The 64,728-nt window shown below is 33.2% G+C and overlaps 5 protein-coding genes across 6 annotated transcripts; 3 read left to right on the top strand and 2 right to left on the bottom strand.

The window, feature by feature from the left end:
- Positions 1-15,003: 15,003 nt before the first annotated feature.
- On the bottom strand, positions 15,004-21,683 carry LOC132745905 (protocadherin Fat 2-like). The gene is made up of 5 exons (XM_060734914.1): positions 21,544-21,683; positions 20,580-20,826; positions 20,196-20,317; positions 19,077-19,145; positions 15,004-16,041 (listed from the first exon to the last, which is right to left on the bottom strand). The coding sequence occupies exons 1-5, from the start codon at positions 21,605-21,607 to the stop codon at positions 15,791-15,793; spliced, it is 753 nt and encodes a 250-aa protein (XP_060590897.1). The 5' UTR covers positions 21,608-21,683; the 3' UTR covers positions 15,004-15,790.
- A 2,345-nt stretch (positions 21,684-24,028) lies between these two features.
- On the top strand, positions 24,029-27,684 carry LOC132745904 (serine protease inhibitor Cvsi-2-like). Its single transcript, XM_060734913.1, has 3 exons — positions 24,029-24,165; positions 25,595-25,711; positions 27,458-27,684. The coding sequence occupies exons 1-3, from the start codon at positions 24,129-24,131 to the stop codon at positions 27,586-27,588; spliced, it is 285 nt and encodes a 94-aa protein (XP_060590896.1). The 5' UTR covers positions 24,029-24,128; the 3' UTR covers positions 27,589-27,684.
- A 2,401-nt stretch (positions 27,685-30,085) lies between these two features.
- LOC132745909 (uncharacterized) lies at positions 30,086-40,525 on the top strand. 2 transcript variants are annotated; one of them, XM_060734919.1, is made up of 4 exons: positions 30,086-30,351; positions 33,038-33,232; positions 34,808-35,057; positions 36,731-40,525. In XM_060734919.1, exons 1-4 carry the CDS (start codon positions 30,148-30,150, stop codon positions 37,402-37,404), a joined length of 1,323 nt encoding a protein of 440 aa, XP_060590902.1. In that variant the 5' UTR covers positions 30,086-30,147; the 3' UTR covers positions 37,405-40,525. The 2 variants fall into 2 exon arrangements, with proteins under 2 accessions (XP_060590902.1, XP_060590903.1); XM_060734920.1 differs by lacking the exon at positions 33,038-33,232.
- Positions 40,526-43,300: 2,775 nt separating this feature from the next.
- LOC132745908 (transmembrane protein 41A-A-like) lies at positions 43,301-54,242 on the top strand. Its single transcript, XM_060734918.1, has 6 exons — positions 43,301-43,348; positions 44,265-44,371; positions 45,931-46,087; positions 46,680-46,841; positions 47,760-47,898; positions 50,226-54,242. The coding sequence occupies exons 2-6, from the start codon at positions 44,274-44,276 to the stop codon at positions 50,402-50,404; spliced, it is 735 nt and encodes a 244-aa protein (XP_060590901.1). The 5' UTR covers positions 43,301-43,348; positions 44,265-44,273; the 3' UTR covers positions 50,405-54,242.
- Positions 54,243-57,788: 3,546 nt separating this feature from the next.
- Positions 57,789-60,428, bottom strand: LOC132745903 (uncharacterized). The gene is made up of 3 exons (XM_060734912.1): positions 60,288-60,428; positions 58,918-59,034; positions 57,789-57,994 (listed from the first exon to the last, which is right to left on the bottom strand). Exons 1-3 carry the CDS (start codon positions 60,322-60,324, stop codon positions 57,846-57,848), a joined length of 303 nt encoding a protein of 100 aa, XP_060590895.1. The 5' UTR covers positions 60,325-60,428; the 3' UTR covers positions 57,789-57,845.
- Positions 60,429-64,728: the final 4,300 nt, after the last annotated feature.

Genomic DNA, 64,728 nt, shown 5'->3' with positions numbered 1-64,728 from the left:
TAGCTCTTTCGCCATAGAGCCAAAAGAAAATTTATAAAGTATCAAAAGTAACCCTAGAATATATTCATCTTTTGAAAGCAAATATATCACTTAAATTAATATAGTGTGCACAGTTTATAGAAAAAAGACATTGTACTTAACAGTATACTTAGACGCTAAATAATATTAATGACTACATGAGATTGTTTCAACTAACGGTATTAACAAAAAATAATTATAACTTTAACAAATAATTAAATGATAGAATTTCTTAGTTTAAAAGCTTTTTCAACAAATATTCCTAGGTTTCTTATCACTTTTTTATTTTCTGAATTTAATAATTCTATAAATTTATACATATTTGGTCTGTTACAAAACTTCTTGTGAATATAAGAGTTTCTTAATTCTGTATATAATGAGCATTCAATAACGAAATGGTATTCGTCTTCAAGAGCATTGCATAATGAACATTTTCTATCGTTTAAGGGTATTCTGGTTGGTTTAGCCCACCTACCAGCTTCTACTTGTAGTCTATGAGAGGACACTCTCAGACGTGTTAATGACTGAACAAATTTATTTGCAGTAAAACAATCAAGATATGGTTGGTACCTAAAGAAAGAAATATTTCTATAAAACAAAGCTCTACTAGAGTTTGATAATCTTGGGTTCCAGTTCTGAATAAATTGGTCATTTAATCTTTGTTTAACTAAGGACAAAAATATCTTATCATCACCTACACCTTGATATAACCATGCGTCAAACAAAACCTAGTGAACATAACAAATCTTTTAACATGGAACACCAATTTCGCCTATTTTCATTACTGTTCAAAATCATCTTTTAACAAAGAGTAAATAATGAAGACATACTTGTTTCTTCCTAAATGTAATATTTTTAACCAATATTTAATAATATTTAAAAAATGCACAGTTTTAAAGGATACCCGACCTAATTCCCCATAAATAAAGTCATTTTGTGTAGTCTTTTTAACACCTAAAAGTTTTTTACAAAATTGTAAATGCACCCTTTCAATTGATAAATCATTGACAAAACCACACACTTCGCTGCAATAATTTAAAATCGGAGATACGAGTTTATCAAATAATTCTAATTTATGTTTTGGTTGTAAATAGGTAAATTTGTATAAATATTTATTCAGCTTAAATACTGCCTTTTGCGCTTGACCTGCTATAGTATTGTGGGCGGTACTTAATGAACCTCCACTTGTAAAAACAACACCTAAATAACAAAAATTGTTCACAATCTGAATAGACTGTTGATAAGATTGGATCCAATTTATGATTTCTCTTTTAGTCACGAGGTCAAAACGCTGACAGTTTTATTTGATATAACTATTTTATGTGTGAAATTAAAGTGTGAAAAGCTTGCAATTAAAATACAATTCTCCCATTGAATACGAGACCATCTAAATTAACTTACTAGCTAATAATCTGATATTTAACCACTAATATTTCATTGTAACTGAAAATGTTGCTTTAATATTCTTAACCTAAATCTAGCATTGCGATTTATGTCTTTTTATTAATTACTTTGATTATGATTTCTTTCCAACTTTTATTAATTATGAAACAATTGATTTACACTTTGTTTCTCTTAAATTCTAAACCAGTAATTACAGTTCATTTTTAACAATTGTCATTTGATACAAAATTGTTGAGAATGAATACATTCATTAAACATTCATTTAAATTTTGAATTATTAAATTCATTGTTGAGACATTTTCTGTGGAATTGTATTCCATAATGGTTATTTAATAACAATGCTGTATATTTTACGACCAGTAATGTAAATTAAAGAACACGAAGTCAATGATTTAAATTGGTCAACTTTGGTTAACATTTGAGTTTTTGCAAAGCAATTTGGGAGTTAAACAAAGCACTAGTACTGCAGCAGTTTCTTGGGGAATAAGCTCGGTACCCTTTGTATATAACAAGATATTTTCAAATTATATATTTTGACTGAAACGGATAACATAATAATTAGATACGTGTATAACGAATCGTCGAAGAAATGAGCAATTTGGCCAGTAAAGTTAAACTTTTACTTGCAAAATACGGGTTTTCTGATCTATGACATCTATGATTTTCAAGACAATGTATTAGTTCTCATTTTCTCCTTGTATTCAAACAGCGGCCTTTACAGTGGTATATACATCAATGGCGAGTGGGTCTGAGTGATAACAACATTTTAGATAATTATTATGCTTACATTAAGGATGAGTTCGTCATAATTGATTACTTAAATAAAATTAAAAAGAAACAATTCAATTGTCAAAACATCAATTATTGACAAGAATTCGTGTGTCACCACACACGTAAAGTATAGAAACCGGCAGACATGGTAGAAATCGAATTGAAGGAACACAACGAACTTGTCAAATCTGTGGTCCATCCGACATTGAGGATGATTACCATTTCATTCTTTAATGTAACGCTTATCAAACTTTGCGTCTACAGTACATCACACCTTATTTTATAGGCGCCCTAGCATGTTCAAATTTACACAACTACTGAATTAAAAAGAAACGTCGTTTTAAAAAGAAAATCTAAATATTCACCTTGCCGGTCGAACTCGAATCGGACTTATACATTGCTATAAGAGATAATAACGAAGTTGTAATGACCTGTTAAGTCTGACCTTAAGAGTCATGTTAAAATTGTAATAATCAAGTGTGTGTTTGTTTGTTTGTCCTTTTTTCTATTCTCCAAGCACGTGTCGTCTTTATTAGTACAGGTTAATCAATAGTAATATTACGAACTACAAGAATTAATCTATTCAGTATTTTCAGTTAATTTAAGTAATAAAGTCAAATTTACTTTTGATCTTTGTTAGATGATCAAAGATCTTCATAAATTCAGATTTCTGTTAAATTACATTAATAATTGATTAAATTATTTTACGGTGTATTTGATTTTATATTTTATACATTTGTCACAATTTGTTATTTTCTATGTTAAATAAGCTGACATATTTTACATATTAGCTCCTAATCATTGTGACATTGTTAATTTTATAATATTATCTTATGTACTTGAAACAACGAGGTACTTTATGTGTACAAGTTGGAAATTAACTTTCCTTCTTCTTCTTCTTTATTTGAGTAAGCTTCAATGATAACCTTAAGATAATATTTCGATCTTTTAAAGTAAATATAATTATTTTCCGCTAGAGCCTCTCCCTATATAAATTTTGCAGTATGACTGTCCAATAGAATTCAGTACTGTATTGAAGAATATACAATTTACAATAGACTCATGATGATTTACGTACGCAAACCTGTTAGGTCACGCAATTGTACGAAATAAAAGTTCATAGTTTAAATTAAACAATCAAATCATATTGTGTCTGATGGTCGATTCTCGAAAGAGCTGTTACAGAATGCCCGTTATTAATCAGAAATGAATATTCTATGTAAACAAATCTGATCTACTTTTTCTTACATGTAGATCTGATTACAACAGTAACGTTTCGCCTTCATTGTGATTTCGATTTCTTCATTGTGATTTCGATTTCTCCGAGAAAGTTATTTAGCCATACAATCAAACCATCCTCTACAGATAGGCTTAAGACGATGTATCAAAATATCGTTGACAAATTGTTGTTTTTTGTTGGGGAAAAATAGTTGAAGTAATATGAAACAAATAAACTGGAAATTAGAGATTTAATTTTCAATTGGCAAGGTTGTTATGCCAGTTTACCTGTCGGCTATATGAACAACGCCATGTTTGTTCTCGAAATTGGGAAAATTATCAAATCAGTATTGGTTTTTCAGTGGTTAAAATTAGAAACCGCATCGCTTTCAAAATTGTGAAAACTCGCCGATGATAGGCTGTTTGAAAGATCACGAGAATTGGGTAATCGTCAGAGCCTTATTTAGGAGCTGACTTCATAGATATTCATGCATATTTTAAATTTACATGCTGAAGCTTTAACTGTACATGAATCCAAGATGAAATATTCACATAAATGTATGTACACTGCCATGTACGATGAGTCATATAAACAAGGACCATTTGAGGTATTAGACGTTTTTTCTAGTCTAATATTAAAGAGAAATAAATGTATAATATATCCGTTTAATCAATAAAATCATATTTTAAATCATTAAATGTATACATAAGATTGAAAAAGAATAATGTACTTTACGTCAAGTACAAATATTTCTTTTTAGCAATGACTCCTCAATATTTTGTTAATTTTGAAAATAAGTTTTCAGACAAACAACTCAATTTATGTCTAACTTATTTGCAATAAAACAATTTAAACAAGACTGCTATAATTATATTTGTCTTCTAGAAAAAGACCTGTAACAAGATATTTTGGAATTTTGCAGACACCATTTATTTCTATGATCTGATATAAAGATAGATACCTTAGCTTCCCTTATTCAATGTATTTCTTTAAGCCCATCATTTAAAACTGGATTTAAATATGTTAAACAAGTAACGAAAATAATCAAAAATAAAAACGCATGGTTAAGTATAAAAGCCTTTCAATACATCACTTTTTTCAAAATTTGACGTCAATTTTTCAAAGTAACATTAAAACTGTAACAGTTATATTAAAGACGTTAAATGCTCTTGAAAATGACAAAAAAAGACAAAAACTTTCAGTGACGGATAAATCATTAAATAGCTTGATGACCCAATTTTTTTCATCAATTTGTTCCAATAATATAACTCTTTAATCAAGCAAAGTTGAAAATATTCTTCTCTCGCCAGTTTTAATGTTCCTTCCATGTAAAAGATAGCTTTACAACAGGAAACGCATTTATTAATAACATAATTAGTTTATTGATTCCTATATTTTTATACATGTTAATATAGTCACATTTCAGGTTTTAATATTATTTTGTAATATGCCCTTGATATTTAAATATTCAGTTGTTTGTATTCAGGTAATGTCAGTTTTAAACTTCTAAGTTTGACACTGCAAAAATTAATCGGACTACTTAGAAATGATCCTATACAAAATGAATTTTTCTTCCCATAATAAGCTGGCATTCCACATTTGTAAATAACCAACATTGTATAAACTGATGTTAAAGAGACCAAAATGTTTTCCAAGGTGGGCCAAATCCATGGCATATAATTGACTAATTACCATACTTTTTATACAGCCTGTTTATGTTAAAACGAACTATAATTGACAGCCTCATAATTGTATCAGATGGGAAAATAACAAAAAATGAAGAATAACGAACAACAAATATGAAACAAAATACTAGAAATTACAGCGCAAACGAGTATACATAATAATATGTGCAGGATGGATGAAGGGGTCTTCCATCTTAAAATATGTGTCTTCATTACGTTGAGAAAATATATATGAGCTTCTACGTGCATTGTAATTTGACATATAATTGTTCTGTTAATTTTAATACGCTCTACATTTACATTTATGTAATCTGGCAATTGTCATTCATTGTCGTGATTAATAGATACATCAACTTTTCGAGCATTTTTTATTGACAAATATATATACAGAACCACTTTTGTAGACAATGACTTTTACTTCCTTTGTAAGGGTTGCGCAAATTACTCAAAGGTATAACCTCCCTTGGCAGATTGTTACTGTACTGATTACGGTAAATCGTTGCGTAGTGAAAAAAATTATTTCTTTCATACTATATGCCTCATGTCTAGCGTAATCAATCTCATATGAAGATGGAAAATAGTTCCGCCTTATTCTTTCTTTTGATCGATTGAGTATTGTAATGTTTTATTTTTCCAAAGTGACTGAATTATCTAAATTCTGTATAATTTCTCTACCCCAACGTAAAGTAGAATTTCATGAAGTTGGCAGCTGTATGTATTGGATATACTCACATTATTAACGAAACAATTAGAAATATAGTTGATAATTACTAAAATTACTAGCATCTGTTACATCAATAAATTCTGATTTAAACTACGGCTATAACACTTAGCACTAAAATATGACAAAGTAAGGAAATGCTCAATGATACCTCAAGAAGATTGGAATTCTATATAAGTTATTATACATTTTTGAGAAAAATACTAAATTCTTTTGGACACAATTGTCAAGCTTGTATTGGACAATTCGCTAGCCGTGACTCATAAATGTTTTGCAGTTGTGTACGACTTCAATAAAATCGGAATTGTATAAACTATAATGACTACTTCATTATCCATTTTACATTTTATTGACATCTTCCCTCCGAATACAAAAAAAAAATTTGATACGAATGTTTTGGAACGACACATGTAACGTACAATTGTAATATGATTTGGACTGTTTAGACTAGGAAAATTAATAAAATGGACAACATAAAGTCAAATAATGTCAAATTGTGTGAAATAAATTTCTTACCACTTTTTGTCATCAACTGATATTAACACTTATTTGTGAAAATTAAAATTTTAATCATCGTTTTATAAACCACTAATTTTCATCATTTATCTTCGCCCAAGTGATAACAAAACGCAGGTGACAGTGATAAACAATCGTAAGGAGAGAGTATTGCTAACAGAACGATTCTTTTCAACAACATTGTACCCGGAACTGTCAAGACAAACACGGCAAACCCAATTTGGTTCTGATTTTACCAGACTAAACTCGTTATCATACAAGTAGCGATTTGAAATTTTGTTAAACACAATTTTTTCGTCGTTGGATACATTAAATTCATTGCCTTCTAATTGAACATTTTCACAAAAATACAATTTTGATAGAAGAAGAGTATTAATAACGCGATTATATTTGAAATAGATTCTTCGATAACCTGTGTTAGTACTACCTGTGAAGATATTGTAAAAAATAACCTCACTAGTTAGTTTTGAAATCAACGAGAGAGTTGTATTCTGTGATTTAAGAAGCCATTCTTTACCGATACTTTCCTTAACCTCGTTCATGAACTGTTCAGTTTTAGTAACAGGCGTTACTTTAGTAAGAAAAACAGCAAGTTCATCTGTATTATTGGTAGAATTGAGTTCTTTGTAATATATATCTCTGATCTTAAATGAATTTGGAAGAGGGGACTTTAAGTGTGAAATTTCAACAGGTCGTGAACTGTAAAGATCTGGAAAAAAGTGGAGAATGTTAAAACGTTTAGGACTTGTAAGTTGTATACTTATTTGGAAATTAATATTGGACAATTCACGTGTCAAATAGATACATTTTCCATCGCTGGTACGGATTTGTCCTAATGGACAATGAATAAGTTTGCACTTGTCATCATCCTGCAATACAATAAATTACACTTTTGTATTCAGTATCTCAAATCAAAAGTTAAATGTATATATATTATTTATGGCTAAGGTATTTTTATAAATAAGTGGAAAGAAATATTTAAATTATTTTACGAACACGAACAGTGTTTTGTTCGTCATACTGATCATTTTTTTTCGTCTAATGTTTGTAATTATTTGAGTACTTACATTGCCATTGACAGATATAAATACACTTTAATATGTGAAATATTTAATGATTATTGTACTGCTATGGTACAAAATAAATGCTGATAAATAAAAGAGGAAAAGAAGAAACACGAACAAATAAGGAATCTATAAAAATGTGTATGCTATCACACTTAATATACCTTTCCGAAAACTGTATTCTGCTCCAAACATGCCATCTTTGCCATAGTGGAGTCACTTTCAAAACCTTGATCACGTGATAAGCTTGGCAAATATCTGTAATCAATAAGTCCCAATATGTCTAACCCAGTCTTTCCGATGGTACTTGACAGTGACAGAAGGTTTCTGCATTCGCCATTACGATTAAGCATGAATCCATTACATATGTGACAAAATATGTTTGCAAACATATCTTTCTGTCTGTACGGAGACACGAACCCGCTGGTACATGCGTCAATGACATCTGATGGGCGCATGTCTAAATACATTGGAATAGGAAAGTCCATCACAGGGCAAGTGTCAATTAAATTGTTGAAACACAAACTTGATGTTTTAATAGCAATGTCGTTTGGTGGATAAAACTGTTTCTGACACCTGTTTAGATAATTTTCATTTAACTCCTGGTAAAGAATTCTTTGATTACGGCAATAATAGGCTCCCTCCCAGACAACAATATCCTCTTCTTTCACATTGTGTTCTCTTGCACAGTTAATATTCTTGTAAATGTTTCCGGTCTGTTTCGATGATACTGGCAGAAGACTTCCCCATGGTGCTACCTGGAAATTTCCACATTTCTGATTTGTTGATAACTTACGAGTGTTTACTATTTCGGAAATCATCCAAAAGGATTGAAGTTGAACCCTGCCAGATGCATCAGTTGGTTGAGGTGATAATGGATATAAACTTTCATAAACGAGCTTAGTGTCCTTTTCTTATTCAATTTTTCCTGGTCCATCTTCAGTATTGTCGTTTCCAATAGGATACGCCTGATCTGGGAAACAACAGTTTCCATATTCTTTACAACTTGGACCACAGGAACATTCTATAAAGGAAATTTTATAAAGTACAAACTTATGTCTAAAAATAACAGCAATGACTATCAAATCCTCTTAACTGTCTTCCGTGATAACTAACAAGTCATAGCCAGTATCTCTGTAAATGACCAACGACTAATCACAACTGATTTTTGAAACAGAGGCTTAGACAAATGATCATTAGACACAATGTCCGAGATCGATTGTCACGTTTAAAATTTTGCCTCGCACGAGAGGATTGAAGCGATCCCTGGATTACAAACATTGGTTATTGAGCTATTGAAGGGGCGGACGAATTTTGTAAGACATGAACAGTAGCGATCATTGGATTACAATGTAAAATGTTATATTTTCGATCCTTGAAGATCGTTCAGCACGACATGATTGTTGTGTTCACATGTTATGTGGTATTTTAGTTTCTTCTATTTGGCCTTTTCAATTTGGGTGGTTCCAGTATTATTCCTACTTGAATACTGTCTAATCACCCTTAAGATATGTTGCCTGCTTTTTAAATTGTTTTCTGACGTCTTATCTGTGATATGCAGGCTTCATAACCTCGGAACCCCTTTCAAAATTTTATTCTTTTAGTTCCGCCCATTGTTTTCTCGTTTAGGGCACACGCATTTTTTAATTTGGGACAATACGCCGCTTTTCATGGAATGGCACTACTGTGTCACATTGAGAATTCCATAATAACGTAATTCCATAAAAATTTTATAACGTATGAACACATCTGCAGATGTTTCTAAATTCAAAATTTCACCATTTTTCGTGTTTAAATGTTGAATTCTGCTTAAGCCGGTGATAGGAGACGTGGACAGTGACTTGCACTTTCCAGTTCCGTCCATGAACAGGGTCAATCAAACCGAGCCTGTAACATTTTCAATTTTTATCGTGTTGGGCTTTCTTTAGGGATTCTGTTCTTCTCTATTTTACAAAGCTTGGTTATTGAGATAAGAGTCCGGGCGAATTTTTTAAGACATGAAAAGCCTTATATTGTCACCTTAGTGCAATAAAGGAGTAAATCTTTCTACATTTAATAGCAGTTAATCAGTTATTGCACAAACGTGACCATGTAATGTTGAGGTCTATGTAAATCTGAATCAAGCTATCTATTTATATTTTTTAAGAGTTACTCGTTTACCACCTGCATTAAGCACACAAGTCCCACTCAATTACAAAACTATTTTAATAAAAACGAATACTTACGATGGCAACATGTACTTGAATTAAGGACTGTGTTACTCTGAGAGTTGTTCGCATAGCAGATGTCTTGTCCGGTACACATCAATCTTGCCATCTCACTAATCTTAGCTCGGCTTATACCACTTTCGCAATCATACATCAGCAAAAATAAAAGTATCACTAAAGATACTTTATATATCTGTCTCATATTTAACCTAAAAAGAAGGTTGACAATACATTACTTCAATGATAAAGTGTTAAAATTTGTGTCATAAATGTTCGAATATAAGTACAGTTTCAATGTAATACTTTTTATATCACTGCCCGTATGGTTGCAAGGTCGTCTTTTGGATAATCATGAAGTTTTTATAAACAGAACATACGTTTTATTTAGACTTGTACATAGTACATCGTCATGCATATAGATATATGAAACAATTATCACGTCACGTGATCATGGTACCACAAAATACAATATGATACTTAGAATATATAATATAATGTACATTGTTATGAGTAATAAGTAAATATTTTCTCAATCATAGCAGTAATAGAAATTCTACTGGCAACCTCACAGGATATTGTATACCATATTTTACCCAGTGAGTCTTACCATCCCACTGAAAGTAAAACTCCCTCCCGATAAAGGCGAAGGATAGATGTTAACCAGCAGCAAAACTAAATACTTATTGAGCAGTTTCTTTCTAGATATAGAACAGTATCATTAAAAGTTATACATGTTAACACACAAATACCATATGATAATGTATCAAATAAGAGAAAATACTTTTATTATTTAAGAACAATGCATGATTACACAAACAAACATGATGTTATAATATATGAGAATTGTAAAAAAATAATTTTCCAAGAGGATGTTAAAAAATCAAATATTTAAGAGAGTATTTTGGTTGCATCCATACGAGTTGATCTAATATGAAGACACAAAACTTGTATAAGTGTTGTAAAAAAGTGAGAAGAAAGGTCATCGCTCACAGAACGCAGCCTTCGACACAATCCAGTCACACAAGCAAAAGTCTTTATAAGTTTGGCAATAATGCACTATTGCTGTCATTGATGGAATGTTTACAGAAAAAAAATGTTATGTTTGACCAATGAGAATCGCCGTAACAAAAGCACAGCGTGTTATAGACTGGTTTCAAACCTGTTTATCATTTTATACAGCATATTTATACTTAACTAAACCCGAACAGTGCAAAGTGGTGTTTATTTTAAATATATCTTTCAATTGTTATATCAAAGTATCACATTTCCGTAGCAGGGTCTGTTATACCTGTTTGGAAACTTATAGTTATTGTTAAGAATTCAAATATATTCACTTACAACAAAGTAAAACTTGTTCTGTTCTTCAAATCCAAAATTCTGTTCATTGATTTCAACAGCTGTACAACGAAAATTTCAAAGGACGGAAATTCGTTTTTAGATAAATATCAAATAAACAATAATTATAAATGAACAATAATTATAACTTCTCCTTCTCTACAATTCTGACACCTGTCTTTGCTTTGCGATGTTTTATATACGTTATATATCGATCCAATGTCCAGGCTACTCGTTCAAAAACCATAGGTTTTGAGTAAATTGGGAATGTAGGAGAAATTATCCGGATTATATATTTTTAATTAAATTTGCTTATTTTTGTCAAATCACTGAACAAAAATGAAACAGAAACAATCATTTCTGAGTTCTCAACTGGAGGATGAGTACACAGCTATCAAAGATATATTGAACTATGTGCTAGTCGAGTCTGACAAAGCGTTTCTGACTGGGTACGATTCAATGGAATTAGTATAGTTCTAAACAATGTCAAATAACAACTTAATTTACACATCATCATTTTTGGATATTTTGTCAGATGTTTATTATGTTAAATACAATAAGGATTTGATACGGATTTTTGTTCTTCAAAAATGAAAAGAACACTAGATGAAGTACACAGGATTTTTATACCTTGAAAAGAAAACGAGACTTCACGTGGAACTATATACATTTGATTTTAATCTGAATAAAACGAGTCTGTATGGGGTACGTGGTGCATTTGAACTTTTTGATGTCAGGAAAAGAAAATGAGACTAAATTGATAAGATTGGATTCAATTTATGATTTCTCTTTTAATCACGAGGTCCAAACGCTGAAAGTTATATTTGATATAACTATTTTATTAGGTGTGAAATAAAAGTGTGAAAAGCTTGCAATTAAAAATACAATTCGCCAGCTGCATACGAGAGCTGATCTAAATTAACGTACGAACTAATAATTTGATATTTAACCACTAATATTTCCTGCTGTTTATCAACGAAATTGCCGATGTAACTGAAAAATTTGCTTAAATATTCTTAGCCTAAATCTAGCATTGCGATTTATGTCTTTTTATTAATGGCTTTTATTATGATTTCTTTCCAACATTTATTCAATTATGAAACAATTAATTTATACTTTGTTTCTCTTTAATTCTAATATATAATAGGAATTAAAGTTTTCTATTTCATTTTAACAATTGTCATTCGATACAAAATTGTTGAGAATGAATACATTCATTACACATTCATTAAATTTTTTAATATTAAATTCATTGTTGAAACATTTTTCTGGGGAATCGTATTCCATAACATTTATTTAATAACAATGATGCATATATGATGACCAGTAATGTAAATAAAAGTACACCAAGTCAATGACTTAAATTGGTAAACTTTAGTTTACATTTGAGTTTTTGCAATTTGGGAGTTGAACAAAACATTAGTAATGCAGCAGTTTATGGGGGAATAAGCACGGTATATAACAAGATATTTTCAAATTATATAATTTTGGCTTCATCCCTTGATTATGGATAACATTACAATTAGATACGTGTATAACGAATCGATGAAGAAATGTTTAAATGGTTACATGAGCAATTTGGGCCAGTAAAGTTAAACTTTTACTTGTACAGAAAGGGTTTTCTGACATCTGGGATTTTCAAGACAATGTATTAGTTCTCATTTTCTCGTTGTATTCAAGCAGCGGCTTTTAAAGTGGTATATACATCAATGGAGCAGGTCGGAGAGATAACAACATTGTTATTAATTTATATGTTTACATTAAGGATGAGTTCGTCATAATTGATTACGTATGATAACTTTAATAAAATTAAAATGAAAAACTTACATCACTTATTGACACGAATTCGTTTGTAAGCACACACGTTACGTATAGAAACCGGCAGACATGGTAGAAATCGAATTGAAAGAACACAACGAGCTTGTCAAATCTGCGGTTCATTCGTCATTGAGGATGCATACCATTTTATTCTTTAATGTAACGCTTATCAATCTTTTTTATACTTCAAAACAGCATGTGTCAAGTGCTGTGTGGCAGCAGTAAAATATTGCCCCGTTCTTCACTTCAGTGTTGTTATATTTTTCTGGTTCGTCGGGATCATTGATGCAAGCGCTATTAAGTGATTGATTATCTCTCAATCCGGTGCTAGGGGGCGTGAGGGATGTTGCATGTATTCATCATCCCTCATGTACAGACTCAATCGAACCGAGTCTGCAATTATCTTGTAATTTTGGTGTGATTAATGCTTCCGAGGGATCACTATGTTTCCAGAAGATCTTCAGACAAGTCTTGATAATTTATACAATTACTGAAACTGTTGGGGATTAGAAGTTAATACTTTAAAACTAAGGCTATTGTTTTTAAGAGGTGGGTACGTGCAAATGAAAAACGGTACTACAATTGGCAACAATTAGAAACAGTTGAAAAGTAATAGATGTACCATTGCTGCGTTGACGATTTCTGGGTTTGCATAAATTATACCACAATCACGTGACCTTTCTTATGCTTTAACCTCACGAGACGAAGTCGAATGAGGTTGCATAAGAAAGGTCACGTGCTTATGGTATAATTTACGCAAACCCAGAAATCGTCAACGCACCAATGGTGTATCTGTTTTAACCTATAGCTCCGCCCAGAAACACTTAGTCCTTCGATCTTCAAAAGTGAAAATTATACAATAGTCTGGGTATGGTATAATCTACGGTTATTGGAAATTATACTTGGAAGAATTTTACATAAGATGCGCTGAAGAGCTATAGGTTAAGATGGTTCTAACACACCGTGAAGTTTATTCAAGAACGATCAAATACAATTTAAATCTTAGACCAGAATTCGTTTACATTTTCTGTCGGTCTTTGACCTACCAGCATGTTTTTATTGTAGTTTTATCGGTATTAAAGGTTTTAAAGGTCACACTCAGATTACAGTTTTACAAATTTCATTGATGCAATCATCAATTAACCTATAGCTCTTCAGCGCTTCTAATGTAAAATTCTTCCAAGTATAATTTCCAATAAACGTAAATTATTCCATACCCAGACTATGGTTTAATTTTCAGTTTTGAAGATCGAAGGACTAAGTGTTTCTGGGTGGAGCTATAGGTTAAAACAGATACACCATTGGTGCGTTGACGATTTCTGGGTTTGCGTAAATTATACCATAATCACGTGACCTTTCTTATGCAACCTCACTCGACTTCGTCTCGTTAGGTTAAGGCATAAGAAAGGTCACGTGATTATGGTATAGTTTACGCAAACCCAGAAATCGTCAACGCAGCAATGGTATATCTATTACTTATGCTCACGTATGCAAAATATCAACCATAGAAAGTGTGTCTTTTCTTAGGAATGTTATAGTCATTCGAAGTGAAATGCTGCCGTTGCAGGGAACAAATGTATTCCCGAGGGTGACTTTGGTGACGAAAATGCTCTAAAATTTGCTAACAATCTGACAAAAAACCAAGCTCACTCTTTCATTTAGTATTTTGATTAAACCTTTATCTACAATTGGGGCTGTAAACAATAATTTGTGAAATAAATATCACATGTAAACTTATGTGAAAATTGCATCAAAAAAGTATTTGATTGATTCGCAGTTACAGGACAATACAAGATTCACTACGACTAAATTTTCCAATGTATGTAAGACGTATGTAAGAAATATGTCATAAGACTCACTGTTGAGTTAAAAGACGTAGGGTTATTCGTTATAATTCGGGTAAGGTGAAATGGCTTGAATTAATGGACACCTTCGGATTTGAATTATGTTTACTGTGTTTCATTAAAAGTGTTCCTTCTTGCCTATTACACTGATAAGTATTCCATCTTGAGAAAATATAACAAATGCAAGTTTAAAGACATATGTTACAGTTACATAGAAATAAAGGCAGACTGAAAACTGTACAATAAAATTTATTTAAGTTTTGAATGAGCTTAGATCAATGTGAAATATATCTCTAATATTTAGTGCAAATATAATACGTTTTTGAAACGTTCATATTTTGCAAAATTAAGATAATTCTGCTATAAACATAGAATGAAAAGAAGAAAAAATCTTTGAACTGAAAATTTTCAAAGAAATTTAATATTTCAAAGACAAATTAAAAGGACATAAATTGACGCCTCGCTTTCTTTGGGTTACTATTGTTGTATAAAATCCAATTCAAGACATATCTGTAAAGATTAGCCTCCTTATCAATAACAATAAGAAAATGAAACTTAAACCTTAAATAAAAGGGCAAACAACTCTTTGTTCCTTTCGTGTAAGCTGCGATGCATGTATGTGGTCGCATGGTCGAAAATCTTTTATAAAATGAAAACATTTTCAAAGGTGTTTTGGCACGGGTGAGGACCCGTCTGAAGTAAAATCTAAAACTTGGAATAAGGAGTTTAAAAAGGCTTAATTGGATTGTGCAACTCCTGTTCTGTAGTTTAAAAAGCCTAAAGACTTTTAATAAAGAGCTGTAAAACCGATAATCAGGACTAAATAGGAGAGATAAAATACCTTATTACACTTTGTTACTACTAGTTACAACTGGTGTGTAATTTTTTTGTCAAAAAAATCATTAAATGTAAGTTTCTTTAAAGACAAAATCTGCTGCCATATCCTAATAAATTATTCTTCCTGATCAGGACAGCTGTGTGATAACTTAATTATATGTTTTCTACGATCCTTTTTAATAAATATTGGTATGATATTAAAGCCACTGAGCTTAAGTGAAATAAAATTCTAACAAACGAAAAGGAAAACATATTAATGCAACTTCTAAAGGCACTAATTAAACTACAAGTGTTCTTTCTGAAATAAAATCAATGTCATCATTCGCGTCATCTCTTATACAGTATTTAGAGTTAGAGTGCAGACGACAAAATGAAAATCAAGATAATTAAAACTCGCGGTAGGGAAGTCGCTATTCTGTATGAGCTGTTACAAACGCCAATAATAAGAGTTGTCGTTCCTGTTTTTGGCGGTTGTCCACTGTCGGCTGCTTCTACGGTAAGTGCGTATGCAATAACTTCTGTCCGGTTGATCTTGTGTCCTGCTGCAACAGAGACTTGCCCTGTCGTCTGATGAATAGCAAATTTTCCCTCTTCATTTCCTCCTGAAAATAAAAACACCAGGTGATGCAGTCATAATAATATTTGAGCATTGAACTTTGAAATGTTGCTACAATAGTAAAACAATATCCCTTATTGCGGTTGTTATCTAATTCAGTAATTGTCAAGACTTATCGATGGCGACTTCATTTTTGAAGAAATAAATCATTCATTTATGAATTTCCAGGAAGTTTAATCATGTGTTACAAAAAGACAAAAATTTATTACTCTTCATGTAATTTCTATTATGAGAATTGGCCAAAAAAAAATAATTTGTATACACAGGCGAAAAGGTTCAAGCATACGGTGCACGGCCGGCTTTACCGGATTTACAGGATTAAACATTTAAAAATGTTGACGGGTCTTTTATTTCATCACTGCTCATGTGCAGGATTTCAGCGGTTTCAAAATAGGGGATTGCTTAATGTTATTTACGGTTGCCATCATTTAGCATTGTCGAGTTTCTTTTTGTCACCATGTAACTAAAAATTGTACAAAAAGATGGCGGATAATTGAAATAGGATAATAATGACTATCTATGAATGCAGTCAGCATGACAAAATTAAAAACCTTTTGTACATTCTTATCTGGTTCAAATCTAAAACACTGTCATTGATCATTTACTACAATTAATACATGTCCCTTAACTAGGCCAGAAATTTAGAATTAACAGAAATATTTCCTATTGTGATAAGAGGTGACGAATATGTAAAATCGACAGAGGTTTATCTAGATTTTCCTTTTGACAATAAGTCGAGAGAGGGGCACATGTTACTATGTGTGCTTCTGTGAGCGCAACGGGAAACTCAGTTCCGCCTATGTTTATATTTCCAAGTTAGAACTATCACGATCACTTTGTTCGAGACGGGCCGGTCGGATCTATAGGAGCTGCTCATCCTAGCGGATGGATGACGGGAGAGAATTTCACGACCTATATCAAACATTTTGCATCGCACGCAAAACCTTCCCTTGAGAAGAAAGTGTTATTGTTATTAGATAACCACGATTCTCATATCAGCATTGAGACACTAAACTTCGCAAAGTCAAACGGTATTGTAATGTTATCGTTCCCTCCACATTGCAGCCATAAATTGCAACCACTTGACAGATCGGTGTTCGGGCCCTTCAAGAGGTAGTCAATGGAACTCAAGATGCATGGATGCGCAATCACCCAGGAAGCACTATGACTATTTACGATATTCCTGGACAGGTCAAAACAGCATGGCCTTTAGCTGCAAAGCCAACCAATATCATGAGTGGCTTTCAGGTGTCTGGTGTCTATCCTTTTTATGTCAATGTATTTGGAGAGACCGAATATGCTCCTCGTAGTGTTACAGATAGACCTTTGCTAGACGAAACACTGAATGCGCCTACTTTCTCGCCCACGCGAAAAATGGATCCGATGTTTCGGCTGTAGGGAATGGGCTCATCAGGAATGCACAGGACTGAATAAAACGCAGACATACATTTGTCAGAATTGCGAATCCGATGATGACTTGTATATTTAAACACGTAGCATAGTGTCTAACCGTCATTCTGACGTATTCAAGACAAATTGACAAGCATAAAATGAGCTTGAAACTTTTCATTTTATGAACGGAGATTATTTTATTTGTGTGACTGTTGTTAATGTTTTTAGTTTTGAAAATTCATTTGAGCTATCAAATTGTATAGGAATTGTCCAAATACTAATAGATTATATCTAATATGTAGCAGGCAATATTATTTATATTAATGAAATTACTAATTTTTGAGAGCTATTAATCTTACTGTATCATTTTGCCCCGTATGCTGTATCATCTTGCCCGAGCACGGGGCAAGATGATACACTCGACCGGCCTTATAAATTGATTATTTCTCGTATCTAAATAAGTTATTTCGAAATGTGCTTACTTAAAACAAAAAGCCAATATACGGATGTATATTATTATGAAACAAAGAAAAAAAACTCCCCAATAGATAAAGAGAGAGAAGGTAAAAAGTTAAAAAGTGGATCATCTTGCCCCGGTCTCCCCTAGGTTTGAACATTAATATGTCACTGATTTCATACAAGAAAAGGAAAGAAAAAATTATCTGTAATGAAATAGTTACAGAATACTGAAATGTCAATACGAGTTGAAATGTGTGGGTTTTTTTTCTTTTTTTTTTTTTTTTTTTTTGTTTTTTTGTTTTGTAATTGAAGTTTTAATTTGTTGTAACGTTGCTTTCCTCTTCTTCTTTAAAATATCTTAGCTAAACTTTGATAAATAGCATTTTTTTCACAACTTTTGTAACTTGTTTTTTGTGTGGTCTGCTGGGATACGACAAAAAAGCGCCTTTCTCCATTGATATGTCTTTGTTTACTTATAGAACAATCCGTCCCTTTTAGCAGAGAAACGCTTTGAAATACAAAAATTATAGTACACATTAATTTTCAACTACGTTAAGATTCTTTAAGATCCTATCAAAGCAATTCTAAATCCTGTAGAACCGGAAGTGGTTAGTCTAACTCTGCCACCACCAGGTTAGTACCAGGCTAGTTAGCATATCTATCTGCAATCTCACTAGGCTCTATCATTTTTTTATTTATCTTTTTAAAGCAGCATACCTCCAAATTCATGCTAATTTTCACGAAACATTTTTAAATGTTTGAAATTAAAATATTGTCAGGCGAACAAAGAAAATAATTTACACATTGCATTCGACACTTTAAATCTAGGAAAAGTACCAACAAATAAATCAGAATATGAAGAAAAATAGCCTTTACTAGGTTAGAAACGTGATAAATACTGCAAAATCAGTCATTTAACATTAATAACCTTTAACTTTTTTTCTTGAATTGTGTATATTTTACCATTTTCTAAATCTTAGTATATTTTTCTCAATGTTGGTTTTCTTGAAATCTTTTGGGCCATCTGGTGACATGCAGCTTTAACTTAATTTAATTTTTTATATAAATATCCCCAAAAGTTAATAATGAACAGTTCTAAATCTGAAGCTGGACAAGTTCATTTAAGAAATACAGACGGTTTAAGGTTACATTGTGAATAAAGAATGTTACCTGTTACCGCATATAAGATATCGGTAGTCCTGTCCGGGTCGAAGGCTGTTGTATATGCCACATGTGACCCTGGAAAATAAAAGACGTAATCGTATGTTCATGACGTCAGTATTTTATTACCGTATCATATTATAACATAAATAATTTAAATAATACATGTTCGTCCAATATGACAATTTAAAGCTCAGCATGTAGAATGTAGCGTTAATTAGGAGCTGATTTTAATCAAATTGGAGATGGTTTTAACTGTCGTATAAGGAACTTCATAGTTCAATTGCAAATTATGATAAATCTACTACATTCATATTAAAGCGGCCTTCAGTTTTATATTTTATTGGGGAAAAAACTGATTTCCATATATAGAGCGAATCTGTAGATTGGAGGTATCGAGGGGTTTCCTGATCGATTCTTTTTTTATCAACCACATTTAATTCGTTTGTTTTGATAATAATATGAAACGATTTGTCTAAAAATAACAAATTAAATTTTATAAAAGTTGAAGTCCACATTAAAGTGGATTGGTCTATACTATGGGCACAATTTCCAATATTGATTAAAAACAATAATATATGTAGAAATATATAGTTCGGATATGCCTACTAAATATTTATTTGAAATAAGATGTTGATTTAATTTTAAGTGATTTAGTATGAGCACTAAGTGATTTAATATGAGCATAAATTTGTCGAAAAACAATATTTTGTTTTAGACTGCCATATAAAGATATGTAACTATCAGATCATATATCTAACACTTATGAACAGCTTTTATTTATAATTCTTGCGTGGGTAGTTTTCTCGTATAATAATAAATACTATAAATAGTTCAATACAAATGATTATGGTATTACAGGTACGTATATTAACCTGGTATTACTGACCTTTCAATATGGACCAACCCAATTTAATAAGTATATCTTAGTTATAGGTTCATTATGCCTCAGAAATGGTATTATTTTTATTTTAGTTTTGATATCTTGTTACAGTTTCCAAAGGAAACACTCATTTGCCTTATAGATAAACTAACATTGTTCTGGTTAGAGGTATATGCCCTTAACAAGATTGTGGATATCCCTTTTTCTTGAACTGATATGCGTCGAAAAAATATATGGAAAATTACCGGCAGAGGCGTAATTGTTGACTGTAGCTCCCAGAAGGTTGCCTTCAAATTCTGGTGCTTCGTTCACATTAAGTACATGAATATATATAGTCTGCTCGGCTTGCTCGTCATTCGCAGACGCTCTGAAAAAATGTTCAATAATCTGAGTACCGGTAAACAAGATAAATCCATATATAACTTATTAAAGTAAAATGTATTTATGCAAAATTAAAAGTTTCAAATATTTGAAATTAATAATGTTTTTAGTAAATGTATACAAATTAAACGTACATTGAATAAGAAAATGATACAAAAATGAAGTACACATAATTAAAAATACATAATAAACGTATAAAGGTATTAAAGATATACGGAATAGATAAAAGATTTACTTATAATTCATACCTTACAACTAAGATAAATTCTTGATCGGTTTCGTAATCTAAGGCTCCCTTCGTTGTTATTTCTCCAGTTACAGCAATGTTGAATAATTCCCCAGAATCTCTTGGACTTATAGAGACCAGAAAGTAGTCTATTCTATCGCCGTCGGCGTCGTCGGCACTGAGCGTAGTTACTGGTCCGCCGACAATGAGATTTTCAGGCAAGTCGACATTTACCGTCGGGAATGTAAACACAGGCGCAGCCGTATCAACTGTTAAATTAACATACCTTAACATTTACATAGAGTTGTTACAAGTACATGTATTATAGCATTTCCAAAATGCTTGGAATCGCTGTTTAGCCGGGTATTTGAAAAAAAATCGTGAAACAATACAGTAGAGCTAAAGTTTCTTTTTTAAAAGAACAATTCTATATTTATTGTTTACCCCGTAGGAGCCTGCACACTGGTTCCGAGCTTTATACATGAATATAATATTTCAGTTCTATATATAGGTAACCAGACAAAACAAGGGGGATGGCGCACATAGATTAAAAGAACTCGACTGCGATTTAAAGGCATAAAAACATAAAATTTGAACATTTGAAACACATAAAATTGAAAAATATGCAAAGGATAACATTAAGAAATATACATGTACTCAGTATGAAATTAAAAATCAATTTCATATGCGATTATTAGCTGAATTTTAGAGAAAAGCGTTGTACACAACGCGTTTCATTTTGGACTATTTTTTCAAAATAAAAATTATTTTTCTGGAAACAGGATGAGTGAATGAGCTAAAAATGTTCACACAATTTATTAGAAAAGACCCAAATCAAATCTCGGAAAAGTATTTTCAGCCCCTTTATGTCTAAAAACCTAAGTGGAATTATTCGTAATTAAATTAGCTCTTTATAGAAACCAAAAATGCTGAACTTTATAGTATACATGTATGTACATATTATCAATAAAAAAGAAACAATTTACCTTCTTCGAGCATACATATCACCACTAAATAAGCAAGTAGCTTTATTTGTATTGAAGAAATCATTTTTCTGAACTAAAGTTTGATTTAAAATTTACACAGTTTTGTCACTTTATCCATACAATAATTCCATTTGTTCAAGGAAGGCGTTACGACTGCTCTAAATCATAACTCAATATTCATAGCCATGTTGAGTAAGGACATGTTACCGTACCTAAAGATGATATTGTACAAATCGAACAATCACACGTGTGTTTTTCAAAACGAGGGAAAAACACCCTTTTTTGTTTAGGTATTGCTAAATTCTTAATTTGAACAAGAATACACTGGTTGGATTTAAAAGTATAAATGAAGAAAAGCGTAATTAGATAGCTAATTTATGCAAATTATCCGCTCTTTTCGTCGGCGTTATGGAGTTTTAATTTGTTGTGAAAGTGATAAAATATGAGAGTGACATTCGGAGATTTTTATCAGATTTGAGCAAATTTTATTGCAGTCGTGTACAACGGTTTGAATAAAGTAGTATTTCTACTACAATATAATAAGTCATTCACTCACCGGTGTTTTACTTGTAAACTATACGTTGAATTAAGCAGGGACTTTCAAACAGACCCTGGTTGAAAAAAAACCACAAGATATAATGATACAAAAAATTAAAAATAAAAACGAAACGGTTATAATAATAATCTTATAGTAATAGATGAATAAAAATAATGAAATTTAAAGAAAAGGAAAAATAAAATAATGATAAATAAAACATGAATACATGTAATTCTAACCATACTTATTATGATAATAAAAATATTATACTTATAATTAATAAAAATAGATTATAAAAATAATAATAATAATAATATCAATAATAATAATAATAATAATAATCATCATCATCATCATCATCATCATCATGATGATGATAATAATTATGCTGATGATGATGATAATAATGATGATGATGATGACGATGATGATGATGACGATGATGAAGATAATCATCACAACAGCAATCATCATCATCATCATCATCATCACAACAATCATTAACTTTTTCGTCGTCATCATCATCAGCATCAGCAGCAGTAGCAGCAGCAGCAGCATTAGCAGTTGCAGAAGTAGTAACATAAGCAGCAGCAGTAGCAGCACAGGTAGCAGCACAGCTATTATCAGCTTTAGATACACAATTTTAAATTTTTGTTCAATTAAGCATAAACATTGTTAATAGAAATTAATCATAATACATCTTAACACCTGAAAAGAAGGAAGTTCGGAAAATAGGACTGGTGATGCCAAAAGATTAAATTCTTACAGCAAATGTGAAGTTTTAGAACATATTTACGAACACAAATTTCATGTCCAGAAAGATTGATATTTAAAAGAAATATGTGATAATGAGAAACAGAAATACGCTTGGTATTAGTACATTTGACTTATTTGCGAAGGACAACATTATTCCTGCGGTTTGTATCATAGTTTTTTCTCAAAATAAAGTATGGTGCAGTCTTGTTTAAAAAAGATCCGCAATTCCTTTAAGCTTCATCCACGTGAATGCGAAACATTGGTGAGTATAAATGAAAAGAAATTTAGTGGCTACTGCTCAATTTTATATGATAATAAAGAGTAAATACAATGACTGATTATACTTATGTCCAAATTATTAAAAACTTAAAAATTGAAAGTCTTTACTCTACCAACTGGGGCACTTGAAATCTTGAAATGGAAAGATACGAAGAATATGATAAAGAAATAAACAGATTTTTTTGCTGTGTTTTTTATGCGATTCTTAGCCGATTTCAGTCAAAATAAGTCCTTTTGTATGGTCAAATGGTATACAAATCGAACAATAATTTCAAGACCCATCATTTCAAGTTATGTCAGTGGAGTTGCTTTAATGAAAAATGATATGTTTTATTTATACATACCTCTACAAGTAATTCAAAATTTAAACAATATATATACCGGGTACAATGTATACTATTAAGTCAAACAAATACAACTTTATATAAGCCTCGTCACGACAAAACCAACATAATACGTTTGCGACCAGCATGGATCCAGACCAGCCTGCGCATCCGCGCAGTCTGATCAGGATCCATGCTGTTCGCTATCAGTTTCTCTACTTGTAATAGAGTTGGTAAGCGAACAGCATGGATCCTGATCAGACTGCGCTGATGCCCAGGCTAGTCTGGATCCATGCTGGTCGCAAACCCACTATGTTGGTTTTGTCGTGACGCGGTTCATATAAGTTTATTTGGCAAAATCGGTATGTAATATGCCTTTGACAATTTACAATTATTATTAAATACGATAGTCATGATAATATAAACATAAGTAAATGACACTCATTTATAAATTCCTGACCAATGCCATTCTTGCTTGTTCCATCATCACATATTCCCAAAACCAAATTCACCGACAAATAAATCGTGACAGATTAAAGTCAAAATGTGACTTTCTTTTCCCTATATGGTAAATGTGATAATTGCGAAACTTTATCTCCAATCTTGAACATGATCTTTTACAATATAAATTGCGATCTAACGGAAGGATAAAAGTCAGTATCAATTTGGAAGACATCATAGCATACAAGATGAAAATAGCTGTTGTTTTGATGGCGTGTGTCTTTGGTAAGTAGTGTTTCAAAGTTAAGTAAAATGCATTAACAGTTTATGTAAACATTTATTAATAACATCTGGACTTGTCAGGGAAGCCAAATTAAAGTGTTCTGTGTTAACAGACAGATGATTATTTTTCTATACGATAAGATTGCCAAAGAAATGTTTTTGTTTAACCGTAATATATAAGTTCGATGTTTAAAATCTTTAAGTGACAATATTAAAGTGACATTTAAAGTTGAGCCGAATTAGTAATGAATTTCAAAAAATTGATTTTTATAATTGTGCTGACCAATAATTAATAATCAAAAATGTTTAGGATCAAATGTAAAAACTATCTAAATTACAAAAAAGACTGTCCCACTCTTATAAAACTTTAACGCTACCGATACATCACGAATGATTGTTTCGGAAATTTTATCGAGTCTCGCATAGTAAAATCAAAAAAATTGGTCACAATTATGGCAAAATTTACAGTAATTTTGACTGTTACTCGTGTACTCATTATTAACAGTTGGATGGACATAGTGTCTTTTTAACTGTTAAGATGCATAAATATTTGTAAACGACAACATTTTCATTCATTCATTCATTCGTTCGTTCGATCGCTCGCTCGCTCGCTCGCTCACTCGTTCACTCACTCATTCACTCATTCACTCATTCACTCACTCACTCACTCACTCACTCACTCACTCACTCATTCATTCATTCATTCATTCACTCACTCACTCACTCACTCACTCACTCACTCATTCATTCATTCATCCATTCATTCTTTCATTCATTAATACATGTGAATGTTACAAATACTGTTAATTATCAAACAAAACAAACAAAATTGAAATAAATTGTATGAATCACGTAGTATTTAAAACAAAATTTCATAAAAATAAAGATAAAGTTTCAAATAAGGAACATAATTGAATTTCCCACAAAAAGCTTAAATTCTTTAAAGGAACTCAACTGAAGTTCAAAAGCCTAAAACATTTAATTTGAATTTCTTGCATAGATTACAAGTATCTGGGGCACTAAAAAGGGAAATAATTAAGAAATTTGCGCTATTCTTAGTCCGATTTGAGTGAAAAGTGTTGTATCGCTTTTTTGCCATTTCTAACAATTATAATAATCAATCTGGAAAAAGGAGTGAGCTAATGATCTAAATCTTTACACAAAAGTTTGTTGATCAAATGGAACATTAATCTAAAAAAATATGTTCAGTCACTTCTTGTAAAAAAAACTCAGTCGAGTCCCTTTAAGATTAATCGTGACTTTCTTTATTGTCAGCCTTATTTACATCAGGTTATATTGCAATAAGTATTAAATCTGTGGGTATTAATCAATTACAAATAATGTCTCTGATTCTAACTAAGTTTAATACAAACTTTTTAATGCTTACAAAATTTTCAACGGTATTATTAAGAATTGTTGTTGTTATTTTCAGTGTACGTGGCAAGCGAGAGCTGCACGTCATCTTCCGGCGCATGTAAGGCAACAATGTGTGTCAACTCTACCGTGCATTGCGTCGACAATCTGTGTACATGCTTAACAGTACATTCACGTAAGAACATAATAGCTTTTTAACCTCTAAAGTGCTAAATTTCATTAAGTCACATTATGCCTCAGAAATCAAGAAAGGTGAAACATGTGTTTAGTAATAATGGATTTAGAGAATGTTAGATGTTAAATAACTTACGGAAGTAGAGCTAAACGTGCAGTGAATTACGGAATGCCGTTAGGGCCATCGCCTATGAATGTGTTGATCTAAAACGCGATAGTCGATAGTACGATGGTGAAAACGCGAAATCACGAAACTACGATGGTGAAAACGCGAAAGCACGATGATGAAAACGCGATAGTACGATGATGAAAACGCGACAGTACGATACTACGATGATGAAAACGCGATAAACTATCGTGTTTTCACCATCGTACTGTCGCGTTTTCACCATCGTAGTTTCGTGATTTCGCGTTTTCATCATCGTACTGTCGAGTATCGCGTTTCAGATCAAACCATTCATAGGCGATGGCCCTAACGGCATTCCGGAATGCCGTTAGGGCCATCGCCTATGAATGTGTTAATCTGAAACGCGATAGTCGATAGTACGATGGTGAAAACACGAAATCACGAAACTACGATGGTGAAAACGCGATAGTACGATGATGAAAACGCGATAGTACGATGATGAAAACGCGATAGTACGATGATGAAAACACGACAGTACGATGGTGAAAACGCGATAGTACGATGATGAAAACACGACAGTACGATGATGAAAACGCGATAGTACGATGGTGAAAACGCGATAGTACGATGATGAAAACACGACAGTACGATGATGAAAACGCGAAATCACGAAACTACGATGGTGAAAACGCGACAGTACGATGGTGAAAACACGATAGTTTATCGCGTTTTCATCATCGTAGTATCGTACTGTCGCGTTTTCATCATCGTACTTTCGCGTTTTCATCATCGTGCTTTCGCGTTTTCACCATCGTAGTTTCGTGATTTCGCGTTTTCACCATCGTACTATCGACTATCGCGTTTCAGATCAACACAATCATAGGCAATGGCCCTAACGGCATTCCGTAGTGAATAGCCATGTAAAGGTAGCAAAATGTAAACATGTTAACAGAGTAGTATTTTGACTTCCATATAGAATACTAATTAAAAATAATTTTACCAAATGCCAACAGAGCAAAAGAAGCAAAACGTTAGTTTCATGTGGCAAATGAGTACTTTTTGGAAGCTGTAAATAAATACGAAAAATTAAAAGTTTAGAAGTAATAAACATGGTAACATGATAACATGGTTGAGACACAATGGCCTTTTCTAGCTTCAATTTTTGAAAATGTCCAGTATCACTTTTCACGAATATCAAAATGAAAATAAAAGTTGGCGAGGCATCATTGTAGAACCTGTACAGACTTCACACAATCCAGTTTTGACTTTAAAACGTGGTACCATTTTAAGACTTTCATTCGTGCTGATAGAAGTGCTAAATATAGGAGTAGATATTAGTTATTATGCCATATAGAGAATTCATGACTTTCAAAAAAATACATTTATATTAATAAAATTCGGCGATATGATTTCTGTTGATATGATTATGACTTCCGGTGAAATATTTATGACTTCCGGTGATACATTTATGACTTCCGGTGATACGTTTATGACTTCCGGTGATACGTTTATGACTTCAGGTGATAAGATTGTGACTTCGGTGATAAATAACTACAGACAAACAAAAAAACGTACTTCAAGCATTTTTTATTAATCCAATAAAACTTAATCTATTTATAGATCAAGCATGTAGTCTAAAAACAGATTGTACCGGAATTGGAGAACGTCATTGCCGCATGGACGCCTCTGGACAGCCTATTCTTCATTGCATCGATGGACAGTGCCATTGTGAACACAGACATGGTCCTTAAACTATATAAGACTAGACTAATTTTTTCGTATAGGAAAAAATGTATTTAAGTTTTTCAAAATGTAATTAACAAAATGAATAATAAAAAAATACATAAGGAGTTCATGCTATATATAATGATTATTCTTTTTTCGTATAGAAAGAACAAAAACAACAACAACAAAAACAAAACAACAACACGTATTTATGTGTTTTAAAACGTAATTAACAAGATAAATAATAAAAACATTAAATACGGAGTACATGTACATGTTATACATATACTTCTTCGATATTGACGACTGGCATATTTCTGACGTTTACTTTTCTTTTAGCATTAGTTCGTGTTAAAAGAGCTCAGTCTATGCATTATCTCCTCTTGTTTGCATAAAAGATAAGAAACAAGATAATTGCCAGACCATAATGTTCAGAAATAATGTGGGCACGTTTCACCTTTGCTGTAATAATATATTCCAAAATATCTTATCGGATAAAATCTGTTCTTTGAATATATTTATGCTTGTTTTTACATGTTTTATTTTTGAAACTAGTAAGTAACTCTTTGAAAGTCACTCGATGAAAAAAAATTCATCTTACACAGAAACAAACAAATAAAGCCATTATATCTTATTCCTCGAGTACATTGTAATGATATCCGAGCGATAAAATATGAATAAGGCACAGCCCTCCAAAGCGAGCTCTTTGACAGAAATTAAAATACATTTTAATTTAAACACATCGGGCGGCTACATATTTTATGTTATCACTTCACTTAGAACTGCACAGTTTCGGCCGCACTCGACACACTATAAATGGTCATTTCATGCTTTATATGATATTTTAATTCAATCAACCCGTCAGAGAAGATAGATGGGAACCATAATAGGACAATTTAACTTATAGTTCGGGTAATATGAAATTTGGCAAAGCCTATGAACGGGGAAGTCGGTTAAAATAATCGTTCATTTCCATTTACATGTTCCGTTTTAAAATTGCCATTCGGTATTTTATACACTGATTCCATTTATTCTGGTTCTATGTCCTATTGATGTTTCCCATAGATGTGCACAGGAGACCAATCTACGCGTCCGTTTTCAACCAGAGTTCCTCGGCTTTTATCGTTTTCTTGTAATTCGAAAAGTTGCGATTGGTCTATTTCCAATAATTTTGCAGTACTTCCTGCGAAAATTTTCAAACCCATCACTATCTAGCAGGCAGCTGCAGGTACTCGCGTTACCGTAAAGCTCACTTTGCAAGCAGCTTGCTATAAACACAGTTTTGCTAGATATTTTGATTTTATTTTTGCCATTTACATTAGTGTGTATCGATCTTAAATGCTTTAAACGGCAAACTAATCTATTTTCAACATAAACATCGACCATTTTGAAGCTTTTTTTAAAAAAATCGGAATGCTCTGGTTTCTACATTGTATATATTTGTTGAACTCTAGTTGCCATGGAAAACAATAACGAAAACTTAAACGACTTTCTTGTCAGAAATCACAGGGCCTATAGTGGTGGTGGTAGTGATAATGGTTGTGTTTATTTTGTTGGCTGTGATGATAATAATGATTATGATGATGATGAGGAAGGGGAGCAACGCTTCTCCAATATAACCCTACATGGTTTACGATGTCAGTCCGTATCAGATCATTATTAAAGCAGCACGCCTCCAGATTTCCGGATCCCGGGATTTTCCCCCCACCTATTTTTCATAAAAATTTTGAAAATGTATTTTAATGTGTATTATTGTGAAGTAACCAAAAGGAAGCAATTAACACATAATCAATGGCACGTAAGCTTACAAACCACGTAAAGTACCAAAAAGTGGTCAAAATATGCAGTCATCAATCGCACATATTATATAAAATATGACTTGAATCTTGAAACTTTTTATTTTTCTTTACATCTAAGTACATGTTCCCAAGTTTGATTTTTGTGATTTTGACTCATTTGGTTAAATTCAAAATAAAGTCATTTTTATATATGTCAAATGTCTCTCACAGGCCTAGAATTTGAAATTGACAGGCTGAAAGCATTTTTTGACAATAAACAGGCCAGATTTTCGTATTATGACTTGGCCAGCGATTGGTTGGAAAAAAAAGGCAGGGAAAACCGCAGGATTCAATTAAGTATAAAAACAAATTGAGAAACTAACACTCAAGAGAAAAAGAAATATTTCATAAGTCTCTATGATAGTTTGTGACTTGGATAATTGCATTTATTAGTGTGATCAGCAGAAAATTTCAATGAAAAGGGAGTTAATTCTCTTTGAAGTAATTCTGCAAAAATAATTTGGTTGGCTACCCATTTGTGATTACAACAAGATCATTTTTATGTGTCAGGCATTCCATTCGCATTCTCTTTCAAAATCACCTCTTCAGTATGAAAACTCAATGTTAAGGTAGGATTATGGCAGATTTCTCATAATGTAGGTCTATGGGAAATTCAATATGTGAGTCTGACCTAAAATGCAAGGTCTAATACGGTACGGCTACGGTACTGTATAGGGACTAGCATCCGCCGGTGCTTCCGGTAAAAGACATTTGCGTTAATTTTGGAAAAGTTTAAAAAATAAAAATATGGACGAACAGGACGTTGAAATATTTTTAAATAATTTAACTCTTAAATTGAATGTTTATTGTTTTGATTACCTTGCATCCATCCCCTTGCCATTTACTGATCTGGCAAAAGTAAACCGCGTAAGTGACAAAGAAGCGGTCAGGAGTTTGGGACTTCCAACTGGTTATGGAAAGCCATTGAAGGAGTTTCTTAAACCAATTAAGGTACAAACATTGATAGATATAGTAGGTTTATTGGACACTTCAAACTAACATTCCATTCAGATGACACCATACAAGCCACAAAATCTGGTGTTCGAGTTAGTTAAAATGTGTAGATTGGTTAAGTTTTATGCTCATGATGTTTGTCTGTTTGTCTTTGCTACGTGGGTCCAAAAATTGAGACTATGTGTGGTGCGCAACATTTGGGTCGCTACCTTGAAGGTTAAGGTCACAGCATGGCCTTACAGGAAAATCGTGTCTGGCCCATAACTTTGTTACTTGAAGTCGGATTTTACAACTATTTCACAGAAACGATCACCATATTAAGACATTGTGTCGCGCGCGACATTTGGGAGCTACCTTGAAGGTCAAGGTCACATTAGACCTTGCAGCAAAATCGTGTCTGGCCGATAACTTCATTATTTGAAGTTGAATTTTACAACTATTTCACAGAAATAATCACCAGATTGAGACGACTTGTTATGCGCAACATTTGAGTCGCTTCCTTGAAGGTTGAGGTCACAGCATGACCTTGCAGCAAAATAATGTCCTGCCCAAAACTTTGTAATCTGAAGTCGGATTTTACAACTATTTCACAGAAATGATCACCATATCTAGATGATGTGTCGGGTGCAACATTTGGGTTGCTACCTTGAAGGCAAGGTCACAGTATGACCTTGCAGTAAAATTGTGTTCGGCCCATAACTCTGTTATTTGAAGTCGGATTTTACAACTATTTCACAGAAATGATCACCATATTGAAAAGACAGTTCGCTGGCAAGTCGGTAGATAGATCTAAATGAGTAGAAGTGCTGCGCAAAGAACAGTAACTATGCCTTGCCTTAGTTTGTAATTATCACACTTTGAACTTTGTCGGGACATAACTCTAAAACTACAAAAGATATACTTTTCTGTGACCAAAACCTAGTCCGGGAGCATCACCCGGTTCAACCGGCTCATGTTATTTTCCATTTTTAAAGTGGCATTCGGTATTTTATACACTGCTTCTGTTTGTTCTGGTTTTCCCATCTTATGGTTCCCATCCAAGATGGCTGCCCATAATTCCTCGGCTTTTATCGCTATCTTGTAGGTCGAAAAAGTTGTGATTTGTCAATTTTAGGATAACTCTGCCCTTTATCATTGCTTTACGGCTCCCAACAAGAAATGACACTGAAAATTTTACTGATAGGTAAAGAATTCTATATTTTTTTTCTTTATAAACATACACGTGTAGTCTTTAGTCAGGCAAGCCAAAGCCCGGGGCCGCCAACTTCCCCGTATGAAGAAGGCAAAGCCTCAAAAAGATCTTTATTGTTGTATGAAATAAGGCAAAGCCTATGAACGGGAAGTAGGTTAAAATAATCATTCATATTTATATTCCGTTTTAAAAGTGCCATTCAGAATTTTTGTGCATAATACAATTTTTGGCCAAGTTATGGCCCTTGAATAAAAAGGGTTAAAATTATTTGTGTTGCAAGCTACACAGAAGCTTGTCTTGACTGCTCATCTGAAACTACTGGTGAAATTTCATCAAAACTGTACAAGAATGATCAATGCTAAGTCTAGTTGTGCATCTTATCAATATTTTTCAGTTTCATTGATTTTTTTCAGAGTTGTAGCCCTTTGTAGGGACTCCACTAAGGTTTTATGTGAAGGGACTGAAAATATTTTTTCAAGATTTTTGTATAACTAGATGTATGTGTACAAAGTTTCAGATCATTCGTTCACTTAGTAAGTGTACAAGTTGATTTAAGAAAGAATTTCAAATTTTGTTAATTTGGTCAGTGGAGTTCCATTAATGATTTTAATTTCTAAAATTTGTTCCCACTTCTCCTCTTTTACCACTTATACAATGTCTGTGAAACTTTTTAGGACTGATTGGTAGCTTAAGTACTTGTGCATATTACGCAGGTTGTACAGTTGAAATGATTTTTGGCCCTTGAAGAAAAACATATAATTTGGCCGTGCTAATGATTTTTGTGTCTCTTGCTACAAAGAAGCTGCAACATGCAATTGTCTATCATGAGACAACACATGGGATCACTGGTGGCTCTTGTTTCAAATAACAGCGTTTTAAATTTCAATTTGCCATTGTGGTAATGAAGTGTTTAAAATTCTGCCGATATTCAAACAGACCTTGTTTATATTTGAAAATTGTTTGATATATATAAAGATATTCATTCATTATTGAGTATATTACAGGAATAAATTTGGAACATAATCATGATAATGTTGATAAAACTGGAAGCAACTTTTTAGCGCTGTCAAATTGCATCCGCTGATGTTGTGCTTCAGTGCACAGGCTATAAACATGCTGTGTGTAAAGCACTTTTAATAATACACAACTTAAACTGCCTGTTTACATTTTTAATGAGTGTGATTTGAAGATATGTTAGGATTTGATAGGTAACTAGGGTTAGCTGAAGGTAATTATTTATGCATAGCTGAAAATTCCCATGTGGAAAATTTCTCTTGTGCAGATTTTATCATGTGTTAAATATGTGTTAAATATGTGCATTTCCTGATTTTCACGAGTCAAAACCCAGATCCCTGTGTCAATCGAGAGCCCTGCTTACTGAATTTTTCTCATTTAAAATTTTTCTGCTTACAACAGCCAAGCATTTAGGTGACTTTTAAAGTCAATTTGACAAACATTGTAATGGAAAGTCTCAAACAAATATTTCTTCAGGGAAGAGAGAGTGTGAAGAGAAAATTGAAAAGTAATTGTTGTCCTGGAAGTGCAGCCAAGGTCATGAAAGCTGGTATACATAAGGCTAATGTAACAGGTACTGTTGGTACCAGTGACGAGCCTCGGAAGTCGGCTATCGAGGACAATCCTGCTAGAATAGAGGATGATGAAGAGGGGCAGTTAGAGGCAGAATATGTAATTATTTTGTTATTTTATGTTCACATTTGTATTTATATTTGAGCCATAAGGGTTTAGTCAGCTTAGAATTTGATTTTATTAAGCACTGTCATGTTATCTCAATGGGTAGAGTGTTGCACTGTGAATTGTTCGACCTAGGTTTGATTCCTGGACAGTGCAGATCACTTTTGTTGCCATTGATCATATAATCTTACAGTCATTAGCACTGTATACTTTCGCACATGTACACAAATGAAATGAGTGATTCAATTCAGTTCCTTGCAAAAGTGACGGCAACTAGTACTGATAAACTGCTTAACAGCCTGCCCAGGAACTATGCAGTGGCTGAACAGTGCTCTTGTGAATTCAGAGTGGGTTACTGCAGTGACGTCAGGGGTAAACTACCACCTAAAATATGATTTCCTGAATGTACATAATTATAAAGTGCCAATAATGTGCCAGATGCTCAAGTTAAGCTTTTGTGACCAGGCCATCCTTAAAAAAATGTTTGTTTGCAGTAACGCGACCTACTCACAAAATTTGCCCCTACTCAAAAGTTTTTTTCATGGTCTGGATAAAAAAAATTTTTTTTAATCAGAAAATTATGCCTTGTGCTTTGTTTTTGTTCTTTTAAAGGTTAATAGAAGAAATAAAATGTATGTATTATTTAATTAGAATTCTTTTATCAATTTATTAATTGTTACCAGATTATCAAAGCATAAATTGTCCAGCATTTTAAAATTCCATGTTTATTTGGGAGTACAGTTCAATAATAAATAAAAAAGAAAAAAAAGAAAAAAAAATCGACCTACCTACCCACCTTGAAAATTCTGGGTAGGGTTACTGCAAACAAACATTTTTTTAAGGATGGCCCCACATGTCTGAAATGTGTCTGTCAAAAGTGTCTTGATTGCATGATAAAAGTCTCCATAGTCCAAGCTTAAGGTCAAATAGTTGGAACGGTTGATTAAAATGCCTTAACTTGGATCACATGATATTGCTAGTCTGAAACTATTTGTTTTCTAATGTGTTTTAAATCCTTCGGGAAGTGACACAATAAGTTTCCGTGAGTTTAAATGACCCGCAATTTTCCTAAGTGCTACATTTTGGCAGTCTGCATGGAACATTTTCATGTTCTGGGCAATTTTCAGGGGAGAACATTTGCAATCAGTATGGATATATTATATAACAGCTGACTTTCCCTTGCTATTCCATGGAAAGTTACTAATTGTACAGTTGGTCAATAGCACAGTGTTAAAGGCAACAATGAATTGGAAAAAAAACTTGCAAGGATGGATGGATTTAACTACATGTAAATAAATTTGGGATACCTGAAAACAAACAGTTGTTTAGGCCATGTGTAATACTGCAGTAGAAAAAAAATTAGATGCCTTTCTGACAGTAAGTGTCTTTGTATTGAATGACAATACTTCATTCAGAAGTAAAGTAGAAGTTTTTAACTTGATCTTCACATATTTATCAACTAAATTCACACTCAGGGGAGTGATATGGGGCAATAACAGCCCTCTTGTTCTCAAGTATTATTTTTTAACTTTTCATATTATCAGAGTAGTTTGAATACTTTTATTTCAGATAGATTTTAATGACAAGAACATAAAGAAAGCACTGAAACATTTAAATTCATTTCTAGAGGAAGAAAATTTAGACAAGCTGAGAAAGGTTTTGCAGCTTTCAAGAGAGGAATGTGAACTTGAAATTGGTCTTGGAGTTCATCTGTTTTCAAAATTGATGGGAGAAGCATACACCAGCAGAGAGAAGAATTTAGAACGTTGTCCTTGTGGTTGTCAGGAAAAGCTTCTAGATCTTCAATATATGTGGATAGGTATGTTTCAGTCTGCTTTGAAGAGTATTCAAATAGGCTAGACCTACTGCTGAATACATTGAAACTTAGAGCCCTGGGTTCAAACCCCAGAAGGGTCATTTTTCTTTCTTTTATAACATTATTTATGTATCTTTGATATCAATTTTGGAAAGAAAAAAGTGTTTGATTTTAATAATTTAATTAATATAGGTATTACTGCTAAATAATGATAAATCTAATTACAAATAATTATGGTACTTTATATTTTCAAAGTGTAATGAAATCAAAACTTCAGTATTACTAGCCGGTAAAAGTATTTAATATTTTACAAGATCAACTAATATTTTTTTTAGAAACTTTAGAAAAACTTTGAAAACAGGCACTCATTTTAGTAAATTTCAGTAAGAAATAATATTGGTCAAGTATGTGTTAAAAATTGGTGGGGTAGTGTAACATTTTTATAAATATTTAATAGGGGTGTGGATCGTCGGGTAAGTGACGATCCGATCTGATCCACGATTCAGCACATGCGATTCACAAATCGAACCACGAATCTTTTGTTATCAAGACACCCATAAAAACATGAACATTAGTTCTGAAAACATGTTAATTTTTCTTAAAACGATACTAAACATTTATTTAATTATTCATTAAACATATATGCAATGCAAATATAAACTAGGTTGAAAACGAGTCGCCCCAATATAAAATTCCACCAGCAAAATTTACTTTCAATGAAAATGAGGAAAAAGCAGTTTGTAAAACATGCCATGGCAAATTGACTTATGTAGAGGTGGTACAACGAACTTGCCTAATCACATGAAAAGACAAGTATTTCCAAAAATTGGAAGTTAATTTTGCTGGTGGGATTTTTATATTCCCGCGACTCCTTTTCAGTCAATACATGTAATCTCACACTGACGTATTAACTTGCGTTTAGCAAATTGTGGATTCCTAAAATAAAACAGTCTTCAATACATGTCACATCATTATAGATCTATACATAGCTTCTAAAAATATTTAAAAACAAGTGCTCAATAAAGATAAAGTGATATCTCGCCCCAGCCCTAATATTTAATAAATTTTGAGTAGAAATAATAATTTTGTTTATGTGGCACAGTGGATTGTTAGATGAATGCTACATTTTGTTTCTTACCAAAAATTTATTGGATTATTTTTTCATAAGGATGATATTGTAGAATATTTTAAGTTTCCTTATTTCTGAAAAAGGGCCCTTCTAACATTGTAAATGAGTTGAGACTTCACTTACTAAATAGAGAGCATAATTTAGAATGTCAGTTTCCGAGGCCGCCCATACCTCTAACATGGATTTTGACAGAATTATGGCCCAAGAACAAAACTTGTGCCTAGGTTCAAGAAAGTCAGTAGTTGTTAATGACCAGCAGATATTTAGGTCAGTAAGGTCAAGGGTCAAGGTTATACTGGTTTGCAACAGTTAAACAGTTTCGGGATGCAAACCTGAGTTCCCTTGAGCCTACAATTATGAAACTTCAAAAGAGATGTTAATCATGACTAGTAGAGAACCTCTTATTGATGTTGAGGTTAGTGGTTCAAAGGTCAAGTAATTTGAACTTGACATTGGCTTATTTTCGTTGACAAGTTTTCCATCACAAGGCCGTAATGTGAGTGTAAAATTTCGTCACTCTTGTGAAAGCTCTAGTTTTCATTTTCAGGATCTGAAAGCACATGGTATGGAGAATTGGATATTATAGCTGGAAATCTTGTTACTGGAGATTCTGTCTCAGTTCTTGTTAAAAACAGAAGTAGAAGTGGTAATTCTGATATTCAGAAAGGTGATGAAGTAGATTCTGAAGGGGATGAATCCGAAGAAGAAAATGACAATGCCACGGAGTTAAGTGACAGTGATCAGTCAGAGGTGAAATATTATGAACATGCTGAGGCCCTTAATCATGTTATTGCTCAGGCTGTAGTGTTTGCGTTTACAGAGTACAACAGACACGCTAGTAAAGGAAAAGTAATACCTTCAATCTACATTGATAAATCATGTTTTCAGTATGTCATGTATTGTCCTGTTGATGACATAATGCTTGTTTCAAATTATATGACGTATATGGATATGGAAAATTTCGATAAAAAATCAGGTTTTAGGCCATTTATTGTGTTATGGATAATCCTAAATCACAGATTGTTTTTTAAAAAAAGTCCAGATTTAAGCAAGCGCTTCATTAAAAGTGGATTCCATGAGAAAATAAATGATTTGCAACAGTTCCAAAATTTGGCAGCATATTCGAAAATTATTCGCCTTCCAGAGCAGAAATTGAATTTTCCAAATGACACACCCAATACAATTGGTTCTACAGCAATGGACTGGTTCCTTGATAAGTAAGATTTCTGTGGAAGACCCCCCCCCCAGCTTGAATGCTTCCTAGAGCATGAAGTGCTTGTGGAGAGCTATTATGATCACACCCTGTCCGTCGACAGTGAGTCCAAACTTAAAACAATTATACTCCTTCTTAATCATTGTTCCTTGGCAATTAATCAATGAATTTAGTTCTACACTGAATTATCCTAGCAACGGATGAGAACCATTTAAAAAAAAAGAATTGTCAGAAACTGGTTGTTGGATGACGCTAAAATTGTTTAAATTATTCCGATTCCTGAAAAAACATGTTAAAAGAAAAAACATGTCCTTTTAACAGGATCTGATGAGTAAATTTATACAGTGGCATTGTTGGAAATCATCTGCCTAATTTGAAATAGTTCAATAAGAAATATAGGTGACCCTATCAAGATTATGAGTCCCTTGCCGCGAGGCAGGAGATTGGTAATAGGAATGTATTTCGCCTGTCATGCAGTGGTCTGTCCTCGTGTACAAATGTGGTACTTAATGGCTATGGGAACAAAAGGTAACAGTAGAATGAGAAAAACCTTTAAACTTCTTCTTCTACAGAACTATTGGATGGATGATCACCAAACTTTGTCTGTAGCATTCTTGGGTAGTCTTTTATCAAGTTTGCTCATATTAATTTAATTGACCCCTTTTAGGGCTAAAAATAGAAAAAACCTTTAAACATCTTCTTTTACAGAACAAATAGATGGATGATCACCAAACTTTGTCTGTAGCATTCTTTGGTAGTCTTTTATCAAGTTTGCTCATATGAATTTGATTGGCCCCTTTTAGGGGCCCCAAAAGCAAAAAATAGAAATACCTTTAAATGTCTATTTCTACAGAACTAATTGATGGAAGATCACCAAACTTTGTCTGTAGTATTCTTGGATAATCTTTTATCAAGTTTGCCCATATTCATTTGACTAGCCCCTTTTAGGGGTCTCTATAGCTAAAGATAAAAATACCGTTAAATGTCTATTTCTAGAGAACTAATTGATGGATGATCACTAATCTTTGTCTGTAGCATTCTTGGGTACTCTTTTATCAAGTCTGCTCATATGAATTTGATTGGCCCCTTTTAGGGGCTGCTAAAGCTAAAGATAGATATACCTTTAAGCTAAAAATAGAAATACCTTCAAATGTCTATTTCTACAGAACTAATGGATGGATGATCACCAAACTTTGTCTGAAGCATTGTTGTGTAGCCTTTTATCAAGTTTGCTCATATTATTTTGATTGGCCCCTTTTAGGGGCTGCTAAAGCTAAAAATATATATACCTTTAATTGTCTATTGTTACAGAACTAATTGATGGATGATCATCAAACTTTGTCTGTAGCATTATTGGGTAGTCTTTTATAAAGTTTGCTCATATTAATTTGATTAGCCCCTTTTTGATCCCTCTAAAATTAAAACTAGAAACACGTTTAAACATCTTTTCCTACAGAACTAATTAATAGATGATCACCAAACTTTGTAGCATTTTTTGGTAATCTTTTATCAAGTTTGCTCATATTAATTTAATTGGCCCCTTTTAGGGGCCGCTAAAGCTGAAAATAGAAAAACCTTTTAACATCTTCTACTTCAGAAACAATTGATGGATAATCACCAAACTTTGTCTGTAGCATTCTTGGGTACTCTTTTATCAAGTTTGCTCATATTAATTTGATTAGCCCCATTTAAGCTAAAGCTTAAATACCCCAGGTCATGGCATTTCTTCAAATTATTGTTTAAACATTTTCTATGCTCAAATTTAATATGAGAATATATTGACATTCCAACACTGAAAAGCAGTTGTTTCTGGTGAGCGACTCAGGGCCATCATGGCCCTCTCGTCTTCATACTTGGGCCCCAACAATTCTTTGGACAAGACCTTCAAGTAGACTAGACTAACCTTGAGCTTCAGTCATAAATGACCTCGACCTTTAAGGTCAAATAATTTTTTTTTTTTTTGTTGATCTTTGCTTTTAGTGGGTATACAAAACTTTGTTGTTTATGAATGGATTGTCTTTAAACTTAAACATACTAATCTTTTAGAAAAGACCTTCAAGTTAACCAGTTAGACCTTGACCTTTACTCATTAATGACCCTGATCTTGAATGTCAAATTATTGAAATTTTCATTTTTTTCCTGTAACTGGCTATCAATTTGAAATGAATGGATTGACTTAATATTATAACACTACATTCTGTAGGATAAGGCCTTCATGTATATGACCTTGGCTCTTTAATGATTATGACCTTGAAGGTTAAATTATTGAATTTTCACTGATTTTTGCAATAATTGACTGTAACATGGTAATGAATCAATGGATTATCTTCATACTTTGACAAAACAACTTTTTGGACAAAACATTGTAAAAGGTTGAACCTTAAGCTTTAAATGATCAGATCTTGACCATCAAAGTCAAAGTATTTAATTTTGGTTAAGTTGTCATAATTTTGTTTTTTTATATATGGATTTGATTCATACTTGGACAAAAGAACACTTGTGACCAAAAAGACACATGGAATAATTTAGATATGACTTGACCTTTAAATGACCTTGACTGTCAAAAGATTGAATTTTGATTATATTTTCTTAACATTGTCATTTATTTATAGAAACGATTCATATTTGGACAAAACAACAGTTGTTACTAGACTTAAAAAAAGAAAAAACTTACTTTTGTTTTTAAGATTTGTTTAAACTGTTTATTTGTTTGCTTTTAAAAAAAAGTAAAAAGTTGAGTGTTGCCTGGCCCGTTGGTGGCTCTTGTAATTATTAATTAATTATTATTTGTTAGACTCAATTATAAAAGCCAATCTGTTGAAATATATTTATTAAACTAGTTCAAATTAACAGTGAAAAAATAAACAGATGTGCATTAACACCATATGCAATGCTCTTATACAAATAATCATATTGTTAACTTCATTCCCATTCTGTTTTCTAATTTTGTGTCTCCTTTTTGTTGGAATGGTCATAGATAATAAGTTTCATATTTGGGATAAGGTGATAAAAGGACAAGATGATGCTCTGCAAAAAAAAATGTTGTTTTTGTAACTGTATTTAAATATGATTACGATGTTTACAACTTATGTTTGAAATAAAGTCTTTGAAATTCAATTCATCAATCTTTGTGATTTCTAGTTGTTGTTTGTTTTTTGCTGTTGTTGAATTTTTGTCAGGCAAGACAATTTTAGTGCCAAGAGGATGTATGAATCAATATGAAAAAAATGCTTATTTGAAATCCCTGTAGGCTATAGTCAAAGGAGGTCAAAAAAAGACAAATCAGTTGGCACAGACGGTGAAAAAGAATTTAAGTTAAAACTGGCAAATGGTCTAGAAGGAAGGACCAGAAAAAAACCTGAACCCATAAAATGCCGTTGAATAAAGACTTCAACACGTTGGCCATAACTTTGTTTTTGCCTTCGTCGTCTGTCCGTCCGGTCGTTTATCCGTCCGCATTTAGCTTGTCCGCCCGTCACAGGTCAAACTACTTAAGGGAGTTCAACCAAACTTTACAGGGAGTGATCAGTACCTCCCTAGTTGTGCACAATACCAGCACGTTCTGCTTCGTTGCACAAAATAGCCGCCAGAGCTAAAACTAGAGAAATCTTGTCCAGCCTTCACAGGTCAAACTACTGGTGGGATTTCAACCAAACTTAAGAGGAGTGATCAGTACCATCCCTAGTTGTGCACATTACTGGCACATTCTGTTTTGCTGCACAAAATGGCCACCAGAGATAAAAATAGAAAAATCTTGTCCGGCCTTCACAGGTCAAACTTCTGGTGGGATTTCAACCAAACTTTACAGGAGTGATCAGTACCATCACTAGTTGTGCACAATACCGGCATGTTGCGCTTTGCTGCACAAAATGACCGCCAGAGCTAAAAATAGAAAAATCTTGTCCGGCCTTCATAGGTCGAACTACTGGTGGGATTTCAACCAAACTTTACAGGAGTGATCAGTACCATCCTTAGTTATGCATAATACCGGCACGTTTCGCTTTGCTGCACAAAATGGCCGTCAGAGCTATAAATAGAAAAATCTTGTCCGCCTTTCATAGGTCAAGCTACTGGTGGGATTTCAATGAAACTTCACATGAGTGACCATCCATAGTTTTGGGAGACAAAAACCCTTCTAGTTTAATTATAAATTTGATATATACTTGGACAAAAGATCACTCAAGTCAAAACCTGGATGTTTATTAATCCCCTTCAACAAAGCTCGGAGGGGATAAGAGGAATTGCGTCCATCTGTAACACTTTCCCCTCCGCTCCATAATTTTTAAACTGCTGAATTTTTTTTAAATAACTGGGCACAAGTGATCACCATTATGAGGCAATGTGCAGAACGCAATTTTTGGGTTGCTACCCCCAAGATAAGGTCACACATAAAGATCATGTGGTAAAACGTCTACATTTCGTGTCTGCTGTATAACTGTTTGTATCATGTGGAAGAATACTAAACATATGCTATAATTGTTAAATTTTTATGCCCCCCTTCGAAAAATAGGGGATATATTGTTCTGCTAATGTCCGTTGGTCTGTCTATTGGTTGGTCAGTCTGTCCGTCTGTAGACCACATGGTTTCTGCTGATTATCTTGAAAACTATTCATCGCAAAGTTTCATATTTGATATTTCACATACTGCTTGGTCATAACTAGCAAATGACCCCTTTTGATTTTGGGGTCACTAGGCCAAAGATCAAAGTCAAAGTGGCATTAAATGTCAGAATGGTTTTTAGCTGATAATCTTGTAAACTATTCAACGCAAAGTCTTCATATTTCACATACTGATTGGTCATAACAAGTAGATGACCCCTATTTTTTGGAGTCATTAGGTGAAAGGTCAAGGCAACAGGAGCCTTAAATATGAAAATGGTTTCCACTGATTATCTTGAAAACTATTAATCGCAAAGTTTTCATAAATGACATACTGATTGGTCATTACTCTTAGATGATGCCTATTGATTTTGGGGTCACTAGGTCAAAGTTCAAGGTCACATTTGCCTTAAATGTCAAAATGGTTTCCACAGATTATTTTGAAAACTATAAAAAACAAAGTCTTCATATTTCACATACTGAGTGGTCATAGCTAGTAGATGACCCTTATTGATTTTGGGCCACTAGGTCAAAGGTCAAGGTCACAGTTGCCTTAAATGTTGGAATGGTTTCTGGTGATTATCTTGAAAACTATTTATCACAATTAAATTCTTCATATTTCACATACTAATTGGTCATAACTAGTAGATGGCCCCTGTTGTTTTTTTAGGTCAAAGGTCAAGGTCACAGGGGCCTTAAATGTCAGAATGGTTTTGGCTCATTATCTTAAAAACTATTTATCATAAACTTTTAATATTTCACATATTGATTGGCCATAACTAGTAGATGACCCCTATTGAGTTTGGGGTCAAAGGTCAAGGTCACAGTGGCCTTATATGTCACAATGGCTACATTTATATAATAATGTATATTTTATTCCAGCTACCCTCTAACTTGTATAACTTATTAATGATAGCTTTTATTCAGTTTCAGGTCATATATTGGTCATTATTTTTTCCATAACTGAACACATCCATGTACCCATTTATAGCAGGTTTCTACGACAAAATTACCAATAGTATGAGTCAGGGCTAGAAAGGGGGCATATATGTCATTTTACATTTGTATTTCACTATGGCAATTAATTGATTTGATATAGATAATTTTACAATATATATATACCTAAATAACAACGGAATATGCATAAAAATTTGAATTACTAAAATCATGGAGCTAAATATAAGTGTTTATATATCTGTCGACACCAACTTTGGAGACTGGGGACCGTTTAAGACCGGAGACCGTTGATTAGTAGGCCCATACAAAATGCTCTTCTAAAAGGAGAATTTTATCACGTGATACGTAAAAATAACTGCACAACGATCTACATCGGTCTTTTTTTTCGAAACGAAGGTCTTTGTTATTAGATGTATTGTTTTTTGTTGTTGTTTTTTTATTCTTAAGTCATGTACTTGTTTTTATTCTGAAACTTCATGATAGATAAAGTTGTGTTTGATTTTGATTGAACTCTCGGGTGCCAGAGCAATGTATACATTTTATAAATATTCGTTCCCAAATCAGTTCGAACCAGAACATGCAAATATAAATGATAAACAAAATATATGTTGTTTATTGTAGCTTAAGTTCACATGTTTCCAGACCTAGAAATTACAGAAATGATTTTTCAATTTAAAAAAAAAAGAGGAAAATGCGATGTCTTTCAATGAAAGACTAGGTGGCCAGTCCACAGGGACCCAGCACAGTGTTGGGATAGTGTAAAAAAGTAATTTTTAAAAAAAATATATATTTTATATATAATATATAGACTATTATATATAAAGTATAATTTTTTTTCTAGAATTACTTTTTTACACTATCCCAACACTGTGCCTGGTCCCTTTGGGCCAGTCTGTATCATAGTGTATACCACAATAGACAGAAGAAAAAAAGCTTTATTTGTATAACGCAGACAATATTGTGGCAAAAGAAAAAAAGCTTTATTTGTATAACGCAGACAATATTGTGGCAAAATTTATGTATGTTGACTGATGGCTATGCAATAACGTTCTTTGAAAAAGTGTCATAGGTAAGTGATAAATATGATTGAGAAACATTTAAGCACATACATGTAGATGGGCAAAGGTCCAATAACTCTGAGTTACCTTTTTACAGAGTTATCCCCCTTTTCTTACTGCCGTGTACTAAACATAGATGAGCATGTTGTCAAACAGACAGCTCTTTTTACTAGATCATGTATAGCATGTCAAATATCCTTAAAGTTGAAAATAGCCAATTGCCTAATTTGTATTTTAATGATTCATATTTCTAGATAAGAAGAATGGGATCAATTTTATGGGTACCAGTAGCATTTCTGATATCAGCAATATGGCTGTATGTATTATCAATCAATCTACCAGAACACACAGGCTCAGATAGGTAAGTTTGTAAATCATTTCATCAAAGTCTTCTTGTTAAATAGGCGGGAGCACTTTTAGAATCTGTCTGCAGCAAAATTAAAGTTTTTAACATCCTAACTTTAACCCATAACCCCCTAATACTATAAACCTATTGTACTTACCCTAACTCCTTACTCAAGCAATAATCTCAATTATCTTATAGAGAAACATAAATATTAAGGAAGATATAATATTGGGTAAAATCAGATTGTTAAAAAAAGCTGTGGACAGATTCTAAATTCTAGCCATTAAATGTTTTTGGGCGCATTTATTCTTCAGACTGTTTTTAGAAAGTATAGAAATTTGGCAAGAAATACAATGGACAAATAACTCATGTAATTATAAGCAATACACCATGGCCTGTATAATTCATGGTTTTTGACATGAATCAAGCATAAAAAGATGCATTCTTGTAGATAAAGATGACCATACTAAGTGTCATACTCCATTGATTGCATGTTAATTATTTTGTCTGTGACTTTTTGCCATGTTCTGCATGGCCCCTACCAATATGACCCATTGAGCTACATCTTCATGAAGAGTTATAACTCATAGAATCAATGGATCTCAGGTGAGCCATGTAGGGCCAAGATTGCACTCTTGTTGTAAATTGTAAATAACATATGAGCTGCGTCACAACAAAACCAACATAATGGGTTTTCGACCAGCATGTATCCAGACCAGCCTGCGCATCCGCTGTACACAAACCCACTATGCTGGTTTTGTCATGTCACGCGGCTCAGATGTTCTTTCATATTGTAAGAATCAAACCCATGAACTACAGGAACCTTAAATGATAATGGGTCATTTGCCAACAGTATACAGTCAGACTAGCTCACTCTCTGTCGTTGGTCACTCAATTTTTGTACTTTGATATTGAAATCCTTGAAAATTTAAATAGACTGTTCCAAATTCAAAGCAAGACAAATCCATTTCATAAATTTATCTGGATAACAGGTTTTAATAATGGTTACCCTGTATGAAAAATAGAGCAGTCCAGAACATTTGGTTCTCATAGGGAATCTTCTTAAAATTATGATTTTCTTTTGAACAAAGTTACTTTATTTTACTTTTATTACAATTAAGTTGACATTTTTGAAAGGTTGTCATTATAAAGAAGACAGTGTAGTTACATTTTTACAACAAGGGAAGTCACTAGCTACTGTAGAATTTACAGCTAGCAACTTTCGCACGATCATGATCTGCATTGCTCATTTATTCAGTCAGTACTAAAACTTTCAATTATTTTATTAAAAATGGAAATTTGTTTTATCCAGTTTTAGAAAAGGCTATATATCTTAGTATTTTAAGGTTTTTTAGGATGGTAAGCGCAGGGCTTGTTGGGCACTGCTTGGGCCGTTGCTAGGGGGCGTGGAGGGTAACTTGCACTCTCCAGTGAACAGGCTCAATCCATGAACAGGCTCAATCTGAATCAAGCCGAGCCTGCAACATTTTCAATTTGGCTATTCTGATTTTCGTTAGAGATTCTATTTCACTCTATTGTAATGCATGTACATCTTTTTTATTATTCTTGTACAGGTCAGCTTTGAAGTTTCCGAGGAATTTCGATGATCTGACAGCACTGGCATCTTTGTTGAAGGATTATAAATCAGATAACATGCAGTATGTGATGTTGTTATTCTGTAGTGCCTATCTCTTCAAACAGACATTTGCTATCCCTGGATCATTCTTTATGGTGAGTCTCATTTTCATATTACATACCAAGAACTATTACTCTGGCAAAGATTTAAAATAGAATTAACTGAATTACTTCCCTTGTAGTTCTATTAGATTATTGCACACTGTTTTGACCTAAAACACCTGTTTTGGAATTTATGTGTTTGATATATAAAACCTATATATTATCATTGATTGCTTTGAGAGGTTGGGTATAAATTTGTCTTTACTTCAATATTGTTGCCTAGATGTACTTTGATGTGCATAATGTAATAAATAAAATTAATCAATTTATTTATAATAAATGAATTATTGATTAATAAATCCTTGGTTATTTGTCAATGTTTGTTTGGTGAATTTTGTTATGTGAAACTTATTAAAGACATGGAAAAGTACAAGGCTGTAGGCAATTGGACTTTGTCCATGAGGTCAAAAGTTCAAGGTCACTGCAGCCTTGATGACTAAAAGAAAGTTGAAATAACAACTAAAGAACAATAAATATGTCCTACAGTCCTTGGATTTTGTGTGAAAGTTAGTATTTAACATAGGATAATATTCATCTAAGAGTTCTGAGTATCCAGTGAAATAGATCATATTTGCCATATTTTCAGAATGTTTTAGGAGGTGCCCTTTTTGGAACATGGAGAGCATTTCCACTAGCGAGCTTACTGACAGCATGTGGCGCCACCTGCTGTTATCTTTTGTCACAATTCTTTGGCAAGTCACACATCGAAAGATTCTTTCCTGAGAAAGTACAGTTTATGCAGAAAAAGGTATAAGATCTTATTTCTTTTTTTTAAACATAATGATTAAAGCAATAATTATTATTCAGATGTTGTTTTCTAATTGTAATTGGGAATTCATAGCTGTTTACTTTTATTTTTTTGTCTGCCCTCTTATCTCAGTGAGGAGAAAAATCGACTTAGTAATCCAGGAATGTGATGCTCAGATGAGTGGTATTTTTGCTGGGATAATTGATCTTGGACATAGAGTCTAATGGTCATATGACTCACCACTGATTCAGAAATCATGTGGGATTAGTAGTCTGTCACTTGCTTAGAAATTGGTTATTGTAACTGGTTTATTTATCCAGGAAGGCTGGTTAGGTTGATCTCTCTTGCTGACATACATGTATGACCAAAGTAAAACATGTAGAAATCAAGGTAAAATCCAGAAAAACAAATAAACAAATCTAAAATCGAGGTAAAATCCAGAAAAAAACAAACAAACATATCTCTTATATCACTTACAATTGAAACTTATATCATACTGTGTTGCAGGCATGACAGATTGCAAGTTATGTTGCAGAGTAGAAAAATAAAATACTGCATACACATGCATGTAATTAATCATATCAGCAGCTGTTCAATGCTAAGAAAACTTCTCTCTCTTTTTTTGGTAAAAAAATAAACTGATAAGTAATACAAAAAACTTATAATATGCAATATTGTCCCCTGTCAAGTAGAAGATAATATCCTTTTTGCTTTGTTTTTAACATCTTTTACACAACTTTTCTTTCTTCATGCAATTCATGCAAGTCTTTTACCCCTTTCTTCAACAAACAAGCTTTAAAACAATTTCACTTTGAACAAAAAAGTATGAACCAATTTTATCTAAGTTTATGAAAGCTTTTCACCACTCTTATACTTGCTGTATTATCAGTATGATTATTATTTCTTTATTTTATTTAGGTCACAGACAATATGGATAGTTTGTTTTTCTTCCTGTTGTTTCTAAGGCTATTCCCGATGTCACCAAATTGGTTCTTGAATATGGCGTCCCCTATACTTGATGTCCCAGTACATTTGTTCTTCTTATCAGTTCTTATAGGTAAGATTCCTGTAATGTTCTAGTTTTTTGCTAGGCGGCCTTCATGTTTGAATGGTTAAGGTCTTTTGTCTTTTGACTTCAAACCACTTGACTATTACCACTGTGGGTTTAATATTAGCGAGAGACTTTATATGAGCCGCGCCATGACAAAACCAACATAATGGGTTTGCGACCAGCACGGATCCAGACCAGCCTGGGCATCCACACAGTCTGATCAGGATCCATGCTATTTGCTAACAAACCCTATAACAAGTAAAGAAACTGATAGCGAACAGCATGGATCCTGATCAGACTGTGCGGATGGTCGCAAACCCATTATGTAGGTTTTGTCATGACACGGCTCATATTATTCTTTCATGTAAAGAAGCTATCCTGCTAGCTTACAGTTACTAATCATTTAATTGTTCTGATCTGGTACCTGCTTTTTCCTGAAATATTACATAGAGGGGCAACGTAGGTCTTCCTCTACCAGCAAAGCTTGAAGGTCATAATATTATCTTTACAGTGTTAATAAAGCTTTAAAATTAATCAAACAAATGTGTTAGCTAGACTGTCATTATTGTCAAAATAGTGGTTATTAGCAGAGTTGTTAATAGGTACTGCAAAGTCATTTTTATTCATGGGAAACTGATTGTCTTAGTTTTTGGGGATAGGTCAATCCAGGAATCAAAGATCTAACAAAATCTATTTTGGCTGCTGTAAGATTATTTTTCAGATTACATTATTTTTACATTTTATCTTTTAGAAAAATAAACAGTCCACAAATTTAAGAACTCACAGAAATGTTTTTGTGACAAAACCACAAAATTCCATACTCTGACATAAGATATAAGATGATAACAACAATTTTTTTACCTTGTCTGTTTGTTATATCTGTTATTAAAGGGAGACACAGGCAAAATTTTCATTTCTTAGTTTTGAAATTTTCCTTCATTATTCTGTAAATGTCCTCAGAATGAATACACTAAACAGTCAAAAGATCAAAACTTTTCTCCATATAAAGAATAAAATAGTGTTTTCCTAACTTGACCCGCGTGGGTCAGGTTAGAGCGCTAAAATTTCACAATATTTGTCACTGTGTACTCTGGAAACGTTAAAAACATGTCAAATCAATTACTTAGACTTGTTTCAATCATACAATATCCACAATACCTGTTATTGTAACTTCCAGGGTTTGTTCAAATCGCAGGACTTGTTTTTAATTTATTTGGTGATTCTGTTGGTGTCAAATTTTCGATCAACATATATAGACATATTTAAACTTCAAACCTTAAATATATAAAGAATTTATGCAGAAATTCATGCTGGGACTTTAAGAAATGTCATTTTAGGCTGATTTGAATACAGAAAATCATTTTATATATTTTTGTCATTATTTTGCCTGAGTATCCCTTTAAGTCACACTGACAATTTAGAGATCACACAGTGACTTTCCAGCTTTACTAATGCAGGATGATCTCAGGCACCTCTATGTGCATTATTCTAGGCATTGACAGGCACCTTAATACAACCACCAACCTTTGATGAATCATCTGGACTAAACTACTGCACATGAAAGAATCCAAAAACACTACAGACAATGGCGGTGGGCAAGTGATTTAAAGTTTGATGGCATTACCCAATCAGCCAAAGAGGCTCCTTTTCTTTGCCATATATTAAACATGATTTTTCCATGGCTCTTAGGGTCTGTGTGTTTTAAGAGTATATACAATCACCATAATAACTTCCAGCTTGCATAACAACATACATGCTGGATTGATTTAAAACTTTACAACGCAAATTTTTTTCTGTAAAAGTTTGCTACTTTTAATATTCTACAAGTATTGATGACACGATTTACTTACTACACTGTTGGAGCTCTTAACGCTTGCAGAAATTATGATCACACAGTAGAAAAATATGGCTTTTTCACAGATACTTACATTTTTCATTCATTATTGTATATAGTGTATATTAGTGTGAACAGATGAATTAGACATCTTACAGTGCATTTAAGTGAAAAGGCGAGATTTTAGTATTTAATCATTCAAGCGCCTTGCCCGGTATATACCGGAATACAATATTTAGTGTGGAACTCCAACACTTTTTTTTAGTCTTACTCATTCATGACAGTTGATGGATATGATACAAAAAGGTCATGATACTGAGTCATCATGTTTTAGGTTTTATGACCTTGGCAAATAATAGTTGTGAAGTTGCCATGCTTTAAAGTACTGTGCTTTTATGGGCACCAAACACATTTTCCTGGTTACTGCACGTTCTCTGTTTTAGATGATTTGTAAAATTTCATTTATATAAGTTGTGTTAACTTTGATTTCTCATTTCAGGTTTGATGCCTTACAATTTTATATGTGTTCAGACAGGAAGTATGCTGTCAGAAATTACCTCCCTTGATGGCATCTTCACAAAGGAAACCACATTGAAATTATTTGGTATTGCCATGGTTGCATTACTACCTGGACTTTTGATAAATAAATTGAAGGAAGGAAGATTGAAGATCAACTAGTCTTGATGTAGTGATTAAATAGTGCCAATAACTAAATTTGAATATTCATAATATGATGATAGGACATGATACATTTAAAGGGTAAACAGCTATGCTAAATTTTTCAAATGGACTTGTCCATCTTTTAAATGTGGTGTTCAACCATTCATCATTTTTAGGGAAGATGCCAATAGTTGCAACTGAATAGTGAACAGAGCAGACCATGATCAGACGGCTCCAGTGTGCTGGCTGATCTTGGTCTGCACTGGTAGCCAGGGTAGGTTCAGTCCTGGTCAGCAGGTTTATAGTTAAATACTTTACAAACATGCAGTATTACAAAATAAATATGCACAAAATGTTATACATTGTATCAGAAACAAGAACATGTTTATAAATGATATCAGAACAAAAAAAACATTGAATATCCAATAGTCATGTGAGGAAGCTATCCAGCCAGCCAGCCGTTGGTGGTTCTACATAAAAGATTTTTTTTTAAATGATATGAAGATTTTTTCTGATATTATGAACAAATGTTTATTTACCATGTGCAATATGCTACTGTAAAATCAAATATTTTCACAGGACCAAAAATTCACAAAATCATATTTCAGACTAAATTGGGAGGAGGTTTAATATTCATGAATTTCTACTATTTAATATTCATGAATTTCTCCTTTTTAATATTTATGAATTTCTGCTGTTTAATATTCATGAATTTCTACTACATGTATTTAATATTCATGAATTTATACTGTTTAATATTCATGAAGTTTTTCCTCTTAATATTCATGAATTTCTAATGTTTAATATTCACGAATTCCTACTTATTAATATTCACAAATTTTTACATTCACTTTTGTTTAATTTATGTATTAAAACAAATAAGAGAATATTTGATTCCAAAAATCTTAATTTAAGAAAATAGCAAAGTTAAATCCCTCGTGAAAATTTTTGAATTTACAGTACACATGTTTTCTGTCTCAGGATGTGTTATGCTCAAGTTACAGTTTTATTATATTATAAGTCTAAATATAGAACAAAACATTTCCTTGTACCTTACCTTAGCATAATTATATAGTATTTTATCGTCTTAATTTAAATTCTCTGTATTAGAGTGCCAAAATTAGTTTTAGTTTACAACACCAGGAATTTTTATTATTACCGTATCATTATACTTCCAAGCAATGAAGGCATTCCTTATGCCAAAACATGATTTTCCCCAATTGGCATTCTTAACATTCCCAATTTATCAGTCAGTCAGCATGAAATCTTTTTGTTGATTTTCTGTGGAAAAAAGTATTTTCATTCAAAAGAGAATACATTTGTAATTTGAAAATATTTATGAAAACAAAGACTATCATCAATAAATGCCATCTTTTAAATAATTATTATGTGTTTTATTTTTAGCTGTTTCTGTTAGTTACTTTAAAACTACTTATTTTGACTTTTTACAACATTTCCCCCAGTGTTGGGAATCATTTTCTAAATGTAAGAATGAAAGTCTGAACATACATTTAAATAGATTAAAAACATCTGTCATATGTTGTGGTTTGGACCAGAGGGGACCCACATATTCGGACCCGAGACTTGCAGAGGGACGGATATTCTGATATAAAACGCAAACACATGTCAGATATTTTTTCTTGCATATTCTCCCATATTTCATCATATTTTAAATTCTTATCTTGATTTTAAGGGAAATTTAAATCATCACTGTTTACAACCGTACTATTTTCTTACAACAGCATATGAAGTTACAACTTTATTCATAACAGTAAAATTAGATCATTCTAAGCATGCCATTGTACAGTACGCGACTCATCTGAAACCCTCATGCCAGATAAAATTTCCCGCATGGGTAAAACTAACGGAAACGCCAGCCTGATATGAAAGAAAATATAAACTGTTAACTTGATATGAAAGAAAATATAAACTGTTAACTGTAAAACCAAATTTAAAGTTGTTAACCACTTGCTAAGGAAACCGATTTTCTTAAACTGAAACTTAATAATATCTTGAAAAGAATACAAAGAAATTTATAATTATTGTACAAACTACTATACATGTCTTTTCGTCTTTTGACCTAGGCAAAACTTCTCTACGACAATTGATTTTTGGATATTGAGTCTAATTGTTCTTTCCCAATTTTGATTGGGAAAGTCATAAGGGTTAAATACATCTGTAGGTCGAAACTTGCAAAGAAATTGGCAATTTCTGGTTAGTTATCCAGAAAGCCAGTTAGGCAGACTGACTGCCAATAATTCAATATTACAAAAATTGGTTAAAATCAGCATAAAAACAGACAAATAAACTGAATTTTACTGTCTTATTCCTAATATTTTTACCATATTTAAAGAATAAGGGCAACTTTTTTGGCATATTTTGACTTGCGTGGGGTGATTTTGTAGGTAACAAGCATATAAAGCTGATCTAATCACTCTATTTGTGCACTTGGCATTAAATTTACTTTTGAAATTTACATTATCTTTAGGCAAGCTGTTGAAATAGTTCAATAATTTCTTATCGATGCAACATATTAGCTCTGTAAATAACAAATAAGGTATATCAACTTAAATTTGTTTTCTTTTATGCCTTTACAAGGCACAAGGTTTGTGTTACTGTTTTCTTTTTTTTTTTTTTTTTTTTTTTTTTTTTTTTTTTTTTAATTTTTCCTCTTTAATTTTAGTGTAGCTATGCTTGTCATATACTAGGCAATAGTCTTAAGTCATTAAAGGTCATTTTTTTGTCTGTACTTTTTTTAATCTATTTATTTATGTCTTTTTAATGCCTATACATAAGTAAAGAGTCTGTATTAAAGGCCCATTATGCCCCAGAAATGCTTTACATGTATTTTATTTTTCAAAACCTTTCTTCTCTTTTCGTTGTTCTTTTACAGTTTACAAAATGATATGTACTCATCAGCAAAATATCTGAACCATTTTTTTCTTCAGCAGCTTTTTAGCAATTAAGACAATTGTAGCTATTCAGTATTTTGTATAGAAGTCAAAATACTACTACATTTTGCTACTTTTATGACAACTATTTTTACATTTAGTGGTACTTTCTTCAGATACCAAACATCTAACATGGTTTAAAGCCAGTTAGTAAGTGTTATAAACTTTATGCTTATCCTTTCGAAAAAAGTAAAAATGTGTTTTGTTTATGAGCCATAATGTGCCTTTAAACATCCACTATATTTGTGTGACATGATTGTGTGTTATCCAGTATGTTTGTATTGTATTGCATGATTTTGTGTTGTTTATAGTTGATTTTTGACATAAAATGCGCTATTCATGGTGCATATGTGACATGATTGGTTTGTGTTCTGCAAGAGGTTTTGAATTATTTCAATATCTGTTTGGCATCAAGCTTGTTGTCAGAGTTTTCCACTCGGGTGTCTGTTATTACATCTAAGGGCATCTTCTACCAACAACATATGAGCCGCATCATGACAAAACCAACATAATGGGTTTGAGACCAGCATGGATCCAGACCAGCCTGCACATCCGCGCAGGCTGATGCTGTTTGCTATCAGTTTCTCTATTTGCTATAGGGGGTGTTAGGGAACAGCATGGATCCTGATCAGACTGCGCAGATGCGCAGGCTGGTCTGGATCCATGCTGGTTGCAAACCCATTATGTTGGATTTGTCGTGACGTGGCTCATATGTCACTTACAGTGTTTGCAATGACCTTAAACCCAGCCCAGCATTTGACATTTCTATACTAGATTCACATGTTTATGTTCCTGCTATACATGTAGCTGTTATCCATTGTTAATGTTATATTTTGTTCTTATTAAGAATATTCCTGCATTCCATAATTTATTTTAGTTAAAAAATAAAGAAATTTAAATGTTCATTGTTTGTTTTAACTATGGCTGCTCTGAACAAGGCATAAAATGTTAATGAACAGAATAATGGGAGGTTTCTGTCCTTGGAGATCTTTAAACATATCTGTGCTTATCATCAAATGTAACATGTTGATTATTAACACCATTGAAAAATATTCCAAACAACTGTCGAGCATATCAATTGATACAATTCTCCACAACTGTACATATTTGTTCTTTAGCAACAACTTGACATGTCTGTTACTTAGCAACAACTGGACATGTTTATCTTTTAGCAAAAACTGAACATATTTGTCCTTTAGCTACAAATAAACATGTCTTTATGCCCCCACAAAGTGGGGTGCATATAGCGTTGCACTTGTCCGTCCGTCCGTACGTCCCGAAATCTTGTGAACGCAACTCCTCTTAAACAAGATGTCAGATTTTGCTTAAACTTCCAGGGATGAACAACCTTAATGTGTAGATGGTAGTAAAGGAAGGGATTTTCGCTGTGACCAAATTTAACAGAATTATGGCCCTTTGTTTTTTTTTTCACTATATACTATGCAGAAATTTTGTGAATGCAACTCCTCTTAAACCGGATGGCAGATTTTGCTTAAACTTGCAGGGATGAACAACCTTAATGTGTAGATGGTAGTAAAGGAAGGAATTTTTGCTGCGACCAAATTTATCAGAATTATGGCCCTTTGTTGATTTTTTCAGTATATACCATATAGAAATTTTGTGAACGCAACTCCTCTTAAACCGGATGGCAGATTTTGCTTAAACTTGCAGGGATGAACAACCTTAATGTGTAGATGGCAGTTAAGGAAGGAATTTTGCTGCAACCAAATTTAACAGAATTATGGCCCTTTGTTGATTTTTTCACTTTTTACCATATATATGTTGTCAGTGGGGGCATCCGTGTCCTTTGGACACAGTTTTAGTTTTCTTTAAGTAATGACTGGATATGTCTGTCCTTTAGCAAAAACTGGACATGTCTGTCCTTTATAACTGGGCATGTCTGTCCTTTAGTAACTCCTGGACATGTCTGTCCTTTAGTAACAACTGGACATGTCTGTCCTTTAGCAACAATTGAACATGTCTGTCCTTTAGTAACTCCTGGACATGTCTGTCCTTTAGTAAGTCCTGGATATGTCTGTCCTTTAGCAACAACTGGACATGTATGTCCTTTAGTAACAACTGGACATGTCTGTCCTTTAGTAACAACTGGACATGTCTGTCCTTAAGTAACTCCTGGACATGTCTGTCCTTTAGCAAAAACTGGACATGTCTGTCCTTTAGTAACAACTGGACATGTCTGTCCTTTAGTAACAACTGGACATGTCTGTCCTTTAGTAACAACTGGACATGTCTGTCCTTTAGTAACTCCTGGACATGTCTGTCCTTTAGCAAAAACTGGACATGTCTGTCCTTTAGTAACAACTGGACATGTCTGTCCTTTAGTAACTCCTGGACATGTCTGTCCTTTAGTATCAACTGGACATGTCTATTCTTTAGCAACAATTGAACCTGTCTGTCCTTTGGTAACAACTGAACATATAGTTCTTTAGCAACATCTGAACATGTCTGTCCTTTAGTTTCAACTGAACACGCGTGTCCTTTAGTAACAACTGAACATGTCTGTCCTTTAGTAACAGCTGATCATGTTTATCCTATAGCAGTAACAGAACATGTCTGTCCTAAGCAATGACTGTACATGAGTTCATTAAGCAATAACCGAAAATGTATGTCTTTAAGCAGTGACTGTACATGTGTTCATTTAGCAACAACTGAACATGTATGTCTTTAAGCAATGACTGGACTTATCTGTCCCTTAGCACTGACTGAATACATCTTTGTTTTACTAGGAACGGTCAGAAAATATCCGGACTTTTCATGCTCCTCTCTTTCCACGTGCAGCTATATACACACATTATATGAGCCGTGTCACGACAAAACCCACATAATGGGTTTGCGACCAGCATGAATCCAGACCAGCCTGCGCTTCCGCGCAGTCTGATCAGGATCCATGCTGTTCGCTTACCAACTGTATTTCAAGTAGAGAAACTGATAGCGAACAGCATGGATCCTGATCAGACTGTGCGGAATCGCAGGCTGGTCTGGATCCATGCTGGTCACACGCACTATGTTGGTTTTGTCGTGACACGGCTCATATATTGGTGAAAACTACATTCATTCGCCAATAAATTGGTCAGTGTATTTTAAATGATAGTTGTGCATACACAGTATATATGATAGGTGTTTCGTCTATCATGGACTCTTTGTTGGAGGAACAACGCCCTGTAATAAAGTTTCTGGTTGCAGAAGGTGAAAAGCCGTGCCACATCTTTCAGAGCCTTAAAAAAAGATTTTCTGATAAATGTGTATCACGTTCAACCTTCTACGACTGGGTTTCTCAGTTTCGTGAAAGCAGAACAAGTGTTTGTGACAGGCCTAGGACTGGGCGGTCAGCTGAGGCGGTGACCCCAACAATGGTAGCAAATGTTAAAGCTTTTGTCAACAAAAATCGTCGAGTAACTTTGGAGGAGGTAGCCAACAAGTTTAGCATCGGTAAGGCATCGGCACACAAGATTTTACACGAACACCTAGGCATGAGCAAGTTAAGTGCCAGGTGGGTGCCTAGACAGCTGTCCGCAGATCAAAAGGCAACCACAGTAACCAATGCAAAAGAACATTTAAGTCGTTTTAATCGTGAAGGAGATAAGATTTTGAACCGCATTATCACTGGAGATGAGATGTGGGTTCTTTATTCTGAACCTGAGACAAAATCTTAGTCAAAGCAGTGTAAACCAGCTGGTTCACTACCTCCTAAAAAGTTTAAGCTGTCTCCTTCGGCTGGCAAAGTTATGTTTGTTGCCTTTTGGGATTCACGAGGAAAGATACTTACTCATTCATGCCAAAAGGTCAAACTGTCACCGCCAAGTACTATTCTGAAGTAATTCTGAAAAATCTTAGAGAAAAGCTGAAGCAAATGCATCCCAGGTTAGCACAGAAAAATGTCCTCCTTCACGATAACGCCCCCTCCCATACCGCCGCAGCTACAGTGGAGGTTATCAACTCTTACAAATGGCAATTGTTGTCTCACCCTCCTTATAGCCCAGACCTTGCCCCCTTGTTTCCAGAACTGAAAAAATTGCTTGCTGGAAAGAAATATAAGACCAGGGCGGCTTTGATATCTGCTGTTAAACAGTACCTAAATCATAGGTCTACGTCATGGTTCACAGCGAGAATACAAAAGCTCCCACGAAGATGGCAAAAGTGCGTAGACGTAGGTGGAGAATATTTTTAAAAAGAGTAGAAAGATTTTTTTTTAAATGTTGAATGGTTTTCGAGAACGAGTCAAAAGTCCGGAGATTCTCTGTCTTCCCCTCGTAGTAAACATTTAACATATCTTTCTATTAGCAGTGACTGGATACGTCTGCTTTTTCACAGCAACTATACATTCCTTTAGGAATGACTGGACATGCATGTCCTCTAGGGACAACTGAACATGTCTATTCTTTAGCATTGACTGGACAAGTCCGTAGATTAGCAATGACGGAATATAACAATGATATTTATACATTTTTATATCAAAATTACACCAAACAAAACAAACATTATTTCATTCAAGGACCACCATGATGGCCATGTTCACAATGGCATTCTCCATCTATGCAGTGAAAAATAGGTTGTCCAGAGGCGTCCAGGCGGCAATGGCGGTTGTGGTCTCCTCCAGCCGTGGCAGAGCAATCGGTTTTAAGTGCGCATTTTTGATCTATAAATAAAATTTGTTGTTTTTGAATAAATGCATCATTCAGTTGTAATTACCGGAAATTAATATGGGCAATTTACCCGTAAGATCATTATTCGGCCTATAAGTTTTGTGTAAGGGGAACATTCTGACCATTTCTGAAATAATTAGAGTTTTAGAGTTCTATTAGCTATTAGACAAAACTGGCAACCCAAGATTTTGTTGCCAGACTTTGATACGCTAAAACAAACTCATTTTGTCCTGCTAAATAACATGGTTCCTGATTTAATCTTGGTAATACACGTTACCGTGGTAACATATCTGATATACTAGTAATGAGGGCATATTATTGATTTGTAAGAATTTACTCTCAAAATTGTATTTTCCATTATAAATGGAAAGTGCTTTAAACTGTAACAATTTTGGAACATCAAATGGTAACAACGGGCATTGTAATATCTTAAGTGGGCCGATTGGTTAAGGACAGTTAACCCGTCACCGCTTTGGGTGCGGATCCCGCCCTTGAACTTTGGAATATTTCAAGTCAGGAAGATATCCAGCTAGCTCACAGAACGTTTATGGTTCTACTAAGGTGCCTGTTTGACACGATGGGCAATTGAGGTCTTCCTCTACCAGTAAAGATTGAAAATCACTAGTTGACCTCTTGAGTGATGTTGCGACATAAATCCCGTTCAATGATATTTTTATCAGTTTTTACATTTTTATAAATAACCAATAATTGAAAAAATTGTACAGATTCCTTCCTTTTAAGACGTGCAAGTGTATAACGTTTATTATACATATATATTTAAACGCTCATGCTAACGCAATAAATCTCGCACATGAATCATAGTCGCGTCAGACAAAAGGTCAAATGTTAGAAAAAGGCACAACTATCCTTAGTCAAAAGTAAAGCAATGTTATGTTATACAGTCATATGTTCTTACGTGAATGTACTGTTAAGCATGTACACAGATTGTCGACGCAATGCACGGTAGAGTTGACACACATTGTTGCCTTACATGCGCCGGAAGATGACGTGCAGCTCTCACTGGCCACGTACACTGAAACAAAATTAATTCTAATATTCTATCAATGAATTATGTCGACAACTTGTATTAATCATAAGATGACTAAGGAACATAATCGAAACATCTTTGGCAATTTTGTCCATGGTTAGTACATGCACTCGCAGGTTCAATATTTAAATTGCAAACTTGCTCGATTTGGACTTATTTTAATGAGACAATGTGAAATTTTAGAAGCAAAGTCATGTTTACCCTTCATTACACATTATGTCTTCTTATAAAAATATTCTAGCTATGATTTCTCATTGCTGAGGGATGAATGACCATTAACAAAGTCTGTTCATAAATTCCGTAACACGGCACTTTGGGTTCAAACGCACATCGAAGTCAAAATCGAGTAATAACCATTGATAGGCCACTTTTAACGCACATTGGGCTCCATGCAATGCTCTGATGGTGTCAACTCCAAATATTGGGTACTGACTTATTTCCGAACTGCAGCCTTAAAATATTTAAGGTGGAGTTCTAGTTGACTGTCAATTTTGAGATACATCACCGTGCAATCAAATAATCTTGCTAAGTTCCATTAAATTATGATGTAGCAGTATTGAAAGGAAATAATAATGAATTTGTTGCTTATTAAATGTTAGTGATAAATTTTTTATGAATTTTACCACTTTAAATATCACGAAAATTGAGACTATATAACAAAACTGTTTAAATTGTAAATGTATTCCTAAAAATAACAGATGTTTCTAACAGCATTCTGTTCTGGCAGCCATTTATTTGACAAGTTTTAGTGCCATATTGAACGACAAATTAAATATGATGGGGATAAAATTAAATGCACTTGCCTTGTATTTTCAAATGAAAGAGTCAATTAATTTCTGTTTAAATGACTTGTAGCAAATAGATTAGAATTAACATTCATAATTAGTTGTGTGAGGGCTGCACGAAAATAGATGCATGACACGGATAAAATTAAATGTAAACGTCAATTTAAAGCACGAGACATCACGAGACAATTTGTATTCTGAATCAACGAAATTGCACATGTAATCTAGTGACTATGGTTAGACTTTACAAAATGTATATGTTTAATATCTCCATTGGGTTGAATGTATTTTCTTTCTTTTTTCTTCTTCATTTCATTTTCTTTAGCGTCAGTGTCTTCCGTTTTGAATACGTACATATAAAACTGTTACTACAAAGCTTTCATAATTACATTATCAAAAAGTTAAATAATCTGTTAAATTATTAAAAATATATTACGCTTGAAAATTACTTACCAAAAAGACACGCCAGCAAAACAACAGCTAATTTCATCTTGTACGATGTGTTAAGTCTGCCAAAAAATGCAAGTAAGGTACTTTTCTTTGTCTGTACGCAATTTATACCGTTCAAGATCGTGTTCAAGATTGGAGATAGAAAAATCCGCAATTATCACATTTACCATATAAGGAAAGAACTGTCACATTTTGTCTCTTATCTATCACGAATTGATTGTCGGTGAAGTTTTATTTTTGCCAGTATGTGAGGACATCTACAGGAATGATCTATAATGAAAAGGGGTCATTAAATTAGAGCTCAATAACTAGAGTTGAATATTAACTAATTTCTGATTAAGGTCAAGGTTTTGTGTTTTAAGGTATTTAATACGTCTACTAAATGTTTGCTAATGTATGCAGAACTTTAATAAATTAAACTGTATAGAGCTATTTGTTATATACTACAGTTCTCCCTAAATAACACGCAAACCTTGTAGCGCGAATATGTCACTTGAATATAGGAAAACACATTTGAGCCGCGTCACGACAAAACCAACATAGTGCGTTTGCGACCAGCATGGATCCAGACCAGCCTGCGCTTCCGCGGAGTCTGATCAGGATCCACGCTGTTCGCTATCAGTTTCTCTACTTGTAATAGGGTCGGTAAGCGAACAGCATGAATCCTGATCAGACTGCGCGGATGCGCAGGCTGGTCTGGATCCATGCTGGTCGCAAACCCATTATGTTGGTTTTGTCATGGCACGGCTCATTTAAGTCTTATTGTGTGGAAGTTCAAAGTCCAGAGTTATAGATATTTTGCATGTATCAATTTGTTGATTCTACAAAAATTATATTAATATATCATGACTCTTAGGTCAAAATTTGCCCTGACTCGGGAGACTCTTGCCTCATGTAGACTAAGGTCTTATCTTGTTGAGGAAATATTCTATGCATATAGCATTGCCTAATTGACCTCTATAAAAAATTACGACTCAGGCACTTAGGACTTAAAATGCCTCACATTTGAGGTCATATAGAATCCTAAGGATATTAAAAATAAACTGTGTTTAAGTTTCAAGTTTCTTGACTGGGTCTCTACCTTAATTGAAAGGCTCTTTTTGATTTCCAGGCAAATTTTCATCCGGGCGTATATTGCCCGCGTTTGCGATCGATGCTGTTGTTTGGCCTTTTCGCTTCAAACATGAAAGGCATCCTCACAATCAACATAAAAATACATCTTAAAGTAATAAAAAATGCATACATGTATACAAATGATATATGTAAGGTGACCTGTAACTGGCCAGACCAATAAAATGCGTTGTTTTTGTTGTTTATATCTAACATTATTGGCGTATGGGATGGTGGAGTCCATCAAAATCAAGAAATGAATTGAATTGATACAATTTTTTGCAAATACGTGTTTTATGATATTTTAAGTCCTTGTGGCATAGAAGATACCTTTACGTGTTGTGGCATCAGAGTTGCAGCCACTGTTTAACCCTGCGTGATCGTAAGAGGCGTCGAAAATTCGTTTGAATTACTGTAGACTATGTATCTTTTAACGAAAGACCGATGATGACATGAATTCATCTTCATGAATTCTCGATTTAAACTTCGTGAATTCACGATTTCAACTTCACGAATTCACGATTTCAACTTCACGAATTCGCGAAAATAAAATCGTGAATTCGAGAAGTTGAAATCGTGAATTCGTGAAGTTGCAATTGAAATCGTGAATTCATGAAGTTGAAATCATGAATTTACGAAGTTGAATTCATGAAGCTGAAATCGTGAATTCGTTAAGTTGAAATTGAAATCGTGAATACATGAAGTTGAAATCGTAAATTCATGAAGCTGGCATCGGGAATTCGTGAAATCCGTATGTTGAAAACGTGAATTCACGATGGTAAAATTGTGAATTCATGAAGATGAAATTGGGAATTCATGAAGTTGAAATGGCACTACCGCTCTATCGTATCTCTTAGCTTTATCAGCTTAGGTGATTTTGCATTAAGTTTGTAAGACCCGAGGTTAGCCAAATCATCTTCCCTGTTTCGGCGCCATATGACCTAAACTGTGTTGACACGCCGTAAAGCCAAACAAAAAAAAATAATGATGTTTTATAATGGATTAAAAACATATTACATGCTTATCACCAAATACATGTATAAGTAGATCTCGAGCCGTATGTAAAATATTATGTCATTTAGGTGGCCAAACGTCAATAAAAAAAAAGAAACGAAAGGATGGTACGGCTTTAATGCTAATCTGCTTGATTATTTATTTTCTTGCGCCTCGGTCGAATGTTCCACTACCGTTCATTTTCTTAAAGCAGCACGTCTTCAGATTCATGTTAATTTTCATGAACATTTTGGAAAAGTATTTAAAAGTAAAATAGTGTGAGGTTAACAAATAAAGTAATTTACATATTGCAATCGGCATACACAATCCAAGAAAATTATCAAAAACGTCGTCAGCATATGCAAAAATAGGCCTTACTGCGTAAGTAACGCAGTAGAAATATGGTGATAAAATACTGTAAAATCAGTCTTGAACAGCACATAACATGAACAATATAACTTGGATCTTGAATGTTTTTTTTACCTATCTTAAAGTATTAGAACATTTTTCTAAATATTGATTTTCTTGAAATATTTTGGCTAATCTGGAGGCGTGCAGCTTTAAAGAAGTAAGGGAGTGGAGTTATTAGCTGCTAAGGGAGCGTTCTTGATTATTAAGCTTACGATATGTGTTTTCATTAATTTTGATAAAGGTAACTTTGATACCTATAATACAGAAACGGTAATAAGTAGCTATAATATAGCGAATAATAAGTTATATAAATGTTATATTACATTAATGAATCTAATCTAAATCTGATTATCTTAATTAAACCTATTATACGTCATCGATATCTGACAATGGCTTAATCATATCATATGTTTATCTTCAAATATTCAATCATAGAATGACAGTAGCCACGAGTGAAATATGATAATTTTCATACACAAGATGAAAAGAAATTATGCATTAATAGAAAAGAATTGAATTTTCTGTTTATTATATACATTTTTCTCTTTTTTTTTTGACATTATAATTTGAAAGACTTCCCTTTTAATGTTGTGCATTGTCTGAATTTAGGAGAAAGTAGTCTGGCAAGACATCAGTGAAAATACGTAAAATATGTTTCACTGCAGTGAAAAAGAAATTTTTAAAGTGAAAATAAGGTAAAATAGAAATACGGATTTCATTTTATCAATATTTCTCAATATTTCATTTACAAGTAAATAATAAATGTTTATTGAAAAAATATAACGAAATAAATTGTACAATATTTCGAAAAATTATCAATTTGTAATTTCAACTTAAATAATTAGAAAAATGTTAACATGCAACCATTGCTGTTTGTTAACACTTGAGGTATAAGATGTAAAGAAAAGGAACAGTTTCTTTTTTGTAACTTGTACATGTTAAAGACTTTGTTGTTACAAACAACAAGACATGAAATAATACAAAAGTTATTTTATACTAGTAAATAGGTTTATATGTATATGCTGCTTTTTCCTTTGTTGTGATAAATCTAACCAAAGTCAAGTGAAAGTATCTTTATCACAAAAAAAGACAGCAGGATATGTGAAGACAAATAGCAAAGATCAGATTTTACTGGAGAAAGATTATCCTATTATAGAAAAAAAAGATGAGGTGGTTAACGTTTCTTCATTTGTGTACAAATTCAGGCTACATTACATTTCCGCGAAAGTGCGAGGAAATATACTCAAATAAGACATATTTGAGTGGGAAATAATAAAATAAAATATAAAAATAAAAGTATCATTGTAAAAGAGAGGGATGTGTGGAGCTGTTAAATGTCGCAACCGCCGCTAAATGTCACATCATTGCCGCAAAATGTCGCAACCGCCGCAAAATGTCGCGTTATTGTCGCAAAATGTCGCAACCGCCGCTATAATGTCGCATCAATGCCGCAAAATGTCGCAACCGTCGCTAAATGTCGCATCATTGCCGCTCAATGTCGCAACCGCCGCTAAATTATCGCATCATTGTCGCAAAATATCGCAACCGCCGCTTAAATGTCGCATCATTACCGCAAAATGTTGCAACTGCCCCTTATAATTAAATGTCGCATCATTACCGCAAAATGTCGCAACCGCCGCTCAATGATGCAAAATCTTCTACCTTAAAATGGCTCAATGGTATCATCAACATTTTTGTCGCACGATTTTCCGTCGCCATTAAATGTCGCAGCACTACCGTTTAATGTCGCAGGTGTATATTAAAAAAAAATAAGTTAGCTGGCGGTATTAAATTACAATAAACCTTGAGGAAATGTATATACATATTTAGTAACTTTTGGACATAAAGGAATGGCCAAATACATCTGCCGGCTCAAGAGGCTACAATGGGTGCATTTTCAAGAAATATTTTGAAATAATGATAAAAATAA

The sequence above is a fragment of the Ruditapes philippinarum genome, unplaced genomic scaffold, assembly GCF_026571515.1.
Source record: "Ruditapes philippinarum isolate M1 unplaced genomic scaffold, ASM2657151v2 ctg4146_1_1_1_1, whole genome shotgun sequence".
Classification (NCBI taxonomy): Eukaryota; Metazoa; Mollusca; class Bivalvia; order Venerida; family Veneridae; genus Ruditapes; species Ruditapes philippinarum.
Note: the sequence above shows the minus strand (reverse complement) of the source record. Positions and strands in the feature narration are given on the sequence as shown.

Coding starts and splice junctions, on each gene's coding strand:
- LOC132745909 (XM_060734919.1), top strand. CDS start 30,148: ATGGACGAACAGGACGTTGAAATATTTTTAAATAATTTAACTCTTAAA. Junction 33,233..34,807: donor GGCAGTTAGAGGCAGAATAT/GTAATTATTTTG, acceptor CTTTTATTTCAG/ATAGATTTTAATGACAAGAA. Junction 35,058..36,730: donor TCTTCAATATATGTGGATAG/GTATGTTTCAGT, acceptor TTTCATTTTCAG/GATCTGAAAGCACATGGTAT.
- LOC132745905 (XM_060734914.1), bottom strand. CDS start 21,607: ATGATTTCTTCAATACAAATAAAGCTACTTGCTTATTTAGTGGTGATA. Junction 20,318..20,579: donor GAATTTATCTTAGTTGTAAG/GTATGAATTATA, acceptor ACATTTTTTCAG/AGCGTCTGCGAATGACGAGC. Junction 19,146..20,195: donor CAACAATTACGCCTCTGCCG/GTAATTTTCCAT, acceptor TTTATTTTCCAG/GGTCACATGTGGCATATACA.
- LOC132745903 (XM_060734912.1), bottom strand. CDS start 60,324: ATGAAATTAGCTGTTGTTTTGCTGGCGTGTCTTTTTG. Junction 59,035..60,287: donor TTTGCTGGCGTGTCTTTTTG/GTAAGTAATTTT, acceptor ATTTTGTTTCAG/TGTACGTGGCCAGTGAGAGC. Junction 57,995..58,917: donor ATGCTTAACAGTACATTCAC/GTAAGAACATAT, acceptor TTTTATTTATAG/ATCAAAAATGCGCACTTAAA.
- LOC132745904 (XM_060734913.1), top strand. CDS start 24,129: ATGAAAATAGCTGTTGTTTTGATGGCGTGTGTCTTTG. Junction 24,166..25,594: donor TTTGATGGCGTGTGTCTTTG/GTAAGTAGTGTT, acceptor TGTTATTTTCAG/TGTACGTGGCAAGCGAGAGC. Junction 25,712..27,457: donor ATGCTTAACAGTACATTCAC/GTAAGAACATAA, acceptor ATCTATTTATAG/ATCAAGCATGTAGTCTAAAA.
- LOC132745908 (XM_060734918.1), top strand. CDS start 44,274: ATGGGATCAATTTTATGGGTACCAGTAGCATTTCTGATATCAGCAATA. Junction 46,088..46,679: donor TCCCTGGATCATTCTTTATG/GTGAGTCTCATT, acceptor CCATATTTTCAG/AATGTTTTAGGAGGTGCCCT. Junction 46,842..47,759: donor TACAGTTTATGCAGAAAAAG/GTATAAGATCTT, acceptor TATTTTATTTAG/GTCACAGACAATATGGATAG.